This window comes from Varanus komodoensis, unplaced genomic scaffold (genome assembly GCF_004798865.1).
Source record: "Varanus komodoensis strain SLA01 unplaced genomic scaffold, ASM479886v1 scaffold7_1, whole genome shotgun sequence".
In the NCBI taxonomy this organism is placed as follows: Eukaryota; Metazoa; Chordata; class Lepidosauria; order Squamata; family Varanidae; genus Varanus; species Varanus komodoensis.
This window is the reverse complement of record NW_025336479.1, coordinates 2,217,747-2,282,688: the sequence shown is the minus strand read 5'-3', so window position 1 is coordinate 2,282,688 and position 64,942 is coordinate 2,217,747. Positions and strand designations below refer to the sequence as shown.

The 64,942-nt window shown below is 42.5% G+C and overlaps 3 protein-coding genes across 12 annotated transcripts in view; all 3 read left to right on the top strand.

The window, feature by feature from the left end:
* The window catches only part of ACOX1 (acyl-CoA oxidase 1), a 40,955-nt gene extending 34,656 nt beyond the window's left edge, over window positions 1-6,299 (top strand). For all 8 annotated transcript variants that reach the window (XM_044453640.1, XM_044453639.1, XM_044453642.1 and 5 more), the window contains 4 exons: window positions 1,737-1,842; window positions 1,935-2,078; window positions 2,578-2,784; window positions 4,556-6,299. In XM_044453640.1, the coding sequence (XP_044309575.1) occupies window positions 1,737-1,842; window positions 1,935-2,078; window positions 2,578-2,784; window positions 4,556-4,606 (508 nt within the window). In that variant the 3' untranslated portion in view covers window positions 4,607-6,299. The remainder of the gene's footprint in view (window positions 1-1,736; window positions 1,843-1,934; window positions 2,079-2,577; window positions 2,785-4,555) is intronic.
* Window positions 6,300-9,497: 3,198 nt separating this feature from the next.
* FBF1 (Fas binding factor 1) lies at window positions 9,498-44,693 on the top strand. Of its 3 annotated transcripts, none has more exons than XM_044453962.1 (30): window positions 9,498-9,564; window positions 10,694-10,792; window positions 13,759-13,786; window positions 14,695-14,736; window positions 15,294-15,381; window positions 15,844-15,904; window positions 16,637-16,687; window positions 16,772-16,907; window positions 17,846-17,926; window positions 21,247-21,360; window positions 23,663-23,798; window positions 25,011-25,144; window positions 25,715-25,814; window positions 25,910-26,347; window positions 26,945-27,022; window positions 28,283-28,380; window positions 30,117-30,175; window positions 31,073-31,228; window positions 32,687-32,787; window positions 33,830-34,036; window positions 35,474-35,581; window positions 36,582-36,721; window positions 38,269-38,387; window positions 39,884-40,006; window positions 40,560-40,745; window positions 41,331-41,507; window positions 42,650-42,787; window positions 42,994-43,132; window positions 43,977-44,101; window positions 44,425-44,693. In XM_044453962.1, the coding sequence occupies exons 2-30, from the start codon at window positions 10,790-10,792 to the stop codon at window positions 44,506-44,508; spliced, it is 3,450 nt and encodes a 1,149-aa protein (XP_044309897.1). In that variant the 5' UTR covers window positions 9,498-9,564; window positions 10,694-10,789; the 3' UTR covers window positions 44,509-44,693. The 3 variants fall into 3 exon arrangements, with proteins under 3 accessions (XP_044309897.1, XP_044309896.1, XP_044309898.1); XM_044453961.1 differs by having other exon boundaries at window positions 25,008-25,144; XM_044453963.1 differs by lacking the exon at window positions 17,846-17,926 and having other exon boundaries at window positions 25,008-25,144.
* Window positions 44,694-51,291: 6,598 nt separating this feature from the next.
* Window positions 51,292-61,570, top strand: MRPL38 (mitochondrial ribosomal protein L38). Its single transcript, XM_044453965.1, has 9 exons — window positions 51,292-51,471; window positions 52,054-52,233; window positions 52,834-52,968; window positions 53,060-53,268; window positions 54,556-54,628; window positions 55,267-55,312; window positions 57,869-58,027; window positions 59,416-59,552; window positions 60,992-61,570. Exons 1-9 carry the CDS (start codon window positions 51,405-51,407, stop codon window positions 61,126-61,128), a joined length of 1,143 nt encoding a protein of 380 aa, XP_044309900.1. The 5' UTR covers window positions 51,292-51,404; the 3' UTR covers window positions 61,129-61,570.
* Window positions 61,571-64,942: the final 3,372 nt, after the last annotated feature.

The following is a 64,942-nucleotide window of genomic DNA, read 5'->3' as shown; positions in this document are numbered from 1 at the left end:
GCCTTCGACCCCCAATCCCGCTAGCCTATCCAGAAGGATACCATGGTCGATGGTATCGAAAGCCGCTGAGAGGTCCAGAAGAACCAACAGGGACGCACTCCCCCTGTCCTTCTCCCTGCACAGGTCATCGTACAGGGCGACCAAGGCAGATTCGGTACCATACCCGGGTCTGAAGCCGGACTGAAATGGGTCCAGATAATCAGTTTCACCCAAGAGTGCTTGGAGTTGTCCCGCCACCACCCGCTCCAACACCTTGCCCAGAAACGGGATGTTGGCCACTGGTCTGTAATTAGTGGCCATCTCTGGATCCAGTGACGCTTTCTTCAGGACCGGTCGGAATACTGCCTCCTTTAAAGGGGCAGGTACCCGACCCTCCCTCAGAGAAGCATTAACCACTTCCAAGATCCAGGTCCCAATCCCGTGCTTGGCGTTGTTAATTAACCAAGATGGGCAAGGGTCCAATAGGCAAGTGGTGGACGTACTCGTCCAAGCACTTTGTCCACATCATCAGGCCGCAATAACTGAAATTCATCCATTAATTTTGGACCAGATGGTGACTTGGTATCTCCCCAGAAGCCTCTGAATCACTAGTAGAGTCTAGCTTGTGACGAATCTGAGCGATTTTCTCCCTGAAATGCTTGGCAAAGTTGTCACAGCGGGCCTTCGAGGGTGGAACCAGATCTTTCTTAGGGCCAGGATGGACCAGCCCTTGTACTACCCGAAAAAGCTCCGCCGGACGGCATTTTGAGGAGGCAATGGAAACGGAGAAGAATTTCTTTTTCACTGCCCTCACCACCACAGCATAGGCCCGATAATGGGCTCTCAAGTGTGTTCGGTCAGATTCATCCCCTGATCTCCTCCACCTACGCTCTAGCCATCTCCCAACCTGCTTCATCGCCCGCAATTCAGGTGTATACCAAGGGGAAGAGCGGGCTCTGCCCGGTGGGAGAGGACGCTTAGGAGCGATCGTGTTCACAGCCCTGGTCATCTCCCCGTTCCATAGTTCGACCAGAACTATGTGCAGCCAGCTTGAAATGTAAATTACACCAATTAAGAACATGCCAACCATAATGCTTTGTTTGTTTATTGCATTTGTATGCCACCCTATATCCCTCTAGGTGGCTCGCATACTTGTGACCTGTTAAAGGAAAAAAAACACACATACTTGTCCTGTAAGTACAGGTGTGAACGCCCAGAGGAAACTGAACAAAATGTGGGAGGACTGATATTTTCCTCAGTTTTCCTAAAAACTTAGTTTTTTCTGAGCCTCCACATTCCTGTCTGTTATTATTCCAACTATATAGAGGTCTTAAAATAAGGTACATGGCAGAAGAGGTTTTTATATGATGAGAGGAGGGGAAATGAACATGGGTACTTAATGAATGGGCAAGTAAACAATGCAGGACATTGCTACAACTTTTGAGAGCTTGGTTTCATGCTTGTCTTGGTCACTTGACAGCAATATTAGAAAATGAGGAAGTGCTACAATCAAAAGAGTGAGATTCAACCTACCTCCAGTTTATTATAAAACTTGGAGTAAAATCTGCCCAACAATCCTGCAAGAGATAGTTTCATCTTACAGATGGGGGGGTCTAGGCTGAGATCCTGGGTGGGCTGGCCAAGTAGGTGAATGACTATGTCTTGAGGCTTGCAGCCATGATCACTCATGACAAGTATGCCATTTCTCAGGTGTCATTAATGTTCCAATCAATAGTTTGTGTTCTTCCATGGTCCAGGCTGGTTGAATTTGCAGCAAAGAATTTGCAAGCTGAGCTGAACCGTCGAAAGAGTAAGGAGGATGCTTGGAACCGGACTTCTGTTGATCTTGTCCGAGCATCTGAGGTCAGTAGCACCTCCAAATAAGTCCATTTTGGCACCCTGTTGAGGCCATGAACACCTGAATTCACACTTGTCCATTAAACATTCCTTTTTAGGCACACTGTCACTATGTTGTGGTCAAACTGTTTACAGCAAAGCTTTCAGAAATTGGTGACTCGGCTGTCCGGGCTGTCCTTAACAACCTGTGTCTACTGTATGCCCTCTATGGGATTAGTAAGAATACTGGAGACTTCCTGCAGGTTGGTGATTAAATTCTACTTTGAGAACTTGAGCCACAATGGTCTGCTAGCAAGGAGAGAGAACCTACCTGGAACAGCTAGAATAAACCAGTAGTGGGAGAAATCTTTTTGCTCGGTTTTGTCTGCCATGAGGTTGGCTTGTGGTGTAAAGGAAATTACTGGGATGATGTAACAGGTGTGGCATGGATAGGACTGGAGAAGGGGTCCATCCTGGAGAGCTGTTGCCAGATTTGACAGTGCTGGGTTCAATGAATCAGTGGCCACATTTGTTAGAAAGCAGTTTTATATATTCATAGAAGGAAGAGTACATGTGATAACAATGATCAGAGTGATATCTATTTCCAAACAAAGCCATATCCATTTCCTGGAATTCTGGTCCAGATCAGGCCTTTAAGCTGGCTTGGCTAAGTTTTCACTCAAATTAAAATCTCTCCATATGATTGATTTACACTTATGTGCATGGATCTGTGACTCTCTGGATTCTTGCTTTTTTCCCCAGGGGGGCATTTTGACAGACACACAGATAATTCAGGTGAACCAGCGTATCAAGGAACTGTTGGCAATAATCCGTCCCAATGCAGTAGCTCTAGTGGATTCCTTTGACTTCCACGATTCTGTTCTCCGATCTGTGCTTGGCCGATATGATGGCAATGTCTATGAAAACATGTTTGAGTGGTCAAAGAAATCACCACTAAATAAAACACAGGTAAGGAAGTATGTACAGCCTTTCCTAGCTTGTCAGCAGTGGGGCTTAGCAATTAAAAGGGAGTGATCAAACAGTGACCTGGCTGCATTAAATCTGGCCTTGCCAAGAATGACCTAGCTTTGCACAGGTTTCTCATGTTTTTGAACCCAGCACAGTTTCAACAAAGTGCCTTATTTTTCATGAACAGGCCACCCTAAGAACTAATGGCTTGTTTTAGGGTTGCTGATGTCCAGGGTGACTTGTACAATCTGGACACCCTGCCTCTCTTCGATGCTGTCATCCTCCCTCATCCCTTCTCAGCTACTGGCTGCATTTCCATTTCCGTAATTTTCCCCTTCGATGTTACAGCTTTGCCATGAGGTTTGTGTATGTTTTGCAGCCCTGCTCACAGTTTTGTAACCCATATCAAGCTACGATGAATAGCAAGAAGGAAGCAATAAGCAGAAAGGTGGGGGAGCCGAATATGACTGGAGAGAAGGCACTTTGCAAGTGGGCAATCTTTCTCTGGGGGTGGATTTGAAGCGGGCTTGCAATTTCTAACAAGTTTACCAGCAATTTAGAAATACCTATTGAAAGGCTGAAATTGCAGGATCTGTCATTCAATCTGTAATTCAAAATTAGTAGATTGGTACCTCCAATTTGAAGTTAAGAATCCTTCTCAAATTAGGGATACCAAAACTGCTTAGGGTTCATCTGTGGCTTCATAAATCATGGTTATAGAGATGTGGATGAGTGGCTATACCTATTCCTACTTTCCTAAGCCAGGAGGCTTATTCTCCTGGATTGTTAATCAATATTAACCCAGACTTCCCTAATGTTAGAAGGGGAACTCCAGCTTACCATGCTGAAGACAGTGGAGGTGTTTGTGACCATGGCACTTAGCTATAGATTCAAAAACCCAGTCACCCTAACCTAACCAATAAAAAATTCATGCTTTAGAGCCCTTGTGTCAATACTGTGTTTCCCCAAAAATAAGACCGGGTCTTCTATTAATTTTTGCTCCAAAAGACACACTAGGGCTTATTTTTCAGGTGATGTCTTATTTTTTCATGTACTACCATCTACGTTTATTCGTGCACAAAAATCTACATTTATTCAAATACAGTCATGCCATCTTCTTTTGGAACATTTCATAACTCCCCAAACCCTGAATTGTGTTGCAGCAGCCATACTAAATGCGTCCGTCTGGCTGACAATCTTAACTGGGACTTATTTTTGGAGTAGGGCTTATATTACAAGCATCCTGAAAAATCATGCTAGGACTTATTTTCTGGTTAGGTCGTATTTTCGGGGAAACAGGGTAATTAAAATAATTAATATATGCAGTTATTGCACACTTGTATATTTTCCTCCCAGTCATTTACAGCAGATAAAATGACCTATGATACAGGAGTGGGGAACCTGAAGTCCTCCAGATGTTCTTGAACACCAACTCCCAGCAGCCCTAGTCGGTGTGGACAGTGGTCAAGGAGGCCATGCATTCCCCACCCTTGCTATAATTTCTTTGAGGAGTAAGTAGGGAAACGCTAATCTCCATGCACAGTGGCCCCCTTTTTCAATGTCACAAATATATACAGATTTGATAGTACTATCGTTCTAATTAGTGATGGATTTATTGATAATAGCATGCTGTGCATGCCGCAGTCCTAAGCAGTAAAGGGCCGCAGTCCTAAGCACACTTAACATGGGAGGCACATGTTTCCAGCAGGATGACTGGAGATATTAAGAGGATGGGTTTAAAATTTCTGACGAATCTTACTGCTTCCTACAGGTCCATGAATCTTTCCACAAACATCTGAAGCCAATGCACGCCAAACTGTGATGACCGTTCCTGCAGTTTTAATGTACTCTTCTCCAGTTCCCTGGAATTGATCTCATTTGTCCTACGAACACCTGAATTGCTTGGCAAATCCAAATATGCATAGGGTTGTCAGTAACTGTAGCCTTCCTTTCCAATTTTTAATCTGTTTTGAATGAAGTGTAACCAGGGAACACAGATGATAAGTGCAATTGTAATTATGTTCAGAAACTAACCTTTTTAGTAACTCAAAAAAGCTTTACAGATTGGTGCTCAAAGTATCTGTTTGTGAAGCCTTGTGTCATCTATAGCAGGATTTTTACGTAGAGTAACTGTTGGGAGTAAAAACGCTACTGAAAACGCCTTTTTAAGAACAGAAGGTATTTTTACACACCTTGTTGTCATTTGTACCACTGTGGGTGAGAGCTGTCAAAATCTCCTGCATGCTCTACTCTAGCGAGGCCTTCATAGCCTGATCAGGAACTTGGCTTCGAGAAGCATAGTCTAAATACTTCTTGTGTTTGTGTGCATAACTTTAATCCTGTACTGTGCCAGGAATGAACTCTAGACACCACAGTTGCAGACTGTCCTTCTAACCTCATTTTTGTTTGGGCCAGTTCTTCCCCTGCCGGCATTCAGGAGCTTCTTATCCTTTCTCTAAAAGTCTAGCTAGTAAGACGCCACCTATCAAACTGTCTCTGTGGAGTGTAAGCACATTTTGTCTGCAGCAGCTTTTATGACTCTGTGGCTGTTGCCTTTCCTTTATGTTTCTAGTAACATGGAATGGGAAAATATCAAGGCACCCTGCTCTTGAATTCAGGGGATAATCAGGAATACTTCAGTCTCCGTAGTACTTACATCATCATCACTTCCAATCTGTAAAGCTTTTAATGCCTAATTGCAGTAGGGAACAAAATCATCTCTGTTCAACATTTGACTTGAAAGATGAACAGTATTTTAGATTGCTGTCTCTAATTTTTACAAGTCATGGTATTTTCTATGACTCTTTCTGGAGCACTTAAATTATTTTGGAAGGATGATAATTTGTACCCTGCATTTTATAGAATCATACATTCAATGAGAAGATGGTCTAAACTGGAACGATGGACAAAAGAACCAGCAGCTACCGCAGTCTGGATCTCAGGGTGCCACAGAGGGCAGGTGCAGCACAGCAAGGTGCCTTTAGATGAAATTGTTCCAGATTACTGTTAGCAGGATAACGTTTTAGCTTTGCACAGAACTTCATTCTGTGAAATCGGCATCACTAAAAATTGCAGGAAAATTGTTGGATTCTGCCTTGTTAACTCTCATCCAGCAAATCGGGATTTGCAGATTGCCAGCTGAAGACCTTTTGAGCTGCCTTCAATTATGTGAAATGAAGTGAATTGTCTAAACTGAAGTCTGAGATGATTCATAGACCATTATGAGATCCCCATTCAAGAAGCAAACATGCTGCAGAGACTTCCTTACACTGCAACCTTCTAGCAATAGAAGCACTGTATATTTAAATGGAAACAAAAACTGATTGTAAATTTATTTTAACTTTCTAGCTGATGAAGCATTACTTCTAATGTTTACTGTGCTGTTAACATATGTGCATATTGATTTTATGTGTACAATGCTCATTTGTAATAGAAAACTGCAGTAGAAGACTGAGATTCTGTTCTGAAACATGCAAACCAGTATATGTAATAAAGAAATTCACTTTCAAACACTACAAAGTATCTTTCTGTGAATTTATTACCCTTTTTTAGTTCCTACAAAGCATTGGACATGGGAAGTAACATTTATGTTGATTTTGTGTATTTAGCTTTGTTTTACTCTCATCTATAAAGCTCACTGCCCCAGCCCTGATAGTGATGTGAATAATTTAGTTCTCTCTAAAAAAAAACCAAAAGCATGCAAATGCGAGTAGATGAAAAGGTACCACTTCGGTGGGCAGGTAACAGCGTTCCGTGCACTTCGGTGTTTAGTCATGCCGGCCCCATGAGTACGGAGACTATCTGCGGACAAACGCTGGCTCCCTCGGCTGGGAAACGGAGATGAGCACCGCCCCCTAGAGTCAGGCATGACTGGACTTCATGTCAAGGGGAAACCTTTACCTTTTTAAAGAAAACAAACACTATAAAGATTGTAATTGTATTTTCTTTAAAGTGAAGTCCTTTGCATTTTAAATAACATGCTTTATTTTTTTCAAAGTTGATTTCATTGTGGTTCTGGTTGTAGATCTTTTGTAATGATGGTGAAGGAATAAAAATGAATGGAGGGAGTGAGATAGCGATTTAAGCAGAGCTAAAAATACAGGTTTCTGAACATACTAAGGAACTAGATAGTGCTGTTGCAAATGAAATGAAATGAAATGAAGAGTAGTCTACAGGCTACCATGGTGTTTTCATTTATCACAGACTGCTTGTAGTTCAACATTTCTAGCATTGTTGCAGAAAGTTCCTTCAGAAGGCTAGGAGAAGAGAACCATTCAAACCTTCAGTACTCTAACTGGTAACAAAATGTGCTTAAAATCAAAGGCAGGAATGCCAGTTACACTGTTGCATATCGTAGCTAAGTATATTTTCAGTGTGCTCTGCTTTGCAGCTATACAGTGGTACCTTGGCTCATTAACTTAATCTGTTCCAGGACTCTGGTCATGACCCAAACTGGTCATGAGCCAAGTTAAATTTTCCCATAAGGTTCAATGTAAATAAGGTTAATCCGTTCTGTAACTACTTTTTTAATCAGAAAAATGTAAAGCAAAGTGCCAGCAAAGATCATGGCCATCTCCCCACCCCCACCCTGAGTATGAGCTCGGCCATCTCCCTGCCCCTCCCAGCATGACTGCGATTGCGCCCCTCATCCCTGCATGTACCTGTCATCTCAGTGTGCTGCTGGGGGTGGGGGGAGACGGGTGCAAACGCGGGCGCACTCGGTGGCGGGGAGACAGGTGTGATCGTGCTGGGGGGGGGAGATGGCCGCAATCGTGGTTGCCACCCAATGTGGAGTTCATGACCCAAGTCAAATTTTTTATGAAATGGTTGTTCGCGACCCAATTTGGTCGTGAACTGAGGCGTTCGTGAGCCGAGGTACCACTGTACATACTTTTGCTGCAGAGACTTAAGAACTTTGAGCTGTAAAAGGCTAACTAATGCAATACATTACCGTATGGTCAGAGCTGAGTAGGGCCGTGTGTGTGTGTGTGTATTCATATTTTATCTGGTACTATGTTAGATAAGCAAAGTTTCATTGTCAACCTTGATCAATAAGAAGCAGAACTTTGCTTACATTGTAATCTTACTGTGCGTTGTGTGCACTACTGCTGTCAAGTTGTCTCCAACTCTGGGCAACCATGTGAATAAAAGCCCTGCAAAATGTCCTGATCATGACAATACCAAGAACAGTCAAAGACCAAGTTTCAAACATATCAATTTTTTTCCTGTCAGCTTTCTTCATGGTCCAGCTTTCATACTCATACATTGTGATTGGGAATACAATAGCATGGAGGATCTCAGCCTTGGTCTCCAGTAAAACATCCTTACACTTGATTAACTTTTCTAGCTCCTTTATTGCTGCCCTTCCAAGTCTCAGTCTTTGATTTTATTTTTTTGACTGCAGCATCCCATTGAAGTGATGACTGAACTGAGGTATGAGAAATCTTTCACGATTTTGATCTCTTCATTATTGACATCAAAGTCTTGTAGTTCTTCAGTGGACATTTTTGTTTTCTTAATATTCAGCTGCAGACCTGTTTTTGTGCTTTTTTCTTTCACTTTTAATAGAAGTCATTTCAAGTCATTACTGCTTTCTGCCAGGGGTTTGGTGTCATCTGCATATGTTAAATTAGTGGTGTTTCATCTGCCAATTTCACTCCTTTCCCTGATTCTAAGCCACCTTTCCTTATGTGTACTGCATACAGAGTGGAATATATATTGAGCAACTGAGCATTGCAAATCTTTTCAACTTAATTGACTGTGAGCCAGAAGAACTGTGGACTGAAACCAGGGACAACATTAGGGAATAATGCTAAAAGGCAATTCCTGTAGCAACAAGAAACAAGTCTAAACGGATGACGGAAAAAACACAGTTGCAATGGACAAGCAAGAAGCAAAAGGTGACTAAAACACCGTCAGAATCCTGAATGCAACTTTTCAGCAACTATCATGTAGAGACAAAAAGAACGATTACAATGTTCTGTGCAAAAAATAGAGAGTAATCCTGTAGACATAAGCCCTGCTATGTTCAACAGCACGATGTATAATTCCCCCCATTTTGTGAAGCAAATGCAATAACACCTTTGATTAAGGAGTTTTTAATTAAAGCACATGCTACCTAAAAGAAAATGTAATTGGAGTAAGCATGTAGAGGCAGCAGGAAATGCATGTTATATTATAAATGCATGTTCTAAGCCTGCCTTGTGCAGGTCTAAGAAAGCCCCTTGCTCAGCAGCTAGAATGGGAAGAGCACAGCAGGCCTCTTTCATCTCCGAGTTCTTATCAACTAATGAGTAGACCGTAGGTCCTAAGGCTTGGTGCGGGGCAGATTCTCCCTAGCAATTTCCCGCTGCTGTTGCCTTAAATAGGCCTCCCTTCTAAAAATGGATCTCCCCAAATTTCAGAAAGTGATTCACTTCGTTGTATCAGTTCCATAAAATAAAGGACCACTGCAGCTTAACGAACTGCAAATGTTTCGGCTGTAGAAGCGAATAAATAAAGCACAACTCCCAGGATAATTCAACAATTCACGAAGACCTATTAAAGCCCAACTGCTCTTGCAAACCATCGCCTTGACTTTCCACAGCAGTTACTTTCTCCGGGCACAACGTAGCACCCTACTGGACTTGGAGGCATCACTTCCGGTTTGGTAAGAGTCAGAAGCATGCCGGGATATGTAGTTCTATGTGCGCATAGTGGTGACAGATGTTCGGAAGAACAACAGTTCCCGAGATGCTTTGCGGCAGATCCTCCGCCTTGGATAGTGGCTAACCGCCGAGGGTGAGATCTGCTTCAATTGTTGCTTTTCATTTTAAAGGAGAGCAGGGGATGCAGTGCCTCGTCAACACTGGAGTCCACGGGATGCCCCTAATCAGACGGATGGGGTCGTGGGGAGGGGGGTTCCTTTGCTATGCAGTGGGCGTTGGCTGCTATGGTAACTAAGGGCGTGATCCTGTGCACGTTCAAGGCGGCAGCGCTGGCTGGGCAACGGTGGGAGCTGTAGGACTGATTCGTGCCTGAATGAGCCCGGGCTTCTGCCCTAAATTCCGTCCCTGTGAGCCACGTGGAGCTGATTGCTAAGCGGCCAAACTTACATGAGGAAGTGTATTTAAAACACCGTTCAAACGCCACAGGTTGCGCATGTTTACACGTGTAACTGGTCAGCATCATTTTGAGCGTGGAGGTAGCGCCAGGAGGCGAATGTAACCAGCGTTACTAGATTGTTTACCCGCATAGATAGTAGTACTATTGCCTAAATGCAAAATATTAGCGGACTTCTGTTTGGTATGTGCTTCCTTGCATGGGCCACAAGCATACCCAGTTTGGAGTTCAGTATGGCCTACCTCCTGCCCACTTGGTGATAGGTTTAGTTTGCAATTGTATTACATAAAGGGATTTTATCTTTTGTAATCATCTGCTTTCCTTTTCCACACCTCCCCACCAATGCATAGTAATTAGAGAAAGAATATTTAAGGTTACACTGCTATGCAGCGTGCCTTTTTAATATTCCCCATATGTGTTGAACTGTAAGTCCCATCATTCCTAGCCAGCATGGCCACTGCTCAAGAAGGCTGGAACTGCAGTCTAACACATCTGGAGGGCAAGTTGGGGATGACAGGCAGGCTGTAATCAACTTTCAAAGAGATTAATGGTGTTTATTTTATTAAAGAAATACTTTTTCAGAGAAGTAATGGAGTATGATGGCTAGTGTATTGTGTCTGGATATGGAAAACATATCCATACCAGCTGTGTGACTTGGACAACTCACAACTTAATTTTTTTCCTATATTGTGAGACTAAAACACAAATCCAAACTGCTAGATTCTGTATATCAGCCAATAAAATGTATTCTTAAGTGCTCAAAAATGCATTTCTGAAGCTAAATTAAGAATTTTTGCTTTTGCTTTAGTGTCCACTGTATTACCATCCTCAAATAAAGATGAACAATGTATAAGAGGATCCCAAGAGTAAGAGAGAGACAGAGTATGCAGTTGGAAGCCACAATATGGTAAGAAAGGCCCCATTATTAATTGATTTACAGGATTGTGGTCATAATGATGAAGGGCCTGCCCTATATTCCAGTCAGCCTAACCACAAAGAAAGTAAGAGTTCCATTTTTTATCAGTATTCACAAAAAAGGATGCACAGAAAATAAATAAATAAATAAATAAATAAATGTGCCTATTCCTGAGTTTAGGTATTCTGGAAGGGAATCTGAAGAATTAAGGCAGTTAATAGAGACAAAAGACAAAATTCTCTGTCTTATTGACACACTGAAAGTCAGTAAACCACCCACTTCAGATGATAACCATTCTAGAGTTCTCAAACACATGAGACATGAAATGGTTGACCTTCTTACCAAACTGTTTAACATTCCCTAAAATTAGCCCTTGTACCAGAGGATTGGACGATGACCAATGTAAAACCATTTTTTTAAAAAGGATCCAGGAAATTATAGGCCAATAAGCTGAAGAGCTGTTCTGGGCAAACTGCTCAAAAATCAGTATTAAAGATAGAATCAGTAAGCACAGAGGGATAAGTCCTGCTGGAAAAAAATCAACATGGCTTCTTCAAGAGGAAATCTTGTCTTACTAATCCACGGGAGTTCTTTGAAAGTGTCAATAAGCATGTAGACGGGGCAATCCAGTTGACATTGTTTACTTGGACTTCCAAAAGGCTTTTGACAAAGTCCCTCACCAAAGGCTCTGGAGCAAGCAAAGTAGTCATGGCATAAAAGTGTGGTGGGTGTCTCTTTATGGATCACTAAAGGGAATCGGATGGGTTTCCAAAGGGCTCTGGGTGATGTCCCAGTCATTATGATTGGCACTCCTGTCGAAACCCAGGTCCTCTATGGAATATGTAAGTGACCCAGGCAGTTGGCACAATCACACCGCAGCAGGCTGTGCCCATCTGCAGAGCCTGCATGGCTCCATGGTGTATAGCAGGATAGTGGGCACTGAAGTAAGTGGGTAAGCAGCTAGTGTGCAGGTGGAGGAAAACCTGAGCTGAACACAGGTTAGAGCTCATTATCACATCTACACCAGCATCGTGTCTTCTCAGTGCTGTCCAGTGGAGCTATTCTGAGTGGTTCATGGCTTTTTACATGTGGGCCCTAAGGAATATTAGGTAGAACCTGGGTGGCCCACTGTGATGGATTTGCACAGCACTTTGAGGACAAAGTTACTCACATTCAGTGTGAATAAGTCTTCACATTTAATGTAGTCCCTTTAACAGAGGTGTCCAGAGCACCATCTGATCCTATCCTAGTAAGTTTCGGTTATTGAGGCCTGATGATATGGACAAGCTGCTTGGGCGAGTTTAGCCTACCACTTCTATCCCCAACCCTTGTCCTTCATGGCTGTTCATCAAAGCCAAGGTGGGAATATGCTTTTGGGTCCAGGCAATTGTGAATGTATCTTTGAAGGAGGGACTGGTCCTGCCTTCATTAAAGAAGGTGGTGATCAGACCCCTCTGGAGAAGACAAGACTGGATTCAGATGATAACAGCTAGAGACTTCTGACCATTTTTTGGGCAAGGTGCTCAAGCAGTTGGTGGCTGGACATCTCCAAATGTTCTTGGAGGAAATGAACCTTCTGGATCCATTTCAGTCCAGTTTCAGGCCTGGTTTTGGGACTGAAGCTGCTTTGGTCACCCTGTGGGATGACCTATGCCAGGAGAAAGATAGGTAAAGGTATCAAAAGCTGCCAAGTGGTTCAGGCAAATCATCAGCCATGGTATCCTTCTGAATATTCAGTGCAGTATGGTGGCCATGGTTACAAATGTGCCTGCAGACTACTTTCTTGGTATCTGCCAGGTGTCCTGATTTTTATTTAATTTCTTATAAATTTTGAAAAATGAAAGGCAGCCTTCCAGTACCATCTTTATTTGGTTTCAAAAAATTGCCCCTATGTTTTGAGTACAGACCCCATCCTTTGTCTTATTCTTAGATTCTTGGCATTTTCTAAGTTCCTCTAATATGGCTTGTGGTAAAGTAGCATTTTGTTATCAGCCAGCCCTGTTGTGGCAGCTGTAATATGAATGGGGGAGCTCCTCAGTCTGGGCAGCGTTTTGTGAGAGCATTCACAAAACTTCTATCAAATTTCCAAATGTTCTATCCAAACTGATTGGCAACATTGAATAGCATAAACTCACAAATTAAAACTAGGTAACCATTTTCAGAGATATCTGGTTTGCTGTTAGGGAGAAATTAGCTTTCTGAATTTAATTAAATTCAAATGTTGGGCTCCTCTTCAATCTTTTTCTCTGCATTTGACTCCAGGTTGTCTCTTATCTGATGAGATCCCACACATTAATTAATGGAACTGGAATATGAACAGAACTGAATGTCTTTTTTTTTTCAGATCGTATGGCTTAGTGACTCACCATTTTTACTCTCCATTATATCTGGAGGAATAAAATAATATTTACATTTGGCTAAATCAACCAGAAATTATATATATATATTCTAGGCTTTATACAGCTATCTTGGTTTTACACTAACTTTTATTTATTAAGAATTAATTTTAAATTATTAAGTAATCAACTCAAGTTTTATATACCATAGAGAACCTATGGCTACCAGCCACTCTTTCCTAAAGTTTCTTATACATGTCTATATATGTATAACATATAACATATATAGAGAGAGAACTAGTATGGTACAGTGGTTAAGAGCATGGAACTGGAGCTCAGACAATCTGGGTTGCAGTCCCTGCTCAGCCAAGGAGCCAACTGGGTGATTTTGAGCCAGGCTCAGACTCTCAGCCCAGCCTACCTCACAGAGTTGCTGCTGTGGGATAAGATTGAGAGCAGGAAGAGGAGACTGATGTAAGCCACTTTGAATTCTATAAAAAAAGAAAAGAAAAAGGTAGGATATAAATCGAATAAATATATCCAGAGAGTTATTCCAGACTCAGCAAGTTTTTGCCTTTGCTTTCATTTTTGTAACAAAGTGTCTGTCCTTTTTTCCTATAGGCAGTGAAACCTAAGAAAGGACTAAAAAGTATGTGTACTTCTGTTCCTACTTTTTTTACGAGTAGATGCCAGTTGGGAGCCAGCCTCAGGAATGTATCTCTTAAGATCAGCTTTGGAGGATCTGCTTATATGCCTGCCAATAAGATATATCTAATAAAATGTATTTGCCCCAGGGTGCTATAGGGTTTCAGTTTGTTTATAGTTCTGAGTTGCTGTGCCTTTGAGCTGTTTTAATGTATATCGTTAAAAACCATTGATCTTCAATGCCAAAGTACTGTATCGTAGAAATGCTGTCTTCCTGAACTTGGCAACCTCCAACCATTTGGGATCGCATATATATTCTATCATTCTAACCATTGTGGTTAATGGATATACTTGTTGGGGGGGGGTGATGGGAATTGTGGACCAACAAATGTAGAGGGTGCCAAGTTGGCCAAGGCTGTAGCAATGCATGCTGTTCGTCTTATCTGTGTCCTTCTGCAGTATATATTGCATTGTGAAGGCCCTGGCTTTAAAGAGCCTAAGGAGGCAGAAGCAGAACGCAGGTAGCCTAACATGGCTCACTATAACTCATGGTTTACCAACTAGAAGGCCATATTCCCATCTTCCCTTCTCCACTTTTCCCTTCCCTTTTTGGCCTTCATCATACCCTAACCCTACACCAACCTGTCATTGGTGCTGGCCAGGTTCCATCTTAACCAGGGTTTATCAGCCGATTTCAGACCTTTGTTAAGCTGGGCAGCCTTGGTTAACAGGAAGTAAAGTTACATTGCAAAGTACTGATGAGGTATATTAAATTAATTGGTCAATATATTTCTCATCTCTGGAGTTCTTGTCATCTTGTGGCAGTCCCAGAGCTCTATTGTTATGGTGAGCCCTATGCCAAGTTTATGCTGGGCAGTCTTCAGAGGCTGTAAATCACTGTTTTTGTTCTAGGTTCCATTGATGATGTCCTCAGTGATCTCCTTGGTGATGAAGGTAAATAATAACAGAAACTGAGAAAGAGCTGCTAAATCCTGTCAGGGAGCACCCATTGAGTAATATCTTGAACTCCTACTCCACCTACTTCAGAGATTGATGAGGAACTACTGGAGAAAGGGCCACTTTTGTCATGGGGCCCCTGCTGTGGAATTCCTTCCCCTCGTAAAATTGCCTAGGGCAATCCCAATAATTCTTCTAGGTGCCAGGTTCAATCACATCACTCACCTTTACTTCCAACAGTGTACACTTCTGTTCTCACTGTTTCACTGTGCTTTTTGGTGGTTTGTTATATGTCTTTATATTGTACTGTTTAACACTAATTTTGTAATTTCTTTGAGTGGAAACATGGGGTGTACATTTTCCTAAATAAAAAGATTCTAATGTTGCCTTCTTTATGGCCTGTTAAGAGTTCAAACTTCTTATATTTCCTTGTTGTATGTTCAATTCCTTTGAGACTAGTAACATGAGGAGATCTTAAAAGTTGAAGTGGCATTATTAGAAGAAAGTATATAGCCTGCAGTTCAATCTGCCAAGTGTCTGCCTCTTTTTCCTAGATGATGTTCCCCTTAAATCTACAAAACCTGCTTCATTTGGTAGCAGTAGAGGGAGAGCTGGAGGAATCACCTCACAGAGTAACAAAAGGTAATTAGTGGCATTACTCATTGTTTCTCTCGTTATTTCCATCTATGAAATGATGGTAGTACAGTGGGAGCTTCTGGAGCAGTGATAGGGAATGTGTGGCTTTCCAGGTATTGTTGGATCTCAACTCCTATCATTCTTTTCTGTCAGCTGTGGTGGCTAGGGCTGATGGAAGTTGCAATCCAATAGTACTTGTATGGCCACATGCTCAACATTTTTGTTCTTGAACAACTTCTAATTATCCAGTTCCCACTCTGCTACCTTCTCTGTCTCAATTTGGCCTTCCAGTTTCAGCTGTTTTTCCCAAAATTCAGTGGCTGCTGAGGTGAATTTGGAGATTCCTTCTTAGCCAAAACACCTGAACAATTTTGATAGAGTTTTGATAAGGCCAGTGAAATGTTTTAGATGTGTGTTTTTTAATGTTTTACACATTGTAAGCTTCTTGTTGGTTGGTTGGTTTTTCAGGGGCCTTCTGGATGATAACTTCTTCAACAAAATGGCTCCTGAGGAAGGGGCAGACATAGAGGTGAGAATAAAGAATCCACATACATCCAGTGTACAACTGAAAAGCAGAAAACAGAGTTTTCCGGCAGTCTCCTCCTGTGTATGAAGATTTAGCATGGAAAGGGATACATATGTATAGCTCAGAAAAAGACAGCATTGTCCTTTGCTTCAAGTTGTAATATCAAAAAGTCCCAATAAAGAGTATTTTGACATGTTTGCACTGAGGCCCCATATTTATATTTTTTGGATTAATGATGTGCAGCAGTGGGAGTAGCTGCTTTCATTTTTCTTATTTATTGTTATTATTTATAGAAAGTTCTTATTTATAGAGAGTCAGTGTACAGATGCAGTGCCTGGGTTTGCATGGTACAACAACCCATCATGGGTGACAAGTTACGTAGGCTGTTGCATCACATGAACCTAGACCATTTCCTGCAAAGTAGCATGTCTGTGGGCAGCAAGCAACCCTCACAACCCAGAGCTTGTTTTAGAGGTTGGTACATCGTATTGCCCACATGCAGGCAACCATCCCAGTCAGGGGTACCAGGAAGTGAGTAATGAGCTGTTTGGGAAGAGCAGCAAAAACCCTTGGTGAAGCATCTGCCACTGGCTCAGTGTCCCCTGCTGTGCACCATGGGCTATTTGTACAACAACCAACTGCACTGTGGTATATTGCCAGGGTGGATTAGAATGGAGTGCAAATGCTTCTTTTAAGTAAAAATGTCTGATTTTTTCCAATTTATTTACTCAAAAGGATCCTGATATCTCAGATGTAGACCCAGATGCTCTTCTAGAGACCTTGAAGGTAAATGGGGAAAATAAATTGAGCTTACTGTATCCTGCTAAAGGTGAAAAAGTTCCTCTTCTCAATGTATTTTTCCATGCCAAGGATATGGATGACATGGAAGCAGATCTTCTGGGCATAAAGAAAGCAAGCTCTGGGCCTGTTCAGAGACCTGTGAAAAACATGGGGAAGACTGAGCCAGAAAGATCTGCCAAGAAAACAACGGTTGCTGCTGAGAAAGGTAAGGTGTTTTTTGTTCTGAGCAGCTTTTTTGAAGAGATTTTGGGAACTCAGTGTCTCAGGACTCAACCACGTATGTGCAATAGTTCTTTTTTCTATAATAAACAATTATAATGGAAATTCAGTTCCAGTGGAGTCAGCTGTGTTATCTCTGTGTGCCTCTGATAGGCACTTTACTTCTATTGGTTGGGAGTAATTCACAGTGACCAGAGTGAATTGGTGTGCTGAGTGTGAATTGGTGTGATGGGAAAACCTCAAGGCACACTGCTTTCAGCTGAGTGGAGAAAATGCAGGAAGGTTTATCGTTGTTGTTTCTTTGTTGTCAAATTCAGAGTATCTGAGGGGAGTTATGCTTATGGTTTATCTTGGGAAGTTTGTTTAACAAGCATGCAGCACAGACACGCAGCTTGGTCATGGTTAGAGTGTGCATTTGCTCCAGCAGGTGCTATCATCTGATGGCAGGGGCAAGCCTCCTCCCAGGCCCTGGATACTTACTGAGTCAGGACACTGAGAGGAAGGAAGAAGGATCCCTCTAGATTGGAACTATTGGTCACCCAGGTCCTGCAGCAGCTGGATGACCAGAGTATAAATCCGGCCGCCTCCTTCCCCAGTCCAGCAGGGAATGGTCTCTTGTAAAGTAACCTGCTCAAGTCTAACATGGGGTGCAGTACATTCTCTGGCTCTAAGAAAGAGCCTGTATTGTGTCCTTGGGCAGCCACTGGAAGAGATTTTATCCCAAAAGAATCATCCCTGAACAATGAATTCTTTAGAAAGTTGCATTCCACTTTCTTGCTACTGGGGATCCCTTTACGTGAGCCAATTATTTCTTTTAACTGGAAGCATTCAGCATTACAGTGACTAGGGAAAGATGTTTCCTTGTTACATAAGAACTGGATATTAGTGAATATACCTTTTAAAGAAATCAATCTATCCATACAGGAGAATCTGTAAGTAGAATAAATAAGGCTTTCAGCTCTACCCCCACCACCAGGCAGTTGAAACAGAAGTTCTCCTTTGAAGGTAAATATGATCTCTGGCATGGGACATAGTGGCATGTATATGAGAAAGACTAAAATTGTCTAGATTTCAACACAAAGATCTGGAGTGCAGGTGTGTGTAATAATTTTTTTCTTAAATCTAGATCTGAACAGAAATCTGCAGGTAAGGGTTAGGATGTGACCATACTGGATGTTGGTTGACTATCTAAGACTCAACTCTGAACTGGTATAGAGGTCATTTTAGCTGTTTGTATCCATCTGATGTAGAAACCATAAGGGATGGGTACAGAACAATATGCATCAGCAAATGGAGAATTACTGACATAATGACACTGATTTGCCAGGCAGAGGATAAAGATTTCTCTGGAGGGCTTGCCCAGTCCTATCTTCAAAAAGAGGAGAAAAGATGAGAGGGAACACTGTGAATATAATCTACCTTGACTTTAGCAAAGCTTTTGACATGGTGCCCCACGACATTCTGATAAGCAAAGCAGCAAAAAGTGGACTAGATAGAAACACTATTAGGTGGATCCAAAAGTGTCTGCTAAATCAAACACAAAGAGTGCTCATCAATGGTACCTTCTCAAACTGAAGGAAGGTAACTAGTGGGCTACAGCACAGTTCAGTTCTGGGCCCAGTGCTCTTCAACATCTTTATTAATGATTTAGATGAGTAAGCACAAGGAACAATAATCAAAGTTGCAGATGATACAAAACTGTGTGGAACAGCAAACACCCTACAAGATCCAAAAGGAAGATCCAGGCCCATCTTGATAAATTTGAACCCTTGTCTGAAAGCAACAGAATGAGATTCAATAGGGACAAGTGTCCAGTCTTCCACCTGGGAAAAAGAAACCAAATGCATCGAAACAAGATGAGGAATATGTGACTTGGCAGAACTGAAAAAGAAAAGGCCTTGAAGTTATTATGCACAACAAGCAAAATATGAGTCAACAATGCGATGAAGCTGCAAGAAGGGCAAATGCTATTTTGGGATGCATTAACAGAAATATTACTTCTAAATCATGAGAAGTAGTAGTTCCCCTATACTCCTCACTAGTCAGACCTCATCTGGGATACTGTGTCCAGTTCTGGGCATCAAGATTTAAGAAAAATGCAGAAAAATTAGAAAGGGTCCAGAGGAGGGCAGAAACAATGATCCAGGGTTTGGAAACTCTGCCCTGTGAGGAGCGACTGAGAGAACTGGGCATGTTCAGCCTTGAGGGGGGACATGGTATCCTTCTAGAAGTACTTTAAAGGCTGTCACAAAGAAGAAGGTTAATAGCTCTTCTTGTTGATACCAGAGTGTAGGACATGGAATAATCAAGTCAGGTTGCGACAACCCAGATTCAGGCTGGACACCAGGAAAAGCTTCCTCACTGCAAGCAATACAACAGTGGAACCAGCTGCCTAGAGAGTGTGTGGGCTCTCCCACACTACAGACATTCAAGGCGAAACCGGACAGTCATTGGAGTGGAATGATATAAATTGGTATCCAGCAACAGCAGGGGGTTGGCCCCTATGGCCTTCATAGGCCCTTCCTGTTTGTATCCCGCCCTTCATCAATGTTTCCAGAATGACTAAGAGTAGCATTTTAAAAAAATACAAATAAAATACAGGAAAAACCCAATAAAGAGCATAACAGAAGGATAAAATAACAGGACCAGGCTAAAAAAAGGTAACTGATGTTTAAAAGGTGTGGGGAAATAAAAAGGTATTTGCCTGGAACTGGTGACATCTTGGGACAGTCCCATGGTGGCCATACAGTCCTGAGCTGCTTCGGACCAAACAGCCTTGACATAAAAGCTGAAGTCTCCTAAGAAGGAATGGGGCCCTCAGCACCACTTCTGAGAGCATCTGCCTCAGCTCATGGAGAAAAACTGCTGAACAGTGGGGTGGTTGGCATATAATTGTCAGACTATTTCAAGCAGCCAAAACCAAGTGCAAACATGCAAGATTGGGGCTTGGCTAGTTAGGGAACCTAGTAAGGGAGACAGAGTCCTTATAAGCAGTGGGGCAGCCTTAACGGCCACGTTGCCTAAGGGGAACTCTCTTTGGAGCCACATGCTGGTGATGGGCAGAGTCACCCTACTGTTAAGACCCAAACACTCACAGCCACACACTCACATATTCTCAAGAATCTTAATAAATACTGAAAGAATGTGGGGCGGTGATTATTTTAAGAGAAAGAATTAGTTTGCAGGTGGGGTGATCCAGATCCTCATTCTCTCTCTCTCTCTTGCATGCACCCCATCCATCCATTTCCTCTATCATCCTTAGACCAAGGATCTGGATTCAAAATCCTGCTTATCCACAAAGCTTAACAGCTGTCATGAGGTGTGGCTCAGCTCCTGCATATTCCCAAGTTGCTTTTCCACAAGATTGTTCCATTTCTCTGACTTCATCCAGAGTGAAGTGTTGAGCCTTCTCTGACACCCCTTAGTGTTCCTCCTCTTTATACCCCTTTCGTCTCCACAGATGGAGTACTATGAAACCTAGTCCTTTTGCCATCCTCCTGCTTTTCAGCTAACTGAATTTCTGCCTCTGCTGTCTCCTAGCAACTGGCATCACCTCCTCAAGGGGAGAGACCACTATGTCAGACTGCCCAGTTCCCGACTCCACCTTCTGTTCTGGTATTGGTAGACTGGGGCTCTCATCAGCCCTGCCTGGCAACTCCACCCCTTGTGCTATCTCCCTGTTCCCATGAGCTGTCAGGCCATCACCTCTCTCATCCTGGACTGACAACTCCTCCAGACATTCCTTGACCTTGGTCTGATACTGGGGCTTGTTGAGATTCCTCAACCATTTCATCTTCACAGTCAGAGTTTGCAGAGCCTCCAAAACCATACAGCTTGCGCATTCTGGCACCTTATCCCAGTGCCCACACACGGCAATAGCTAACCTCGGACTGTTCTAACTATGGTGACCTCGGAAACCTCATTGTTTTGTTGGGAAGATAAATGGAGGCAGGGTGGACATTTCCTTAAAAATAGGATAAACATGTAATATATAAAATGTTTAAAAATCAAAATGACTGACAAAGAAGCAAGACAATTACCTTTGCATTATGCTAAAAGTGGTGCCTTGGAAACATGCATAGCCTTGAGTCAGTGGAGTTTCTTGGGTTATGTAATAGTATCCTAAGATTATAGGGCAGTCTTCAGACATCATGAAGGTAGTGGGGTTTGAATGAGGGAACTACTAGGTTGATATCCTGACTATAATAACAAGTTTTTTTTAAATCCTGTTTCTTAACATAAGCTCCTGATATACTCTTTGTTTTGAAATGCTTGTCTAGTCTCATAATTATCCTTCATTTTCTACATGTCTCTTTTCTTTTGAGATATGAATGACCCTTTGGATGGCCTTTTGTCTGATGAACAAGACAGCACAGAGAAGAAAGTACATTCCTCTGCCACCAAAAATACTCCAGAAACTGGAAACTCTAAAGAGAAAGGTCAGTAAAGAGATCAAAATTGCATCCTTTCAGCCTTGTTTGGAATCTGTGAAATAATTAAAATGTATCAAAGATCCTGGAATTGGCAGTTGAGCACCATGCCAATTAGCAGCCATTGATCACATTATGCTCCATAAATTTGTCTAATCTGCTTTTAAAGTTGTCTAAATTGGAAGCCATCACTATAGCTTTGCTTCTGAATTCTAGCTTTCAACTGTACGCTGCATGAAGAAGTACTTCCCTGTGTCTGTCCTAGAGGTGCCATCAGTCAGTTTATTGGAACTGAGATCAGATGTTATGTCTGAAGAAGAAAAAAAAAAGTCTATTTCAGTCCTTCTCCCCACCTCCAGTTTTTGTTGCTAATGCAGCTCTTTCTTGCCCCACCTGCAGATTAGGAAATCTTCTGTGTTCTCAAAGCCCTAGCACAAGTTTTGATTCCAACTTCCACAGAAGTTTTTCCAACTTGTTAGCTTTCAGTAGGGAAAAGGGGTAATGGTATCACTTGACACAAGATCTAAATACAAGCTCTCTGCTCAGCCAAAAAGCAGTGTGCCATGGAAAGATTAATCTCTCCACATCTGGTGAGGATGTGAGACAGCATTGGGAGTCAAATTAATAGGGCTCTTCTGTAGTAGAGTATTTATCAGGCTAGTTTTAGAAAGTGTGAGCACAGTCAAGAGCATTCTAAATAAGACAAGATTAGAAACTGTGGGTTCTATCCAACTTTGTTCTGTTCAAGTGCTAAAGGCATAATCCTAGGCAAGTTTAGACAGAAGGTGGGGAGGGTGCTGTAGACCCATTTTCTGTTAAAACGTGCTTAGGCTTGTGCCCTGAATGTTCGTCACTGTTTGAATTGTGATATCAATCGAGAGAGCCAGTGTGGTGTAGTGGTTAAGAGTGTGGGACTGGGACTCAGGCGATCTGGGTTGTAGTCCCTGCTCAGCTGTGGAGCCAACTGGGTGATTTTGGGCTAGTCACAGACTCTCAGCCCAGCCTACCTCACAGGGTTGCTGCTGTGGGATAAGACTGAGAGCAGGAGGAAGAGAATGGTGTAAGCCACTTTGAGTTTGTTATAAGAAGAAAGTGGGATAGTAAATAAATAGATAAAATCCTCCAAACTAGCCTAGGGATTGAAATAGCTTAATTGTGCAGATTTCATGTGGATCCTTGGCTGTTGTGTTTTAAGATTGTTCTTACGTAGTTTTTAATTTTTTGTATGCTTGCTGTCAACCGTCATGAGAGCAGAGCAAGAATCATGCCAAAATAAATAAAAGATCTAATGTCCCACCCTGTATCTAGTAGGTTGTAGTGGGAGAGGCTTGTCACGTGGACATTCAGCCATTAGCTTCAAATCTTATCCAAAATCAGTCAGCCGTACAATTTGATGCTTATCACAACTGTAAAGTTCACTCTGTGCATATTCTGCTATGGAACAGCAGTCTGCTGGAACAAGGGATCCTTTCACACTCGCACCTTTTGGCAGCATTGAGGCAATGTTCTTCAGCAATTAGTGGAAGTAGAAATAAAAGAATATCATTTTCATTGTATTATTAATTATAGAGTTAATATTATTAATGTAGTGCTACATACCATACTCACTGTCCTTTTTCATGACTATGATCCTGTTTAGCAAAGGTCCCTAGCAATATTTAGTGCTATCATGCAATAGGAACAAAGAATTTAAAAAGAATAAAAGGAAACCAGGAAATAAAAGTATCTAGAAGGAACAGATCCTTCCTTCTGCTTAATGAAGCAACTGATCATTACCAATCCCTCACCTGTGCTGAACAGGAAATAATAAAACAAGCCTGACCTTCAAAGAAGGAGTTTTAAATTAAAGGCATAAATTTTCAGCTATGTTTTTCCCATCCATGCTAGAAAGCCTGGTGCTGCAATTGTATTTTTTACTTAGTTAGATGAAACACCACTGGAGGTGGAGTTTGAAAAAATACAGGCAAACAAGACAGAAAACCCTCAGATGCAACTGTTTGGCAATGATAGTATTAACAAATGATGGCAATAAAGTCATGCATAAAAGACAATCATTCCAGAGAAAATTGCCAGCGTGGATGTAAAAAAGAACAAGCCACACCACAACACTCAGCTTGGAAATGACTAGCTAGTTGATATAAAATGCTTTAACAGAGAAGACTTATTAGTTAGTGTACTTGAAGCATTTTCTGAAGGGCGTAACAGACTCATAAGACTTGAGTCTTGACTCATAAGACTAATGCTGTGAAATTAGAATATTGCTATCACAAAGCCTTGCAACTGGATTTATTGGGAACTTTTCTGTCTGCAGCTCCTCACCACACCATTGCCCCTGATCAAAAAAGGGGGGAGTTAACATTTGAGGTTGATGGGGATGATCTCATGGATGCTCTGGGGTTTGGTGAGAACTTGAAGGCAGAAGTAAAATCGGACAAAAAGGGTGAAGGGTAAGTGATTTCATCTCACTGAAATGCAGGGAGTTATGTGCCTCTTTCAGCTGGAGAGGGAATAAATTGTAGTTTTGGATATGCAAAGCAGAAGAGACTTATTGCATTTGGGATAAACTAAGATCAATAGAGGCATGTTACAGTTTGCACTGAACCCGCTGGTTTGGTCGCAGTACTTTATAGCAGGGTTGGGCAACTTAGAGTGTTGGGCATTCCTGCCTTATTCCTATATATTAGGCTGGAAAACTGGTGGCCCTGCAGATATTTTTCCATCAGTCCTTGCCAGCATAGCCAATGGTGAGGGATTATGGGATCATTGGCCAAAACAACTGGAATATTACAAACTTCCCACTTCAATATATAGAGCAGGGCAGGAAACATTCTAACTTGGAGAAACTGGATCTCCCTGAACAACCTGTTCCAGATTCCATCATCCTCAGCAATGATGGCACTACTAGCCTTAGAGCTAAGCAAGGGTGAGGTCCTCTAAGTTACTGTGAGATCACAACACCCAGCATCCTTGAGCATGAGCCACATTGGCTTGAGATGATGGGAGTTGGAGGCAAGTAATATCTTGGGGGAAGAAAGCAGGACATTCTTGGGCCAAAATGCATGGTGCCCTAAATCCAGTCAGTTTCAGCAAGGGCAAAATTGTTATGGCCAGTTTCCATTTTCCTTCTATCCTGCACATGTACAGCTAGAGATAGATGTATGTCCACCTTTTCTGAAGCTGGTTGGTTTAGAAAGCCAAGGCATTATACATTTGTGTCAATTTCCCCTCTATTCTGAGCATGATGGGTCACCCAAGAACCAGTATAGTTGCTTCAAGGGCCATGCAAAAGCCTATTTGCAGGCCTAGCACCGCCTGCAGATTGCATTTCACCTATAGAGCTGCTAAAACGTTTTTCTGCTTATTTCTGGAAATAGTAAGCTAATGTTCAAGATTCCAAGCAGAAACAACCTGTATTTAGTTTCTCATCAGCCATGGAGGCTAGAGATGAAATCAGGATGCTGAAGAAGCCACAATCTGCAGTTCCCAGATTCTCTAATGTATGAAGTGCATCGGTTGAAGGTGCTGATTCGCTGTAGATCATCCTTGGCAACAGCTGTTCCGGGGGTGGGTGCAGGCTCTGGTGGGTTCTGGAAATTCACCTCTGGGCCTTCTAAAGTTGTCTAGCCTCAGTGCCGAATTGGTATTTTTTTTTTTAGCAGGGAGGAGCCTCGTCCTGCCCGATCTATGCTCGATGAATTGCTGGGAAGAGGAACAGCAAAAAAACTCCTGGAGCGACCGAACACAGGGGAACCCAAGGAGTTTAAGCTGGATAAGAAATATCAGAAGCAGGCAGGCAAGTGCAATAGGGAGCACTGATCCCGTCATGATCCTATTCCGGGAGTCTCTTTGGCCTACCTTTCATCCTTCCGAGATGGCACAGCAGCACTGAGGGAGTATTTGATGCTTATAAGGACACACATGGCATATTCTGATATGCTTGGTTATGTTTTTTCCTTATGCACTAAGTGTCCTATATATAAGACATGTAACTCTGTTGCTACAACAAGCATATTGAAATTTTTCTCCCTAATCCAGCCTGCCAAGGGATCCTGGTTTCCTTCCCTTAAACCATTACATAGGGTTAGGGTTAGGAAAAGAGTTTTTTTCTAAACCAGCCTCCCCAGTCTGTGACAGCTATGTTGTTCCACTATGCTTTCATTTCATCTCCTCAGTTCTTTAAGAAAGGCAGACTAGTATCCCCTGGTATTTGCTTAGCGTTGGATCCAATAATCCCACCCACGTCTCAGAGCTGCTTGTCTTCTCTGACTTCTCATTGGAGTCTCGGAAGCCTGTAATGAAAGCACGTGTGCGCTCGAGTGCTCATTTCCTCAGCTTGGCTGTCGTGGCTGTTACTCATATACAGATAAGGAAGACCCTCTTGGAGAAGAGTTCACTTTTGGGGTCTACCAACCCACCATGGCTTCAACTCCAGAAGGACGGCAGTCAAGACGGCAGTCTGTCAGGTAAAGACACCTGTGCTAGCCACAAATGCGTTTTGTTCCTCCCACAGGCAACATGTGAAATCTTAGCACTCCTCATTCTTTGTTTCCTGTTGCAGGTTTTCTTCAGAAAACCTCAGTGAACTGAAAGCAGATCAGAGGTCCAAGGTGTCCACCCCAGCATCTGGCAGCCCCATACGCAGCAAGGCTGGAGCTGATTGGCTGGGTCTGAAGGATGAAGATTTTGACTCGCTCCCACCTTCTCCACTAAAGGAATCCAGTAAGACCAGTGTAAGAGGGGCTACACTAGAAGTGCCACTTGGCCCTTCTGATGCTGAGCATCCTGCACCTACCAGCCAGCTCCCTTCTAGATCCAAGCCAGCTACTGAGGAAGCAGCACTGAAGCCTGAGCCTAGTGAGGAGGATGGTGACAGCTGGCTGAGTAATGTCTTATCGCAGAAGAAAACTCGAGTGCAAGAGAAAGGGAAGGAGAAGAGACCTGGGCCCTCAGACCCTTGGATGCAGGGCGAGGAGGTGGCTCCAGTTGCTCTCACCACGTAAGACCAGAGGGTTCTCCATTTTTGCTGGTAACATTTTTCAGATTTTGCAAATCTTTCAGACCCTCACTTCTGACAGCCAGGGTATGCCAGTCCCCTTATGTGTTTTCATTTATTTAGATATTGTATTTATATCCCACCTTTCTTCCATTGTGGAACGCAAGGTGGCTACATGTGGTTCCCAGGTGGTCTCCCCTTCAAGCTCAGGCCAGCCAGCCCCTGACCTGCTTAGCTGCAACATGGTGGATGTCCTGTGTGCCTTCAGACCATGCTCTGGCTTTGTAGGAAAAAGGCGGGGGGGGGGGGGGGGAGGGAGGGAGGGAGGGAGGGAGGGAGGGGGAGAGAGAGAGAGAGAGAGAGAATAAAAAATGTGTTCCATGTACGGGATGTGTATAAACATGAAAAATCTCTGTAGGCACCTGAGTCACAGCATGCTTGAAAAGCAGCCATCCATGCTGCATACCTCATAGCAGTACACATTGTCTGCAGTACATTCATAGGCTGATGTTGTGAGCTGGGGGCACGATCTTTTAATTAACTATTGCAATACAACGGTTTTGCTTAACTGTGTGTGTGTGTGTGTTTTTTTTAATTCAGCCAACCTGCTACCTCTGCAGAAAGACATCAGCAGTCGGTCGTCACAATAGATAGACCTGCCAGGCTGGAGGAACCTGAGTAAGAACTTGCTTGTGGGCATCTTATGGACATTTGAGGGAAAATGGGATGCTGGACTAGTGAGACATCTGGCCTGATCCAGCAAGGCTCCTAAATCTTTCTGGTTATTGATGTGTTGCTCTTTTTTCTTGTTGTATAGTAGGGGTGGGCATCTTTGGGAAGTCCAGGGAGTAATGCAGACATGTCTCCTTGTGGTTTGCACTGAGCGGAGCACCACTCTGTGGTGCTTGTTTGTTCCTAAGCTAAATGTGACCCTTTCTGTGGTCTGTAGAGCCAAGAGCGCCAGTTCTCTGTTTTTCTGCTGGGGGGCAGGGGAATGCAATTCTCGCTGCTGCCAGATTCACTGGTGGGTCTCCACACAGGCCACACGTCATCATCTGCCCTCTCCTGTTCTGTAGGAATGCATGAGCAGCTGTGTGGGAGCAGAAGGGATGCTTCCAAAGAACATCTGAAGGGGCAGGAGAACTGGGGGATTCTAAGCCAAATGATAAGTAAGGCTTAGACACAAGAAAGTAGAGTCTAGAAAAACATTGGGATATACCTCTGTGTAAGCCTTGTTAAGATTGCCCCTGTGTGAAATAGATTACTTAATGCAGAATAAAATACAGGCATTAGCACAGAGTTGGAAGCATATTCTTGTACACTTAGTGCTCTAAAGCAAGGTGAGGGGGACATAGAACATAGAAACAGAGCGAGTCAGAAGGGGTCTCTGGGGCCATCTAGTCAGACGCCCCCGGCTCCAGCTGGGGGAAATTGGCTCATCTTTTTTAACCACTTGCATTAGATGAACAAGACAGGATAAAGGGTCCCCCATCTAGATGGGCAGAGCAATCCTACCAGGGGAGGGGGAAGCCATGCTGGAGGGACTGTCAGGGAAAGCAAGAAGCAAACTACCCAGAACTGGTATACTTTTTCCACTGTTTTGGGCAGCACAACAAAGAAGCAAGTGAGCTTAGATCCAACTCCTTCCCTGGCATTTCTTCTTTTCACCTTACCACATTCAAAGCACTGTTGGCAGAGCAGCAAAGGCAGCAGAGATGCCTGTGCCTGCCTCTCTGCACACAGGTAGAAGGGGAGATTGCCTCTGTCCTGTGGCCCCCAGGTGGTTCCATAGAATTCTGGCCTAAATGATTTTTGTTACATGCCCTGAAGTGTCCTTCATCTGGATTGTGGTTTGCACTCTTTCCAGAATAAAAAAATCTATTAATTAAATGGATGCCCATTTAATTCTGACTCTGTCTATTTCTCTGTTTCCTACAGGTCTTCCATGCCTTGGTTAAAGTCTCAGGAAAAGGCCACTCCAGCTTTTCCTGTCGATCCCAGGAAAGGGACTCCCTTTGGAGACACAAACACCACAGGTAAGAACCAAACTCCAGCTGAACTGCCCCAGGAGTGAATATTCCCCCAAGACCTTCATCACAGATTACTTTGGTACCCTCTAACTCAGGGATCTACCACACTGCCTGCAAGGCTAGGCTGAAGAACTGGCCGAGCTGTTTCCTCCTTCTGTAAGTGCATAAAGTGATTCATCCTATCACTTGCCTGAATGGAGGTGAAGGCCTGGATGGAGGTGAAATTGGTCCTCAACCAAAGACTGTTGGATTAACCAGTTTCTTGGTGGGAGAATGACACTGGCACAGCCTTCCAGTCATATCTTGACAGGGGGTTTTTCCTCTTCCTAGTAGAGCTAATGATTAAATTGTTCCATTGGTTTTTATCTGGGGGTGGGGAAGAAAGAGGAGTCAGATGGGTGGAAGAAAGTAGGAAGGAAGCAAGGAAACCAATCACAGAAAGCGGTAATGAGGAGCTGGGCGTAATGAATAAGGAGTGTGAGGCAGAAGGGGAAGAGGAAAGGAGAGCAGGCAAGCAGGCTGGCAGGAAGAAAGGACCAGAATAAGAGGAGGAGAAATTGGGAGAAGAATGAGCTACAGAGGGAAAGAGGAGCCAGAGAGAAGGAAGCAAGCGGGGGAGAGAGAAATAAAGAAGTATCAGTGGGAAGAAGAGGAGAGAGAGAGGAGCTAGAGAGACAGATGGGAGGGAGAAAAGAAAGATGGGAAAGAGGAAGGGGGGGTAAAGAGGAACTTGTGGGGAGGGGGGGAGGGGGACAGAGGGAGGGAGGAAAGAGCCAGAGAGGCAGATAGAATGAAGGAAGGAGGACCAAAAGGAGAAGTAAAAAGGAGCTTGAGGAGAGAGGGTGCAAACTAGAGAGCAAGAATTAAGAAGGAAAATGAGCCAGAGGATAAGATGGAAGGAAGGAAAGAAAGTGAGAAGTAAAGAAGAGCTGGGGTATGAAGAAGAGGAGTCAGATGGCTGGAGGGGAATCAGCATTATGGGGAGAAGACCCAGAGCGAAGAGAGAGAGGCAAGAATGAGTAGTGCACATTCATTCATACACATGCAAAACATGCACATAAGGGGCTACTGCCAGTATTTTAACATTTTTGTGATCAGCCATCCATTCCCATACAGCAGTTAATTTATGGCAATGCTCAGGACATTCTGACAAAGGATGGAGGCCCCTACTCTGATGAATTGTTAATGAATTGTGTAAATTAACCTGTCATACAACATTCTTTTCAAAGTTAGTTATCTAATATTCACAACCAATATTCATAACATAACCATATCTAATATTCAGTGCAGCCAAAGTAGCCGAGGATGGTAATGCTTGACGAGCCCCCAGATGTAGTGCACTGATGTGCCCTTCCTCCAGTGCACGAGAGGACCGTTGGGTGCTGCGGCAAGGGGAAGAGCAACAGGCCATAGCTTCCACCTCTTGGTTGGCTTTCCAGCCCATTCCCCAAGACCCTTCCTGGCTATACCCGTTGAACTGGGGCAGAATCTTTGTGCAAGTCTGAAGCTTCTATTTGCTCAGTGCTGATTTATCTGGCTGCCCGTGTTCCTTTCTTTGTTGTCGAGATTGTTGTGGAAGGAATATGATTAAAGCCACATTTGGCCCAATGTAAGCAAAGTCCATGGAACTTGATTATGAAATATCTGAAATGAGCAAAGTGGGGAGGTATCCATGTTTCTGCTTATGAGAAAGTGCCAGAACGAGTGGTCACATCTGATTTCTACATGTATTGGCTTTGCAGCACCTGCAACTTTTTTTCAAGGACATACAGAAGTCCTCAGGACTCCTGTGCACTCCCAGGTATGTGCGACCCAAATAGAACTCTCTATTTTTTAATTTGGAGAAAGAAAACGGGAAGGTTAAATGAATACATTTCTTTAGCAAGCATTTCTGTCTTTTTTCATTTTCTATTCTCATTATGTAGGAATTTAAAGAGAAGCTAAAGTTTAGTCTGGAAAGCCCCAAAGTCCAATCACCACAGTTGGTTTCACTTCTGGGGTGACCACACAGAAAGTGTTCCAAGACCATCTCTGGACACTGTCTAATCTTGCCTTTCCAGCTATGGGCTAAACTGCGGAGGCTCCCAGACTTGTATACACCAAGGCCCAGCACTTGCAGAATGTTCTCGTTAAATGCATTGGAGAACGGAGACTGAGTAATTCATCATAAAGAAACATGCAGGAAAGGGGACTCCACAGTCTCTTGTGAAACTCATGACATACACAGCCCTCAACCTGTTCTAAGCATAGCATTCGCCAAGAGAGAGAAAATTGCTGTTGTCTTCAGCAAGTTGCTCTATTTTTGGTTTATTTGTGGCTTGCAGATCATTTATAACATTAAAATAAAAGAAAAGGCCATGAAAACTAAAAAGTAAAGCACAAGCAAGTTGTGTAAATCATAGCAGATGAGGATAATGCATGGCTACTTGGTACCAGGACCTGTGGCTGTCAGAGTGTATATTCACAATTGATGCTAAGAACTGAGTTGGAATTTCTCCAGGTTTGTTCCTTTAAGTAATGAAGCAATGTTGATCAGAAAGTACATCCTGTTCTTCACCACATTCACAGCACTCAGTAGAGAAGTGCTTTAGGCTACTATACCATACTTGGGGAAAATGGCTTCAGTCCTTCTCCGCCAACGTTTTCTAAGTATAGTGCTTTTTGTTGCTGTCTGCCTAATTCCTGTACCCTTTCTCAGCTGCTGCACTCAGAACCCCACATGTTGGGCTCACCAAATATTGGCGAATATGATAAAAGGCTGGTAGGTGTGCAAGCACAGCTGCGAGAGACCCTGGCAAGCTGCCAGGCGGAGCTTCTGAGTGGCCAGACTCGCCTTGCTGAGCTGGAAGGTCAGGTGAGCTAATCATTCCAAGGGCTGAGGCAGAGATAGCTGTACCTGATTTTCGTTTTATGAAAGTGTTATCCTCTATTCTAATAGCAGTCTCATTCTGTAAGTTTGGATCCTTATTTAGCTAAAAATAGCACCCTCTATATTCCAGTATGAAATGTATTGGCAGGCTTGGAGCAAACCCCAAGGTTTGCAGAAGTACACTTTAGAAATGAAAAACAATCTGCAGTTTTGTTTTTGTGAAGGAAGCCCAGAACAATCCACTGTAAAGTGAGCGTGCTCAATCAGCTGATAATATTGTGACAATTGTAAGGAGGAAATGGAAAACCAGGCAGGGGAAAAGTGTGGAGTTTTCCTGGAAGAGGGTGTGGCGATCAGGTACCCAGAACTAGTGAATGTTGTGTTGAAGGTCCTGTTTGTAATTATCATAAATAGTACCCAGAGACCAAACATGTGGATGCAGTCAAGGGCACACGAGTCCCAGCAATGCAAGAACCTCTTAAACACATGTTTTAATCCCAGGGGCTGGTCCAGCCAAAGCACCTCACTTTGGATTTGAGGATACTTGGAAAGAAACAAAACTATCTATGTCAGAGAAGATACGCAGTTTATTGAATGCTATGATGAAGTATGGATATGCCATATAAATATAAACAAGCAAAAGGAAGCTTACACTCCCCTTCTTTGTGGCTGTATTGGCTCCTTGAATAGGTCAAGGATATTCTCTGAGCCTCCAAAGCTGCCTGGTGAGCAGCATGTCAATTTTTGTTCCTAAGGCAAGAACAACAGACAAAGCCTCTTGCCATGTTTCTCTCGTCCACTATTGCAGAATCTGTCACTGTGCACACAGTCTCTGACCTCCCTTTCCAGGAGATGTAGGTGGGCACACAGCTGCCTCAGTAAGGCAAACAGTTTCATTCTCACCACAAAAGCAGCTCTTATCTACAAAACAATTTGGAAGGCACCTTCAAGGCAATTATATTCCTAATAATCTGAAGGCCAGAAGACCTTGGCGTGGCTTTAAAAACTATCTTGGAGACATTACCTCTGTTCTGCAGTAAGAGGTGTCTGTGCCAAGGCCTTCTTCCTGTACATGAGGACATCAGGGGTGGGCAAACTGATGCAGATGATGGTGGAGCTAATCAGTGAGAGCCACTCATGTTTACTCTTTGCATGAGCTTCACTTCAGAATAAGGCTAACATCTAGACCTAATGACTGTTCCACGTACGCCAAACAAGAAATACTGGTTATAATTTCATTTCTGTTTCCCTAGCATCACGTTGTGATGTTTATTTTTCAATATATTTGAACATTTTCAATGTTTCAATATATATATATACTGCTCCCCAGCTGAACAGATTTTTGCAACCCCACAATTTCTCAATGGTTTTGGTTGATTTTTCACATGGTTTAAAGTGAAGATTAAAGAGCATAAGACATAATTTGTTTTAAAATTCATTCAGGTGAGACGGCTGGAGGTGGAGAGGAATCAGCAGAAACTGCTGTTGGAAAGTCTGCAACAGCGTCATCAAGAGGACTTGGAACTCCTCGAGAATGCTCATAGGTAGTGGAGGTTCCTGATGCACATACTCTTCACATGGTACCCACCACACTGATCCATGCAAAACAAGTCCTGTTAGAAACATAGAAACATAGAAAACAGAGCGAGTCAGAAGGGGCCTCCCGGGCCATCTAGTCTGACCTCCGGCACCAGCCTGCTCTGCTCACGACATGCCCACCATGTGCATGTCCAGCCTATCCTTGAACACCCACACCGATGGGGCCTCAATCACCTCCCGGGGAAGCCCATTCCATACCCTTGGGGTCCTGACTGCACCATCCATCCACAAGAATGTGTGCGGGGATGTATTTCTATACATACCAGGAGCGCTTTCTTGTTCCTGTCTCTAAACCTTACAGTGAGGTTGGCCACCATTCCAATTTTGCCAAAATTGCTGTTCAATCATCAGGAAAATCCTGATGAAACTGTAACTATGGATAAAAATGCAAAAAATCTGAATGTTTCTAACATCTGTGTTTGATCCATGTTATCTGGGGGATTTTCCGGCTGATAAAGCTGGCACTCCTGTCGATGTCCTGGTTGATTTGTGGAATAGGGAGATGACCAGGGCAATTGACATGATTGCTCCTAAGCACCCTCAGTTGTCAGTGCGCAATAGTTGTCCCTTTTGGGAAGGAGGTCATTATATGGATTAGTGTTGAACTGGAGTACTCCTTAACATATATTGATGCACATGTTCTTTTAAATTATCTTCCTATTTCCCGGAAGTCAATGAACACATGGTCAGCATAAATGGATTCTCTGCCCCCTTCTAACAGCTAAAAGACTGATATTACCCCACTGGAAGGATATATATCTTTCATATGTATACAGTGAAATTAATATATTCAATTTATGTGGGCACATTATTTTTTCTTTTGTTGAAATTTTATAAATTTGGTAAAAGCAAGGAATTTTGAACCAAAAATTAAAAACTTGCTGTTTAATAAGAAGTCTATATAATTATTAGCTTTAATTGAGACAATTTTGCATCCTTTTTCAACCCAAACTGATTTGCAAACTTGTGTGGTATTTGGGAGGATAGGAACCGTGTGAAAATGATGGAGGACTCATACCGCCAGCGCGAGGAGCGTCTCCAGCGGGAGAACCAAGAGTTGGCCGAACAGTATCTAGCTCGCTGTCAAAGTGCAGAGCAGGCTAAATCAGAGATGCTGGTCCAGCACCAGCGAAGACTCGCAGAGATGGAGCAGGAGAGGGCCAAAGAAATTGATCGGCTACAGGAGCTTCAGCGGTAAGAGAGTGGTGAGCAAGAGAATCCAGTGGACTTTGCTGTTCTTGAGAATCACAGTTTGGACACAGTATTCTATTTTCTGTTTTGTTTTCCCTATATACTAAAATAGTGTGTATGTTCTATTTTTATTTTATTAATTAAACGTAAACAATACAATTAATACAATAATAAAAACTTAGTTAAAGAATACAATAATAACAGTGCTACATCCACCAGGACCAACAAATCCTACTACTTAATGTATGATCATTTATTCATTCAGGTGTCTCCACTCCTGCTCCCCTTCTAGAGGTTCATTGACTCTTGTGATGGTTCATACCCCTTCAATAAGACATATTCAATAAATGATCTCCAAATATTTTCAAAATTATTTTTACTTATCATACCTTTTTCCAATTATTATTGCAAGTTAACTCATCATTAATAGCTATATTCCAAACTTCTTAATACCGGTAGTGTATTTGATAATCCCCTTCTACCTTCCAATTCTTTGCTATCATTAATCTTACTGCTGTTAATTAATGTATCATCAATTCTTTTGATGATATTTTGTCCCATTTGCTCTCTAAATAATGACAGCAATGCTAGTCCAGGGTCTAGTTCAAAGTACTAATTTCTTTGAAAATCACTTCCCAAAACTCATGTATATATTTGTGCTCCAACCACATATGGAAATATGTACCCACTTCCCAGTTGCAGCTCCAACATACATTCATATAATTCATTTTAACTGGAGTTAAGTACATTTACAAACTAATTTATTAAAAAATCTCTTTAATTCTAATTGACATTCTCTTATCCCACATATTATTCCATTCTTCAGTACTAATATTTCTTTTTAAAACTTTCATATTGTAACTTATTAAAATTATTCCCTCTTAAGCACTGCAATTTTTGTAACAGTTACACATAAATAATAATTTTACATATCTTAACTTCTAACTTGCTCTTAATCTCATCCTTTTCTACTTTATTACAACTAAATAGCATCATCTCTGATTTGTCCCAGTTTATTTGTAAACCCATTATTTCTCCAAATTCTGTTAAATGTATCTCATTCTGGTCCATAACCTTAAATGGATTCTTCATTGTTAATAATATATCATCTGCAAATAAGATGATATATTATTCTCAAATCCTATACCTCTTATTGAGTTATCCTCCCTAATACTGTTTGCTAGCAGTTCTGTAATTTAAGCAAGCAATATTGGAGAGAAAGGGCAACCCTGTCTGGTACCTTGTCCTAGAGATATTTGTTCTGTTATACCATTATTCAAGTATTCTATTTTCTTTGACCACTGTTTGAATTTTAATCTTTCAAAGCTTTCTATGTGATTCCAGAGCATGCCTATGTACCTGTATATACTGAAGAGCCACCTTTTAAAATTTTCAGTACCTGAGTAAGGATGTGTTGTTGCTTTTCCTTGGGGTCCCCAGGATGTCCATTCTGCAAATGCGTAAAGATCATGAAGAGCAACTTCAGCAGTTGAAACAACTAAAGGCTCAGGAGATAGACGCAGTGACCAGTGCCACCTCTTACACCAGGTAAGAGCTGCTGCTTACCTGTGATCCCAAGGGATTGAATCCCAGAGCTAGGAAACAAGGAGCATGGATGGAGGAGATGAAAATTGTGTCCAAGGCTCATGCGCTGGCAAGATAGGCCAGATTAAGGTTGTCTACTGGAAATCGCCAGAACTGTCTTCAGCTGCAGCATCCAACAGGGAGTTAGTTGAATGCAGCAGGGCAGAATTGCCAGGTATGTAAGAATTTTTGGAGATGTATACAAATCGAGACCCTCTCTATCTACAAGGAATGAGCTCTTCTGCGGTCTGGGATACATTCATGGCTAGCAGGAGGATGTGATCACTGACTGAAGAGAGGAAGTAGGATCTCCATGCTGCTGCTGCTTCATGGTGGGATACAATGTGGAATGTGGGATGGAGGTGCCCTTCCCTTTTTAGTGTTGCTCAGCATTTCCCAACCTGGTGCTCTCCAAATACTTTAGACTGCAATTCCGAGTATTCTTGACCCTTGGCCTTGCTGGCTGTGGCTGAAGAGAGTTGAAATCTACAGCATTTAGATGACACTAAGTTCAGAAAGGCAGCCAGAAGTAATTTGCAGGTAGTTGTGCACATTGTCAGCACATTTTAGTAAAATTGAACAGAGCAGAGGAAAATTCTCCATCCTTTTAAACTAGTTTAAAATATAGGAAAGACAGTGGGTATATTCATATAATAGTCCTAAGCATTGTCCTGAGCATGTTAAGGCTTTGGTCCAAGGATTTCAAATTGATAATTTGGCAACACTGACTGAAAATGCCACAAGCACAACCTGGGCCAATATGCCGTGGCTATATTCCTCTCCAAAATGGAGCCCTCTGCATGTCCAAGTAGCAGAAGGGGTCCAGCTCACATCCAGCATTTTAATCTCACTGCTGCCTACGTAAAATCGCTTCTGGCTCATCATGCTCTTTCTGTAAAGAAGCCAGTGGGGCACAAGTGGATGTATCTTGCTAGGCAATGTAGTGCCCTTCTGGCTTTTGCAGGTCTTTGAATGGCATCATAGACCAGATGGAGAAGTTCTCCGGCAACCTGAACGAGATTGCCAACAAAGTGGAGGCCACTCACCACACCACACACCAAGGGCTTGAGATCGGGGCTCGCCAAAGGGATGAACAGCTCAGAGGTACGTGCCCTTTAGACACTTGAAACCCCAAGTCGAATGCTCTGGGGCACTGTCAACTTGGCTTGTGTCCACGTCCAAAAAACAGCTTTGGTTCGATCCACTTTTTTTTTCTGGGCTATCCCATAATACTGCCCTTGTACTGTTTCTCTCAATAGATGAGTAAAGTACTAAATGAGTACAAGGCTGACCAGGCCTGGACATGAGTAGGAATCGAAGCCAAGTGGTTGTTCCAGCTTGCTACAGCCAGGATCAAGCTGCGCTTAGCCTTTATGCTGCTGGGGGCAGTGGGTGGGACTAAACCACACGCTGTCCAAAAAACAAAGCCTTCCAGATGATGGCTGGCGTTGCACTGTGTGCAGGCCCCCTGGAGGGTTTGCTCTGTGAAGCACAGGGGGCTTGCCTGGAGTCTTCCAGAGAGCTGCTTCCCTGTTGCCTCACCAGATGGGCCAGATGGGCCCTTTGGGCTTCAAAGAGCAACCACCATGGGAAACCTGTGAATGGAGTATGCCAGGCATCATCTTGAAAACACACATCCTGCTGTAAGAGTCAGGAGCATGATCAAAATTTCCCTCAAATGTTGCCACTTCCATATTGCGCCTCAAGTTTGCCACCTGAGGTAGAGTCCTCAGACGATGCTCTGATCAAGTAGGATGTAAGCAGGCAATAATGCACTTCAGCTCTGTCTGAGAGATTCATTTTGCACTCACAGTAAAACCAAGTATAAACCAAATGGCAACTGTGGGAAACTGAAAGCAAGAATGAACTGTGAGCTCAAACCAATATGGCAGTCGTGGTCCACTGTGTCCCTTAGGAAGGTTAGGCAGGAAGTTGCCCTGCCCTGTCTAAGATCTGGCTGTGGATCTGTTACCCTTTGAAATTAGAGTGTTCCCCTCACTGTGTCCATGGTTTACTACAAGAGCCTGAGTGATTAAGCAGAGTGCTTTCATCATAGTTAAAAAAAAACAAACTGTCTGACTGCTTTTTGGGACCGTGAGCTCCTTAGGCATTGGTTTGGAGACTGCATGAGCTGGATGGAAATTCACCCTGTAGCATAATGTCATGTGTGGTTCCATGTGGCCAAGACACCACTGCACCTTAAAAGCCCTCACCCTAGCTACCCAGCTAATGCTAAAGGCTCAACTCAAGGTGGCTCACATTTCATGGGTGAGAGGTACTCCATCAGCTGCAGCGGATTCTCCTGCTGGGGCACAGAGCTGGCTGAGACTAGCATAGGAGTGGTGCAGTGGGGTTCCTGCACTCCTGATTGCTTCTGGCCAGAGTAAACTGGACATACAGGAGGCTGCCATCTGTGAACGCCTTGTCTTCTGCTTCACCTGGCCAAAGTATAATTGCAGCTCTATTGGAAATGTGTGGAGAGAGGCACTGGGCAGCACTGGTTATATGCCCCAGCACACTGTCAGCAATAGTGTGTACAATAGTGCAGTTTGCAGTAGTGCAGTTTGGACAAAAACTGGCTTGCTAGCCCTTGGAGACTGCAGAGAGGTGGTAATTCTTTTCTCTACCCCTCCGCCTTTCCTGTCTGAAAGTTCTGCAAGACCGTCTCATCCGGCAGCAGAGAGACATGGAAGATGAGCGAGGCCGGCTGCAGGAAGTCATCTCGAAAATGGAGGCCAGGCTAAATGAGCAGACCCGCCTTCTGGAGCAGGTGAGCCGACACGAGACAAGAAGCATTTCATGGCAGGCATCTGGGAACTGGAAACCAAGCGTTGGCTTATTCTGCCTCCCTTCCCCGCACCCCACCACAGATAACATCAACACTGCTGGCAGCAGCTGGCTTTAGGGCTGCTTAAGTTCCTGATAGACAAAAAGAAAATGCTTTTCTGAATCTTCTTCTGCTTACGTACTAGTGTTACAGAAAAATTAGAACTTAATGGTCAATCAGATGCTGCCTCCTAGTGGCGCTTAGGTCACTTTCAGGAAAAGATCTGAGTGAAGGGCTATGAAGTGAAATTGACTTGAGTTTCACTTGAACAGTGAGCCTGAATATTCCATGAGGGAGTCTGTTCAGGAATGGTGTAGAAGCTTTATCAGGTGAGGCCCAATTCCATTTTGGAGCTGTGTGCCACTGGCGGTTGGGCCAGAAGCAAACTGGGCAGGGCTAAATACCAGCATACTTCAGCTTAAAACCCTTTCTGCCGGTAACTAAGCCTTAGGGGAGGCACTTCATAGTGGAAGAAAAAAGCTGCAAAAAACTCTGGAAACTACCCAACATCTGGTGGATGGTGGCATGGGAGGTGGGCATGGACATCTTGGGAACCCTGGAGGTCTTGATTTGGCTCCTCTGCCTGAGTTTTTGCACCCCTGCTATTTGGGGGGCATATAAGCATTGGGGTAGGAGTGACAGAAAGCGAGATGACATTATGTTGAGCACTGGGGAGTGTGTGAACCCAGCAGAGGGCTGAGAATCTATCTTCACAGAAGGAGTAAGCAAATGTACAATTTGTCAAGTTTTACTTTTAGCGAAGGCATACATGCATTTTTAGTGAAGGCATTTAAGTCCTTAAATGACTTAAATTTTTAACCATATACATGTTGATAAAGGCTGGACATTTTTCTTGAGACAATATGGCATTTAAAGAACTGAGGAATGGGTCTAATTTATCTTACTGACTCTAAAGAAGCTCCTGCTTAATTTAGAATACAAAATCCATATTAACGTAGATTTAAGAATAAATCTCCCAAACATGCATTTTTTCTTCACCTACCAACTCTGGTTATATTAAAAAAAAAAACAAATTTGAAATCTTTTTTACAATGATCATTTAAAGAACATGTTTCTAAAACTTCTAGTGTGGTTCTAAATTACATTCATTTTTCTGCAGTATATTGAAATGAGAAGAGAAAACAGTGTTTCTATAATAGCAGAGTAAAACAAAATAAGACAAAGCACTGATCTGTTTTGTTTCTGTTAGCACCTACTTCTTTTTGTATCCATATAGTATGGAATTTACCCTTTCAGCTCTGCATGTCTTGACAGAAAAAGTCCTATAACTCCTAGTATACTCCAGCTGCTGGCTGGGAAATACTGCGAGTTGTAGGTTTTTTTCTGTCAAAATATACATAAGTGTGGAACTCAAATTGTGCTCTTGTCTACAAAGAGAGAAGCCTTTTTCTGAGCCAACTTGTGTCTTTCTACCACAGGAACGTTGGAGAGTGACAACAGAACAATCCAAGGTGGACTCCTTACAGCACTCACTTGAGGAGCAAAGAAGGGTCATGACACAGCAGCTGGCCATGGAAAGGGAAGAGTTAGAGAGGGCAAAGGTTAGAGGTGTCCATGTTGTTTGAATAAAGCAGTGACATCAGTCACTGAAAATCTGCAGTGTTAATCCACATTCAGACGGAGGGCAAAATTCAATTTTGTGGAAATTCTTGGGGGCTGCATTGCTTTGAGCTCAAAAGCAAAGACGGCAAGGCCAAAAATATCAGAAATACTAAAAAATACTAATATTACCTAGCTTAAAATCCTTACTGCTACTAATTACATGTTAAGAGGAACATTTCAATCTTTTAGCATCAGGGGTGTCTGGATGGTTTACAAATTTAAAAAACATGTAAACAGCCAATAGCATAATCATATTTAAAAATACAACAATAAAACCAATACTATGGCATCAACAACCCACAGGGACTATGATTAAGATTAACACAAGGCACAGCATCAGTAATCGTAAAAGCAGCATTAAAACTAGTGCTTATCTATTAAAATATCTGGAAAATAAAAACCTTTTAACTTGGCACCGAAAAGAAAGCAAAGAGGGTGTCAGGTGTACCTCTCTTTCAAAAACGGGGTGCCACTACTCATCCTTGTTCCCAGAATTCTCTGCTTGAAGAACAGAAGACAGTCATGCAGAAATGTGCTGAGGAGCGTCGTAAACTTGCAGCAGAATGGTCAGAGCTCCACACCCAACAGAGGCTGAGCAAAGAGCGCACAGAGCGAGAGGTTGACCGGGCTCTCCAGATTGACTCTCAGAGAGAAGGCGCCATCATGAGCCTTGCAAAGGTACAGGGGGCTTAATTGGAACTCACTTAGCTCTTTCAGAACTACAGCTCAACCATGGCATGCATGGAGCAAAAATAAAGGGCAGGAGAATCGAAGAGCATCTGGGTAATGGACCAGTGGCATACAGAGCCCTGTCTTTTAAAGGGGCTGATAGAAATAATGCTGCATGAATGGCTTCAGGCAGAAGTGGGGAACACTTGTCCTCCAGGTGTTGGACTGTAGCTCATCAACCCCAGCCAGGATAGCCAATGGTAATGAATGATGGGAATTGCAGTCTAATTGCGTTGGGAAGGCCAGATGTTTTCCAGCTCTTACTAAGTGTACAACTATTAAATGATACTCATCATTATACGAATTTGTGATATCCACTTCACTCTTCTATCCAGAACAGCTTGCAGTGTGAATAAAAATGCAGTATAGACATAGAAAAATAAACCACAGTAATTAAGTTAACTAAAATGAATTTTGTCACTTTGAACACGTGGTAGGTATCTGGCTAGATGGGTCTGATTTAATGTAAAGAGCTGTTTTATATCCTGTTCACAAAAATACAAGGTAGAAAATTGCTGGAGCTCTTTTTATTAGGAACAAGCAGACCTGAAAATCAAAGCCAGTGAGCTAAGATACAAAGAGGAGCAGTTGGCTAGAGACCGGGAGATTCTGGAGCAAGAGAAGCAGGAGCTGAGACTGGAAAAGGAAAGAGTTAATGCAGCAGCTTTGCACATTAAGCAGAGGGCAAGCGAAATCAACAATATGAGCAAGGTAGGAAAACCACCTTCTCTCTTCATAACCGCTTCTGTTCATGCTAGGAGAAGCAAGAGGCAGTATTGTCCGAGTGCCTCTTCAGAGCCGCACCCTTCCACTGTAGTTGCTAAATTATAGAGACACCACACCCCTCTCCATTTACTTTTGGAAGGAGAAAATTTGAAGGGAAATAATTTGTGCTGTTTCCTTGGAAAGCCTGAATTAAGATCACTTCTTTTGTTTATCAAGATTGATTGTATTTTGCTTAAGAAAAAGGCTGTGAAATTTATCATTAAATACAGAGATGACACAGGCAGCACTGGCAGCATCACCCAAGTGCCCGTTCTCTAGTAGAGCTCATATGGCTCTGCAGTGCACCTTGCGGATGAGAGCGATGAAACCAAGCAAGAGGCGGACTGAGTGTAGATGGGGAAAAACTCCTAGTGGGTGCATTTGGGCACTGGTGTGTGCCTGTAGTCAGGTAAATGTGGGGGTAGTAAATGGCAATACTGAAATTAGGATAATTTTGGACATTTAAGTTACAAGGCCAAATGCTGGATCGGTGCTATAGAACCTTTGGCTTCAGATAAAAAAGCACACAATTCTAGCTGAAAGTAGTGTTGCTAAGATATTTATGTACAGTGATAGAGTTAAAATAAGAGTTCCACATGGCACTTTATATAACACTATATTTCTTCTTTTAAAAAATCCAACAGCCTCCTGTATCCTTGCTTTCTAAGTCTGGTTTGGAGAGGACCCTTAAACCACAGCTTCCTGATTCAGATGTCAAGGAAAACTGTGATTTAAGAAACCAGAGCATCTTTATTGATGCTAGGCATGTCAGGGAAGAGATGCTGGACACATGGACACAAAATTCATTCCTTGACTAATAAACCATAGCTTATTGGACCAAGATGATGCTTTCTGAACTAGGCAATAGTGCAAATCAGAAATGTAAAAAGAGCAAGGAAACGTCCCTACCATGTATGCAGGGTGAAATCGATTTTATCACACTGGGCAGTGAGCTGAGGCCCCCTGCTGGAGCATAAAATCATTTAATTTAGTGTGTCACATTGACACCTGATCCAAAAAATGGGTTCCAGGGCAATGTCCTGCTGGGCTCAGATCACAGCCTTGCCCTCTCCCTTTGCACTGCACAGCTCTCCTCCCAGAAGTATGAAGAAGGGGAGAGAGCCCTCCTGGAGGCAAGGAAGGTCGAGTCTGAGCATCAGGCACGGCTGCATGCTGTGCAGCAGCAGATGGAACGGCTCAAGCAGCATGAGGAACAGCTACACCAGGTAATGGCTCTGAAGTTTCGCTACAGCATTGTCCCTACCAACGTTTTGAGTCTAGATGGACTGATTATAATATACACACACAGCGCTAATGTATGAAAAGCATCTGCTGAAACCAAAAATGCACCTGCAGCTGCGGCTTGCTTTTCTCAGAGAGTTTTCTCCTTCTGGAATGTTCTTTTTTCCTTCCCTCCTGCGGACTGGGTCAGGAGCGGCTCAGTATGTCTAATCAGAGAAGACAGCTTGAACAGCTGCGGGTGGGACTTCCAAGCAATCCACCACTGTTCCAGACTGTACCCCAACTGCCATTGTCAGCTGCTCAAGCCAACGTGATCTCCAGTGTGCACTGTAAGTAGCTGCACAGCCATAAATTGCCCCCTCAAGGAGTGTGTCTGGTAGAAAGAACAAGAGTAAAAGTGCAAGATTGCTGTCCTGAGAGCCCCTCAAATCTTTTGTGTGGGAAAACCTCAGGCTCCCATCCCTGCTCACCTAATGAACTTCACCAGCTAGCCAAAAGCAGGACATTCTCTCACCCCCCAGCCCATGACTGGTACAAGCAGTTCTGAACCAAGGCCCTCACAGATCCATGGAATGCGCCAACCTGATGCCCATGGAAAGCCCACAGGCGGGACATGAGAGCAACAGCACCCTCCCACTCATACATCCCAGCAGCTGGTTTACAGATGCATGGGGCCACCAATATTATGACTAGTAGTCATCCCTAGCCTTATCCTTCAAAGCTCAGCCCCTTTGATCCATCAATATTTCTTGATAAAATAACTATTGACCCATAATGCTTAAGGAAAGCAATCAGGGTCTGCCTCGATAGCTTTAGTGTTGTGGAGTCCTCAGGGAGATGATTAAACTCTCAGTAGAAACCCATGAGAAATGGAGAGCCAGCATGGTGTAGTGGTTAAGAGCATGGGACTGGGACTCAGACGATCTGGGTTCTAGTCCCCGCTCAGCCATGGAACCAACTGGGTGACTTTGGGCCAGTCACAGACTCTCAGCCCAACCTACCTCACAGGGTTGCTGTTGTGGGGATAAGATGGAGGAGGAGAATGATGTAAGCTGCCGTGAGCCCTTTGTAGGAAAAAGGCAGGATATAAATCGAAACAAATAAATAAATAAATAAATACCTGAATATGTATTATTAGCCTTACACCATTACCATACTTTACTTTCTTCCCAGATGTGCCTCTCCCTGATCTATCCGTAGTCAACTCTACCAACACTGGAGCTTCCCAGGGTCTCCCAGGATCAGGACCAGCAGACCTCTATGCCAAGCTTGTGCTGCATAAGCTTACGGCAGAAAGAGTAAGAGTACCTTCTCCAGCATTTGATCTACTATGGATTGGGCATGTTACATCTGCACCAGGCCTGTATATCAGACCTCATACCATCATTCAATCTTTATTTCATCTGTTTGCCTTTATCTCAGCTTTTAATTGCTGCATGCATATTTGAATTAGAGCTCTGCTTAGCTCACCATGAACTAACCAGACAGAGACAGAAAGAGATCACCTTGATTATCTGAGACCCAAGCATGCAGTTTCGCATTCTTTTACCAAGGACCCCTTGATTCACTAACATTGTCTTCATCCTCTTTTCTTCCTCTGTGTTGTGTCTTTAAAAAACAGGATCATGATTTCCTGGAAGAAGAGCAGTTCTTCTTAGAAACACTGAAGAAAGCTTCCTACAATACACCATCCCAGTTGGTATGAAAGTAGGTGGGTCGTGGTAGCACCCCTGCCTGGATTGGTGCTTTTTCCGAAATAAAGCTGGAGTTTATCTCTTTGAATGGCTAAACATGCTTTCATGGGGAATTAAGTATGTAAATAACAATTAAACCCTATTTTGGCAGAAACTACAAACTGTAAAATAAAGATTTTTTAAAATGTCTTGTAAACCCTTGCTTTTGCCAATCGTATAGGCTCTTCTCTTTTGCTGAAGCTGTCTGCACAACAGGGTCCTTTTCGGGCTGGAGAGTGCCTCTGGCCATATCACACGCCTCCACCCCATCATCACCTTGCATTTCTTTATTGGGGGCCATTCCCACCATCTCTGGCCCAAAAGAAGTCGGTGATTTTGCAATTCTGTGCAGTCCTGCTGAGAAGGAAGCTCCACTGAGTTCAATGGGACTTGCTTCCAGGTAAATAAGTCTAAGATTTCAGCTTGAGGCTGCAATCCTAAGAACAGTGAGCTTGGACCCTTGTGATCTTTGTACATGATCCCACTCCTGTGATTTATGTTGCTGGAGCAACATGATATGTGGCAACCTGGGAGCATCAGCCTTATTTTTTAATTTATAATGTAAACGTCAGGCTTCACTGCTTAAGAACACTCTGTCAAAAATGAGTTTATCAGCACAATGGAACGTTATCCAGTGTGCCCAATATCTGCTTCAGCTTCAGTTTGTAACTACCATGCCTGTACAAATTATGGGTGTTTTAAAAATAATTTGAATCAGGAATTTGTTCCCAGTATAAAACTTTAGGTTAAACGTGCTACACATGTTTAAACATATTCCCCCTGCTAAAGTATTCCAGTGGTTTGTTGGGAATGGGGACAGCTTTCCAGCTTCTAAATTGCTAGTTGTTGTTGTTGTTGTTCCCCTGGCCGAAGCTATTGCTGTGGTCACAGTGAATAAATGAGAAAAGCTGATTTAACAGATAGCCAAGCCATCACCAACCAGATTAACCTCTGTGCTATTAAGCTGTAAAATGGAGTTAATGGATGTGTTTTTCAACAGTATTCCATCACTTCTTCCATTTTCATTATTTCTTTGTAAGAGCTGCATCTTCTCAGCAGCTGTGCAAACCTGTGGTTATTTATGCTGCTAGCCAGGCACATCACATTAAGGCTGAAAAGCTTCATAAAAGCCTACAGACCCAGAAGAACAATCTGCTCAGAGAAACAGCATGATGCGCTCCCCTGACTCCTACCCTCTTCAACAGCCTCAACATTACTTTAATAATATATATATAACCTTCAACTGCTAATATAATTTAGCAGGAAGAGCTGGCTATTTAATCACTATGTGCCACTGTCTGCTCTTTCTCATTAGAACTTCCATCAGGGAGATACATACTACTTATTTGGATTGTTGCTACATGGTAAGAAACTCATAGAAACAGAAGAGAACAATGATTTGATTAGGCGGTATAGGACATCACAGGGCTTAGCTATACAAATAAATGGAACAGATGATGTGGAGAGCGGGAGATAAATTGTCCAGTATCTGAGAGTGAAGGAAGTTCTTCTTCCTTCTAAAGAAAACCAGCAGCGACAGAGTTTCAACAATCATATTGATTCTGATCTGGTCTCTACAGCAATCAACAGGTAATGTTTACCAAGCTCTGTACACATCTTAACATAGAGTAAGCTTAGATGACTGAATACTGGGCCTTATGTAACCAAACTGGCACTATTATATATATATTATATAATTATGTACTATAATGCATAATTATCAACAGACTTAGGGAATGCTGAGGTTTGCAAAAATAGAAACAAATTAGCAAATAAATAAATGGGTAGGGGAAACACCCACAAACAACCCAATGAGGATAGGGGAAGTGAATGGAGTTCCTGAAATTCTAAACTTCAGCACCCTGCACTGGAACACATCACTGGAGGTCACACTAGTTAGTTTTGATTATGGCTGAAGTCCTTTTTTCCAGCTATGATCATGTGAGGCCCATCATTTTTAAACTAACCCTAACTCAAATTGTTTATAGATTTATGAAGCAGCATTTATGATGATGCAGACTACAGTGGTACCTCGGCTCACAAATGCCTCAGTTCATGACCAAATCGGGTTGCTATCAAAAATTTCATTAAAATTTTGACTCAGGTGGCAAACTCCGCATTGGGTGGTGACTGCGATCGCGGCCATCTCGCCCTGCCCCTAGTGGGGAGATGGCTGCGATCGTGCTGGGGTCGGGTGAGGGGAGATGGCTGAGATTGCGCCCGTCTTTCCTGCAGGAGCGCGCCCATGATTGTGCCCATCTCCCCCCCGCCCCTGAGCGCACCCATGTTCGCACCTGTCTCTCCCCCACCAGCACGCCGGGATGACAGGTGCGTGCAGGGATGACGGGCACCATTGCGGTCGTGCTTGGGGTGGGGGTGAGGGGAGATGACCACGATCTTTGTTGTTCTTTGTCACTTTGCTTCTTCACATTTTTCTGATTAAAAAAAAAAAGTTACAGAACGGATTAACCTCATTTACATTGAACCTTATGGGGAAATTTAACTTGGAACATGACCAATTTGGATCACAACCAGAGTCCTGGGACAGATTAAGCTTGTGAGCCAAGGTAGCATTGTATTTCATGTTATAAAGATTACTGTGATAATGTACAACTAACCCAAATAGATGTTTCATAGGCAACCTGTGATTGGATTTCCTGCCATTTTTTCTTGATTTAAAGTTTCTGAATTGGGAGAGAGTAACCCCTTTTCACTACTTAAATCATCTCCTACTCTAGCTACTGTTTAGGAAGGAGGACAGCAGTTACATTATGGGTGAAATAAACCCTTTCAAATTACTGTGTTTCCGATCCAGATTCAGTATCCTGACACACACACTGCTTTTGAACCCCTCAGTTTCAAGGCTCGTTCAGCCCACAGACTTCCACTTTTAATACAGGATTGTTGTAAGCTTTTCTAAAAATAATATACATGAAGTATTTGGAATATTAAATCACTGATTGTTGTCTTATGATACTGACTTGATAAAACTGGCTTTTTAGCTAAATTTAGATTTGAAGCTTTTGGGTAATCTCAGATGTACTATACCAGTTTCACTTAATTTATTTTAACTTAAGGAATTCTGTTATCATGCTACAGGCAACCTGCTTTATAAACAGATTCAGGTATCACACTAACCAAGTTTTGGATCCATTCATAGTGTAGAACAGCCTCTGGTAGTAAAAAGCAGCCAGAACATAATGTATCTGAACCAAAGTGCCTGTCCTTTTATTATCTACATTGTAACTATAGACATACCCAATATATATTTCATATACTCATAAATTGGGGTGATGGCAGCTAACCTAACCCTATCAACATCAGAATAATGTTCCATTTTAGCTGTCCTAAGCCATTTTCACAGCTTCATCTCTCTCATGCCTCCACTTCCCAGTGATACTGAAACAGGACACTGTATTACGAGCTTGTTATAAACTTCTACCTGTGGTAAGATGAAGGTGACACTGGACTGCATTGCAGATTGTCATAACTCAGTGGCTGCATTCACACAACAAGCAATCCTGCTTTGTTACCATGGTTTCTGCTTTTTACCATGATCTACCTGACAGAAAATCAAGCTTCTACTTTATCATAGTTTCCATTCTCCCCACTCAGTCCTCCCACTATTGGCATGTATCTCATCAACCACGGTGCCAGAAATTCAACCCAAGCCGCTAATTCAACCCAAATTCAATTAGCCCCTGCCTAAGTCACCTGCTATTTCCTTAGTGGTCCACACATATTGATTGGATTATTGGAGCAGTTGCCGCTTTTTCCAGAAGACTCTGTGGTAGTTGCATACCAGGATCATGGAAACTACAATCCTGGGTTCAGACAAGCCATGATGATACAGAGAAACCATAGAACAAGCTGATGCTTCTTATCATGGTTGCTAAAGACCAAACTTACCATGGAGAAATACCACAACTGGGTTCCAACAGCACAACAGACCAAAAATAGTAAACTACCATGGATTGTATAGGGGATGAGGGTGGCAGTTGTTCTTGGAGCACACTCCTGGGTCACTTCGATCTGGACTCTGAGTCTGACAATGAAACAGAGGAGGGAAAGGGGCAAGGGAAAGTTGGCCCTCAGACTTTGAGATGAGAGATGTGGAGGCACTTATCTCAAGGCCACTCTTCCCAAGTCCTCAGGCAGGCTCTGAGAATAACCAAGTTGTACAGCTGTCAAGTGGAGGCATGGGAGAGGAACTCTCAAAACAGGCACAGCTGGCACAACTCTTGACCCCATGGCACAACATCAGGAGAAGAGAACTAGTCAACTAGAAGATCAGCACGCAGAGAAAAGGAGCACTCATTTCCACACAGGCCCTCTCAAGGAGATTGGGCACAGACATACATAAAATGAGGGTTCCCAGTAGTAGTAATTTAAATTGAGTTCAACAAACCACTCTGTGCATGCTCAGAGAGAGCTTATTGGGCATACTGTGGTGAATAAAGATCATTTTCCAAAAGAACAGTCTGTTGCCTTGAATGCATGAAGGGAGGAAAATGACAGAATGTCATGTTGTCTGAACACAGCCAAAGGGCAGGTTCACATGACAAATGCCATACTGGTTTTTAGTGCAAGTTGGTCCATCATGCCATCCAAACCCTGTCATGGTATTTCAGCATGGTACATCTGGTTTTTAGAAACATCCATAAGAAAATGGTCTATACAATGGATTCCACAGTTTACAGTTTCTCCAGTTGTCTGAATGTGGCATTGAGGTTTCCATGGCCCTGGTATGCAGCCACAACAGACTCCCTGGAAAGATCAGCAGCTGCAGGTGCCTGCCATCTAGTGTGGGACTGAATTTCTGCAGCAGGAGGTGCCTGACCAGCTTCTTGTCCCCTCTGCTGTGCTTCAGGCCATGAGCCCTGTTTGTACACCAGACTGCTTGACTGCTGCAGCAAGCCAAACTCAGCTCACAATTGCAGTGGTCTAAGAGAGGAGTCTCATTCCTCCCCACACTGCCTCCTGGGATATTGCCTGGGGAACTGGGAAGAAAGCAAATGGTGGACAGGAGGAGAATTACCATGATGATCTTGGTCAAGCACATCCATGTGGAAACTACACTGGATTACTTGTCATGATGTGTGTACTCAGCCACGCTCTTAGCCTTCCAGCCTACAATATGAGGATAATAACACAGGGTTACATTCACACACCACACTACTTTGTCCTTTACTTCAGGCAGCAAAGCATCTACAACTCGTCCTGAGTAGTGGAAGGATCCCTCTGGCAGGAAGCTCCCTTGATACGCAGACAAAGAGACTGTCAGTATTATTATTACATTGCATTTATATCATGCCTTTTTTCCTCATGGGAGGACTCCAAGGCAACTTACAAGGCTCTTCTCTCTGTTTTATCTTCACAACAACCCTGTGAGGTCGGTTAGGCTGAGAATGAGTGACTGGCCCAAAGTCAACCAGTGAGCTTCATGGGCACTGGAACCCAGATCTCCAGGTCCCCAGTCCAGCATTCTCACCACCACATCAGACTGTTTGTATGGTTGGTTGGCTCCTCTAGACTGAGCAGCCTTCTCTTCCGTTTTTATACTTTGGATGCAATCCACGCTTACACAGGTATTCAGTGGGACAAACTTTCCAACGGACATGTATAGGGTAATATTTGTTACAGTGCAAACACTTGACAACTTAGGGAAACGGGCAACCTTGTGGATGGCCCAATTATAATCGCATTTACTGGTTCCTAAACATGCCACTAGCAAGGGTAAGTACAGCTGAGCTAATTCTGAATAAGTATGCATAGCTCTGAGCTGTAAAAACCGCAGAGATCTTATAATTACATGGTACTGAGTGCAGTTAAATAAAAACCCTCCAAGTCCATTGCTGGGGAAGTTCTCTTTAACAACCTTATTTCGAGGGTGGCTATCAAATCCTCCTTGCAAAAATAAAGCAAAAATACATATGAGGTTTCATTTGAGTACGAATGCCTTTTCTTTTCAGTTTATTATTCCATCCCTAAGAAGAAAATATTAAAAACACCAGAGGTTTATTAGCGTATTGCAAAACGAAGAGTAGGATTTTAATTTTTTTATTATCTTCTCTGTCAATTTAAACTAAAACGAGAGTGATTCCAAAGACATCGGCCATACTGGGTTAGTATCTTATTACAATTATTATATATTTCAGCTCTACATATAGTCCCAAGTTTGATAGAAGTATGTATCTTCTTTCCCCTTAAGAGACAAAGTCAGTCTGTCCATTTCTGCACAATCCAAAATCTTTAAAATCTGTTCCTCAGTCGGTGGTTCTTCATTCCTCCAATATTGTACAAATACAATCCTCGCCGTAGTAATTACATGTAAAATCAAATATGCACTTTGTTTATCAAGGTCGTCAGGGAGCATGCCTAATAAAAATATTTCAGGTTTAAATATTAGAGGTTTTTGCAGCATTTCCCCAACCCATCTATGCATTTTAACCAAGTATTTTTTTGGCTTTATCACAAGTCCACCACATATGATAAAAAGTACCAGGTTTTTGTTTACATTTCTAACATCTATTTGGTATATTTAGGAACATTTTTGCTCATCTATTTGGCGACAAAAAAGAACAGAGTAGGAACTGAGAGTACTCAGCACCGAGCTCCGTGGGCCTTCTTCTTGTGCGGAAAACTTTTTGACGAACCGGGCTTTTAAATATGTTCGGTTTTAAGGGTCGCGACCGTCTTCGTTGTCTGAAAAAGCGACTCGTGTAAATACTGATTTTTTATTTATTTTCTTAAAGGCTATTAGGCAGGCACTGGCGAAGACAGCTTTGCTTGGGTGACGTCACCCCGAGCGAGCCAAGCGACGAGGGGGCTTTCCAGCTGGAGCGACGCAGCGACTGCAGCTGGCGAGATGGCCGCGCGTGTGTTGAGCGCCGCGCTGAATGGAATGCGAAGGGACAGAAGCTTTAGCACGACTGGTGAGTGGTGGCCCCCGGCTCCGCTTCGGTGAAAGTGTTGCATGGTCCACGTTGCCTTCGGTCCCCCGCTGTGCCTGCATCCGAATGTCCAATGAAATATGTAAACTGCTGGCCAAGCTTATCTGAGCTCAGAAGATGTTAAAAGAAAATAAGCGCGTTTGTTAACTTTAAAATACGTAAACACACTAGTCTTCTTGGAAGTAACGCTTGTCCCTTTGCAAATATTTGAAAATAGCGAAGAATGGATGAATAAAGATACATACAAACGCTGAGTTTACTGAGTTTAGTAAACTAACTCAGTTTACTAATGTCTGAGTTATTAATCTTTTCTCATGCATTGCTAAGCTGCCGCTAGAACATTCTTTGAAGCTTTAGAAAATAACAGGTCTAAACAATTTTTAGCATTAAAACATGTTTTAGTTTGAATACCATCATTATTTCTGCATCTGCTGTGTGTTTGCCAGTGACATTTTACTGTTCAGTTTCTACTTGGGATGGTTTTATTTGAGGGAAGAGACCCAACTACTGTACCTCTGATTGAACAACTGAGTTTATAAAACAAAACCCCCAAATTGTGTTTAGCTGTTGTCTGCAAACTGGGGATACCTCTGGGACCAATGCCTAATGAAGATATTGATGTCAGTAACTTGGAAGTATTGGAAAAGTATCGCACCTTCACCCGTTACTTCAAGGAAGCAGAAAAAGAGAGTAAGAAGCCTCATTGGTGGAAATCCTACAAGAAATACATCACTCCTCAACAAGGTACTCTGTCAGGGAGGCCACAAAAGCCTGGTCCAGTTTTCTTTTTCCTCTTTTCCACCAATGATCAATTTTTCTCCTATGTAAAGTGCAGTCCTGTGGGAGTTATTTCTATTCTATGCAGTGCAACTTAGTAAGCATGTATAAGATTTGATTTGAAAGAATGAATTACCTATAGTTTGTTGTGGGTGGGGGTTGACCAGAAAAAAATAAAAGCAATCAAACAGTGATAGTTTACCTTTTGCAGTTAGATTTTAAAGAGAGACAGAATTTCCCTTGTTTAAAATGCAAAGCAGCTGGACTAGAAGTTTACAGCTTTGAATTGAGCCTTTGCATGTCTTAATCTGCTTCAAAGAATTGTACATATATGCACATAGATGCAGTAGGCACTTACTGCAAATTAGAGATTCCAGGTGAATTCCAAGTCTATTGAGGACACATTATATTCAGTATAGGATAGTAGGTTCAAAGATTGCAGACTAAACCTATGCCATAAAATGAAACATTAGGCTTGTCCAGTTTCTTGAACATTTATGGTTTATCCATTATATGGTTGTAAGCAGAAAGTACATTGTGGGATTTTTTGGTCTTTTTAAAACCTAGATGAAGAGGCAAAGATAAACATTGGCCTACCTTATCATCTACAGTCATGGGAAAAAAAATATGAAGAGAGAAAAGCCATAATGAAACAAAATTTCACGAATATGGAAATGGAAAGGGCATCCCGTCTCAGGACATGTACGTTGGTCACAGTTTCCACATTTAATTTTTTCATATTTGCAAGAGCTTATTCATGCAGTACTCCTCCCTACTGTGTTTGTGCTTGCAGTGTTGATTCCACTTGATGAAAGCAGGGCGGAATGGGAGAATACCAGCGGCCCATATCACAAGCAGCGAGTTGCAGAACACTATGGACTGTATCGAGATTTGTTTAATGATGCCACATTTGTTCCCCGAGTTCATCTTAAAGTAGAATACAACCATGATGAGGAACATGTTATGCCAGTTTATCATGGGAATATGATTACACCCACAGAGGTATTGTACGGGGGATATAAGTTTTGAAAAAGAGAATATCCTTCGCATATATTATTGTGTTTCATTTGACCATGGCCAATCCAGTAATTATTCTGAGAAAAACTTATCCTGAGTGCTTCATTGATTTTCCCCCAGCCTGATGGTGTATAAAGCATATCACAGAATTAGAATAATGAAACACTCATCTGTAAATATCACCCAGTACCACCTGTAATGTAGACAGATATTGTGGGTGTCAGTTTACATCAAATAATGCTTATCATAATTCTAAAACGTAATACAAAACTTACAGGAGTACTGAAAAATAACATCCCTAGTGGTGAGGATCTTCTGCAACTTGGCTGTATTGAATGTAATTTTATCTTATATTCTTTCTCAATGACTTAAATGAAACTTCTAAAATATTCTTGTACCAGTTTTTTCCTGGATGTATAACTACACTACTAATGTCAAAACCCAGCAGCAGCAGTAACTCACAGTCTTAAATCATATTTAATAAAACCTGAGTAACAGCACAATCCTTTACATAGGTGCTTAGAAGGAAAACACATTGACTTCAGTACAGCATACTCCCAAGTAGGTGTGTGTAGGATTGCAGCCTGTTAATAAAAGCAGCAGGCACCACTGGAGAATAAATAGATTTTATCTTGTCATCTAAATGATGGAGTTGATGGTAGCCAAGCCTACTGGAACACCTTTCATATAATCAGTAAACTGTCTCTGCCTGCAGGCATATAATCTGAAGAGACTTGATGTAGAAGGAAGAAGAAATAAGGAGGGAAGAAAGGGGGAAATTAAGTAGACTTTTAGCAGGGCTGATAGAATAACCTTGCTTCCCATTGCCATCTCCCCTACTATAGCCTGCTGGTAGTGACAGCTGGAAGAAGAGGAGCGTTGGAGGCGCTCTTCAGCAAGGCTCATGAAATGGCCCTGCATCTCCTCTTATACTCTTCCTCCTTTCTCTTCTGCAGTTGGACGTATTTTTTAAGGTTGCTTATGTCTGTTAACGAATCCTGCACCACTGTCTACTTTTTACAGTTTTTTTCTTTAAAAAAAAATGAAAAGTCTTTCCTGGGCTACTTTATGATATATTAATTTGATGATAAGGCACGCTGGTATTTGTTATCTTTACTGCAAGGAAGATGTAATGGGAATTGTCTGATGCTGACTGGACTGAAAAAAGTTTCCAAGTAAGAGACCTGGTAAAAGTTAAGCCCATAATGTTGCATTAGGCAAATATCTTAACCATTTAGCTACCTTACAATCCCTGTTGTATTTTCTGCTTAGACTTTAAATCCTCCCAAAGTCACATTTCAGGCAGATGAAGGATCTTTATGGACCCTGCTTCTCACTAACCTGGGTAAGTAAAAATAATTTAAGGATACTTTCTCAGCAGGTTGTCCTATCTTACAAGTAGAAGAGCCTCAATTTTTTTACTGGACTTTTAGTTTAGGTTCACACTAATAGACAAATCCAGACAAAAAAACCATAGAGAAATTGAGTTTCCTTTTGTAGAATAACTTATTTTAGTTCTGAATAGGAATTAAATGGAAGTCAAATATTCTTTGATAAATTCTGGATAGCAGGTCTGGGTCAACTTGGCTTTGATAGACTGAGTAATCTTGAGGAGGATTCTATCTTGTTGCTTACTGAATCAAAGTTGGGGCAAGATTGTGTTTTGGAATTTTGCCTTCCACTTCATAACACTTGTCAGGGAAGGTAGAGGGGTTTTCAAAAAAATAGTTACTTATCAGTAGGAGCGCTACTACCATAATATTTTTTAACTTCATGATAAACTTATGTCATAGTAATATGACAAAATGAAGTGATGTAGCAAAAAAAAAAAAAAGAGGGAAATCTCATGCTTTTGAGGTCTGGTCATGCTAGAGCAGGCAAAAGGAATAATTCATGCAGGAAGAGAGAGAATAGCAAAGTGCTACATAATAACAAGGGAATAATTTTCACATTATTTAATTTCTGTATCTCTTGTGCACACAGATGGGCACCTGCGTGATACCAATTCAGAGTATGTCCACTGGCTGGTGTGAGTATTGGCTTCTGAATCCATTTTTGCTTTGCTATTAGTTTAAAAGTTTCTGACCCAACTTGGGACTGAACTGTAATATTCAGCTACCACCATGCTGTCATGAAGACTTTGTTGGTACATGCAGCAAATGTCAGCCTTGGAACCTGATGCTTACAGTGGAAGCAATAAGATTTGGCTTTTCTGTTGCAGCTTCTTTTGAGTAGCCACGTTCCTGCTAAATGAGGAAGCTAGTGTAAAAGCACCTCAGATATTATGTTCAGAATTACTATTTACACATGGATGCTAGAGCAAGGTAACAATTGAAGCAAGGTCTGGTTGGACACTGGGAACTGCTTTTTGGGTAGAAAGCATATCCTATTTCTATTATTTTTGCTGAAAAGCCAGCTCTCCCATTTGAGGTTTTAAATAACCTGTATTTAAAAAGTGTGCATGTTGCTGACTCATGAATCCCATCAGTCATTCGTACATTGTGTGGGTGAAGGGCCGTGGCTTAGTAGTGTCATAAGCATTTACACGTAAAGGTCCCCGCTTCTGTCCCCAGCATCTCCAGTTTGAATGGCCACTGAGAGCAGGTGCTAGAAAGTGATTAGCCAGAGTAAACCCTCCTGGGCTAAACTGATCTGATCATGTAAAATACAGCATCGTATATTTAAATATATCTAAAGATACCACCAAGAATCAATCAAAGGTATACACAATTATACAGAAGTAAGTGCCCGTTTTGATCCTTACCCAGCTAAGAGAAATAAAGGGGCTAGAGTTAAAAAACAAGAAAGACAAGCTAAGAGGGTGCTTTTCAGAGCACAGAAAAGAGGAGGAGAAGTAAAGAATAGACAGCAGTTCCAGTTCTCTTCCTTCAAAGAACCTTTCCCGCATTGGTTCATCTGTTGGGACGCTTGCGCATCTACCATGGAACCAGTGCAACTTGCAGAGGATTCTCTGATGTTTCTTTGGATGCAAAGTCTGGTTTTGCAGAACACAGTTGAGGCCCCATGGCTCTCACAGCAATGGAAACAGAATGTACACCTCTTAGGATATACCCACCATTCTTCAGGGAGCTTGTCCACCATTGTTTCTCTTATTGAGGGGGGCCCATGCTTCTCTGGACCACGGTCTGAAAAACATTGATCTAGAGCAGGGGTCCTCAAACTTTTTCAACAGTGGGCTGGTGAGGGTGGGGCACGTGAGGCAGGGACGTGGGGGGCGTGTGGGGTGAGGCACCAGCTTGCTCGTGAGGAGATCATTTTCTCCAAGCGGGTCCAAAACGACCTCACGAGCAAGCCACACACCCATGTGCACCCACGCACACACACAGTGAGTGCAAAAACCTCTGGGGCGGGCTGGTTAAATGGGCATGGCGGGCCGGATCCAGCCCATGGGCCTTAGTTTGAGGACCCATGAGCTAGAGCCTTAGCTTGAGTGTACAATGCTGTGCAGAAGTATTCACACAGCCCCTTTGGCTTTTTCACATTGTGTTGTGTTACAAAGAGAAATTGAACGGATTTAACTGCCACTGTTACCACGTGTTGTGGACAACAATTTGAAGAAAAAGCCCAATAGTTTGAAGGTGCAAATATTTTTATTGTGGAACAAAAGTTAAGTAAACAAAATCAAACAGGTACTTGTTGATTACATATATATTCACCCTCTTTGCTGTGACATACCCTGCTCTAGCACCAGCCATTGCTTCCACAGACCACATACCGTATCGTAAATAGTTGATGGAGTCTACCAGCATGCAATTCTATTGCCATGTGATCTCATGTTAAATATACTTGTTTTTGAATGCCACCAGTTTGTTGGAGAGCATAACCTGAATATGAGACAACAATGTGAAGCAGCTGCAAAGAAAAGCAAATGCTCATTTGGATTGCATCAATAGAAGTGTCACGTCCAAATCACTGAAGTGCTAGCTCCCATCTACTCAGCACTGGTTAGGCTTCTGGAGTACTGCATATCCAGCTGTGGGCACCACAGTTTAAGAAAGTTACAGATAAACTGGCAAAAATTCAAAGGAGGGCTACAAAGATGATCAGGAGATTAGAAACAAAGCCCTGTGAGATGCCAGAAGAATTGGGTATGTTTAGCCTTGAAGAGAGAAGACTGAGGCGGGATATGGCAGTTTTCTTCAATAGTTGAAGGCTGTCTCACAGAGGAGGGTCAGTATCTCTTCTTGACAATATGACAATGGAACCAATTACGTAGGGACATAGTGTGCTTTCCAGGACCAGAGGCATTCAGGATGATGCTGGGCAGCCATCCATTAGGGATGCCTTGGAGTCCTGCACCGAGCAAGGGATTGGACTCAGTGGTCCTGTTGGTCCCTTCCAACTCTACTATTCTATAATTCTAATTCCATTTTGTAATGGAACAAAATGTGGAAAAGTTAAAGAGCGGGGACATACATCTGTAAGCTCTTACTGTATCAAGCTCCTTTAATTGCCATTTTTACTGTGGGTGCCACTGGGGAGTTGGATTTAGGAGGGTAATCTGAATAGGCATAGTGTGTCGTTCCAGACAAAGTTGCTTTTGAATCATATGTTGTATTAACAGGGCAAACATTCCGGGCAATCAAATAGAAACAGGCAAGGAACTTTGCCATTACTTTCCTGCATTCCCTGCTAAAGGAACTGGATACCATCGCTACGTTTTCATTCTCTTCAAGCAGCTCCAGCAAATTGATTTTACGGAAGAAATGCGTCCAAAACCTTGGTAACTTTTCGCACTTTGCTTTGATTGCTTTTTTCATCCTTTGGGAAAGGCAGCCTATGAGTAATTTCTGAAGGAACGATTTGGAACAGTCAGTATACTCTGGGTTAAAGAGTTGGGTTAAAGAATACAGTCAGATTGTTAGGCACAGAAGAGAAACTAAGCAAAAGCAAAAGTATGTCCTGAAATATTAAATATTGAATCATTTCTGTTGGAGTGAAAACTCACCTGTTATGAACAATTAACTCTTGTTCCCTCAGAAATCCATATAGGCTGTTGTTATGAGTGTCTGTTTGAAATTTTGCCCTCCAGTCTTTTTTTTTTCAACCTGTCGTCAAAGTAACCTTCATACAAAGGTCTCCTCTGCTGTTAAATAAATTACTGCTTCTTTGCCTCAATTTAAGGTGTCATCTACATTGCACTTCCCGCTTATCCCTTGAATCTTAGTGGTAAATAACATGCTGACCATTGGCCAAGTTTGTTTCTAGAGCAGTCAGTGGGCTACGGAATGATCCCCTGCCCGAGGCCCACCTGGCACCAACACTGACATTTTTTCACCATCAACTTAAAACTGCCCTCAACTTCCAAGCATTTAATGGGATATGATGCAACATATCAGTTGTTTTAGCAGGTCTAGCTTTTTACTGAAATTACTTTAGTTGTTTAAGTTGCTTTTAAATTTTGTAGATTGAAATTTTATGCCATGTTTATTGCATATGAATTTCATGCTGTATTTCTACTATTTTATCTGTGTTTTATGAATTGCTGTGAACTGCCCAGAGAACTTTAACAGTTGAAGGGGATGAAATAACCAGATAGTTATCACATGAGGTGGAAAATCTCTAAACATCCAGTATTTGTCTACCCATTCCGTCCTGTGCTTACGCATGGAAAGTGAGCACACTGAAGACTGCTTCCTACATGCTGTCCCTAATGGGAAGTAATTTCTGGAGGACGTTAAAATTCTGGCTTCCCCTTTGCCATTCCAGTATCTCTGGGAAGCAGGGAACTGTATGAGGCTCAATCTTAGCTGAGCAACCAGCCAGCATTCCCTTTCTGCTCAGCAAAGGGGAAGTTTTCTATTGCTTCCTCCTTCCCAGGAATTTCTGCTACATCTATGTTGCAAGTTTAAATCTGTTTTCTTTCCAAAGATCCCAAGAAACTGATAACTCCTTCTGAGCAGAATGAAAAAACCCAATCTCCATTGGACTTCTACACTGGGGGAGCATTTATTGCTTAACTGATAGGGAATGTCCATGCTTTAAACCTAAGAATGTAGTCTTGATTGTGTGCCCTCTTGTGGGTCTGTTTTATTCACTGAGTGAAATTGGTGATGGCTTGCACAAGGTGACCATGGTGATAACAGCATCTGTGGATCTCTTTTTTTCCAGCCACAGCCTTAAGATGAGAACCTTCAGAACATTTGACTTCTACAAAAAGTATCAGAATGATATGACACCAGCAGGGCTGGCATTTTTCCAGTGCCAGTGGGATGATTCTGTTACACAGATCTTTCACCAGCTTCTCGGTAAGTAATGGACCATGCTGAAAATACTATGATTCTGCATTAAAGCATAATACTCAGAACACAAAAATTGTGAGACTGGACAAGTGTGTAATATTTTTACTTTGCATGCTGTGTGTAAAAGTTGAGAGAGTTCCAGTCCACCTCCAGTTCCCAGCCAGAGACAGGAAAAGGACTAGAACTCAAAATTTGGAGGGGACATAATTGGTCAAGGGTTGTATAACACTGGAGCTTTGGAATCCACTTGCCCTTGTCACTTTGCTTCAGAGTCCAGTTGATACAATCAGTATTGAAATTGCATGGTGGAGAACTATCAAGGGCTCCAACACGCAGATAACCAGGGGCAGAACTGAAACAGCGAGTGGCTCTTTTTCAGTTTCATGAAAAACTCTAGTCTCAAGTGGGCTTTCTGTGAATGAAGGTTGTTGAGAGAGGCGGGTTGTTAGGATTCCTATGAAAGTAGCACAGGAAGCAGTGCATCTTCCTGAAACAGTTGTCATTTGCCCTTACTGAGATCAGTACACACCAGAGCCTATCCTATCTAGGTCATACGCCCTAATCATCTGGAATTACATGAGAAGGGAGTGAAGCAAGTACCCTTACTAGTGCAGCAGCATTAATAGGCAGTGCTTCTGAATAGCCACAATACGATAAAATTTAAGACGTTTTTCAGAACAAGGAACACGTCTTCATTTGCTACCTCTGGCAAGAACAGAAGGTAGCACTTTGTCTTAGTCTCCCATCTGAAATCTGCCCTCCGTGCACTCAAGTATTTGCTTGAGTTCTGCTCCCCCACCAAAACATTATGTGGTTGGAGCTAGGAGATGTTCCTTTGCTGAGTTATTTCAGTAGTGGCTCCTAATTGAGGGCATGGAAAAGGGCAAACTCAGTAGCAGGATGTGCTTCTGCATGTTCATGTTTTGAGCTATAATCGTATCAGTTTGGAAGTGTTGCATTTTGAAATACCAAAACTAAAATTCTTGTTGTTCTACCAGAATTACTAGACTGTCTGTTTAGACCATATTCTGTGACTGGTGCTACAGTTTTCAGACACCATTTATCTTTATGAGTGCTCCAGTGTAGATATGAGATTGGAATGATCTGAGTCAGACATTTCTAGGGCTCATTTAAAGCTTTCTGACCCAGGATAGATGGAAGCTAACCAAGTTGCCTGTGGACCACTAGTCTATTGGCAACTAGATTGGACCTACAGGGTGAATTTATTTGCCTTGTATTAGGAAGGGTATTTGATCCTGTTCAAGCATCTGCGCCAAAGAAAAGAAATAATTAAAGACAGAAAACAGGGACTTCTTTTCCATTAATGGCCTATTAGTTATTTTTTCCATTGCAAAATAAGGGATGGCAGAGACAGAGGATGCTTAATGTTATTTGACGTGTCTTCCAATTTTGATATGTATTAACATGCTATCTACTTTCTGCAGTCATGAAAGAGCCAGTGTTTGACTTTGTGCGACCCCCCAAATACCACCCCCCACAGAAGAAGTTTCCACACCGACAGCCTCTGAGGTATCTGGATAGGTACAGGGACAGTGATGAGCTCACTTACAAAATTTACTGAGGTGTCTGACACCTGCCTTTTCAAGATGGCCCTGGACAGAGCTGCCACTATGCCACAAAGAATACTTCTGCAGAACAGTTCACAAAGTGGAAGTTTAAGAACCATGGTTGGATTTGATCCAAAGCACCACTGGTATTCCTGACTTGGAAGAAAGATAGTTTACAACTATCTTGTGTACATCAGACAACTTGTGAAAGTGGTGCAAATACATTCATTCTTGTGGTGAAGAAACAGCCTAGTTGTACCAGAATGTCTAAAACTTCAGAAGTTGGGCTTCGGCTCTGCTTTCTCAACAGTCAAAGTGTTCTATGCTTTGCTGCTCCACCACTGCACTGTCTCAGCAAAATACTCTCAGCTGAATTGGTTTGTATAATATCTGAAATGTGCCCAAGTGCATCGTCTTTAATCTTTAAAGTATGAATTAAATATGTTTTTAAAATCATTCTGAAATGTTAGGTTGCATTTGATTGCTCCCTTGTGCTTCTCCCCATCTGACAGCCATCTCAAAACTTTAGTATACTGATGCTGTGTAGCATATTTTTATAATTTCAGGAATCAGGCAGGATTATATGTAGTCTTATCTTGGGGGGATTTAGGGATGAACTGGTTGAGATGCCATAACTAACAAATAGTGGTATAAACCAATCGTGAGATATATGAACTACACTGTGGAGCTGGTAGGTATATGATATGTTCACATTGCTTGAAGGAAAATAAAAGCAAATGAAAGCAAATAGTGATCAGGTTGTGTACCTTGCAGGTCTCATATTTGTTTGGACACTTGTGGTTTATTTGCTAATTAGAGCAAGGATTCATTTTCATAACATAACTTCAATAATTAGGCATTTCTTTACCTTTTGGAGCACAATATCATTTGTGAAGGAGTAAGGGGATTCATGCTGGATGTGGGAATAAGGTTGGAATAAGCTGCTCACCCGCACATTAAATGAGCAGTGTCAAGGAAGCTATTACAGATAAGGCTTCCTTCAGAGACATGGAAGTCTTGCCTATGTGAGGAAAATGAAAGGGAGCACAAGCATTACAAGGAAGTATGAAAAGAAATGATGTTAAAAATGGGTGCATATCACTGACAATTTTTTTACATCTGTCAGAAGTAGGAAATCAGTCAGGGAGACAGTTGGTTCACTAGATAACAGTTAAAGGACTTGTAAATGGTGTAATGAGAAGGTGAATGAACAATTTTCATCATTCTTCACTGCAGAAGATACAGATCAAGTGCCTGTACCTGAGCTATCATTTCAGGAAGGGACTCTGAGGAACAAGCAAATAGCCATGACAAAATAGGAGGTGTTTGACCTTTTGACAAGTTGTACCAGAGGACTGTGTAAGGAAATAGAAGAAAACAATAGAATAGGGAGGACCAGAGATCTCTTCAAGAAAATTGGAGATATGAAAGGAACATTTTATGCAAAGATGGGCATGATAAAGGACCAAAATGGCAGGGACCTAACAGAGGAGATTAAGAAGAGGTGGCAAGATTACACAGAAGAACTATACAAGAAAGAGCTTAACATCCCTGATAACCACGATGGGGTGGTCACTGACCTCGAGCCAGACATCCTGGAATGTGAAGTCAAGTGGGCCTTAGGATGTGTGAGCAACAACAAAGCTAGTGGAGGAGACAGTATTCCAGCTGAGCTATTCAAAATCTTAAAAGACAATGTAGTTAAAGTGCTACACTCAATATGTCAGCAAATTTGGAAAACTCAAGAGTGGCCACAGGATTGGAAAAGGTCAGTTTACATTTCAATTCCAAAGAAGGGCAACGTCAAAGAATGTTCAAACTACCGCACCATTGCACTCATTGCACATGCTAGCAAAGTTATGCTCAAAATCCTACAAGCTAGGCTCCAGCAGTATGTGGAACGAGAACTACCGGAAGTACAGGCATGGTTTTGAAGAGGCAGAGGAATGAGAGATCAAATTGCCAACATATACTGGATCATGGAGAAAGCTAGGGAGTTCCAGAAAGACATCTACTTCTGCTTCATTGACTATGCTAAAGCCTTTGATTGTGTGGATCACAACAGATTGTGGCAAGTTCTTAAAGAGACCTGACCATCTTATTTGTCTCTTGAGAAACTTATATGAGCTCAAGAAGCAACAGTGAGAACTGGACATGGAACCACTGATTGGTTCAAAATTGAGAAAGGAGTTTGGCAAGGCTGAATACTGTCGCCCTGCCTATTCAAATTATATTCAGAGCACATCATGAGAAAGGTGGGGCTACATGAATCACAAGTTGGAATGAAGATTGCCAGGAGAAATATCAACAACCTCAGACATGCAGATGATACCACCCTAATAGCAGAAAGTGAAGAGAAACTAAAGAGCCTCTTGATGCAGGTGAAAGAGGAGAGCACAAAAGTTGGCTTGAAACTCAACATTAAGAAAACTAAGATCATGGCATCCGGTCTTCTCACTTCCTGGCAAATAGATGGGGAAGAAATGGAGGTAGTGACAGATTTTATTTTCCTGGGCTCCAAGATCACCGCAGATGGGGACTGCAGCCAAGAAATTAAAAGACCCTTGCTCCTGGGGAGGAAAGCTATGGCAAATCTAGATAGCATACTAAAAAGCAGAGACATCACCCTAGGGCAATCTTAACAGCATTATGGACCTTGGGCAAAGCAGTGTACTGGGTCCCCTATGACAACTACAACTACTGTTAATTTTGGAAGTTTTCCAGTTTTCCAAGGGTTAACATACACAGATTAGTATGGGGCCCACGGGCAAGTGCCCATCAGGCCCATGCGTTAAGACAGCCCTGCATCACCCTGCCGACAAAAGTGCGTATAGTCAAGGCTATGGTTTTCCCAGTTGCAACGTATGGCTGTGAAAGCTGGACCATAAGGAAGGCTGAACACCAAAGGATTGAGGCCTTTGAATGGTGGTGCTGGAGGAGACTCCTGCGAGTCCCTTGGACTACAAGGAGATCAAACTGGTCAGTCCTAGAGGAGATCAACCCTGACTGCTCTTTAGAAGGCCAGATCCTGAAGATGAAACTCAAATACTTTGGCCACCTAATGAGAAGGAAGGACTCCCTCGAGAACAGCCTGCTGCTGGGAAGAATAGATGGCAAAAGAAGGGGACGGAAGAGAATGAGGTGGCTAGATGGAGTCACTGAAGCAGTTGGTGTGAGCTTAAGTGGACTCCAGGGAATGGTGGAGGACAGGAAGGCCTGGGGAATGTTGTCCATGTGGTCGCAATGGGTCAGACGTGACTTCGCTAAACAACAACAACAGCCAGAAGACTAGAGAATGGTCAGTGTAACACTAATTGGAATCCAGAAAAATAACAGGCCAGTTGGCTTAATGTCTGTTTCAGGTAAATTGGTAGAGAACTTTATTCAAGAAAAAATTAGTAAGCATATAGGACAAGCCTTTATGGTCTCTGCAAGGGTAAGTCCTGTCTTACTAACCTTTTAGTGTTGATTGAAAGAACCAATAAATAAGTGGACGGGTGAGCCAGTAGAGTTCCAAAAGATGTTTGACAAAATTCCTCACCAAAGACTCCTGATGCGTTCTTACGGATCAATGGTTAAAGAACAAAAGGAATGTAGGAATAAGAGTAAACTGGTAAATTTTTCTAGTGGAAGGATGTAAGCAGTGGGGTCCCAAAGGGATCTTAATTTGGGACCAGTGCTTCTCAGTTTATTCATAAAAGATATGAAATTAGAAGTGAGCAGTGAAGGGGCAAATTTGCTGACAACACCAAATGTTTTTGAGTGCTAGGGTTAGAGTTAAAACGCAAATGGATTTAGCAGAGCTACAGAAGGATCTCTCCAAACTGG

Bases quoted from the DNA above. Each gene is read 5' to 3' on its own strand.
- FBF1 (XM_044453961.1), top strand. The intron at 36,722-38,268 runs GTACGTGCCCTT...CCTGTCTGAAAG, and splicing joins AAGGGATGAACAGCTCAGAG to TTCTGCAAGACCGTCTCATC. The intron at 41,508-42,649 runs GTAGGAAAACCA...TGCACTGCACAG, and splicing joins AAATCAACAATATGAGCAAG to CTCTCCTCCCAGAAGTATGA.
- MRPL38 (XM_044453965.1), top strand. From the start codon at position 51,405: ATGGCCGCGCGTGTGTTGAGCGCCGCGCTGAATGGAATGCGAAGGGAC. The intron at 52,234-52,833 runs GTACTCTGTCAG...TTTAAAACCTAG, and splicing joins ATACATCACTCCTCAACAAG to ATGAAGAGGCAAAGATAAAC. The intron at 55,313-57,868 runs GTGAGTATTGGC...TTGTATTAACAG, and splicing joins GAGTATGTCCACTGGCTGGT to GGCAAACATTCCGGGCAATC.